Below are 72,089 nucleotides of genomic sequence, written 5' to 3'. Positions count from 1 at the left end.
CCTTTGTTATTTCTCCTCAAGAATAGACTGTGACTTTTCTTTCTTGTCTTCATATTTTTTAAAACAATTTCTAGCACATTTTGTACAAAATCTCTAGGAAAATTTTAGGGTTTCTTTAAATTCTTAACTCAGTGTTTTTCAAGGCAAACCATTCTGAATAAAGGAACACAAAATTTCTGACATATTTGAAGTATGTAAAAACTCTAAATTACCTGGATCCTAATGAATTATAGATGCAGTTTAGGTAGCTATTCTAAAAATTAGGAAGGTCAAATACTACCTCTTTGTTTGGAAATTCCACCTCCGTGATTTGTTCATGATAGCCTTTTTGTGAAAAGGGTTTTGACTGTAAAGAATGAATGAATGAGTAAGCAGTTTTTATTAAACAAGCTCAACTTTGTTCTATTGCTGCTGTCCCTTTGTTGTTGTAATGTATGCTTCTAATTCATGCAATACCAACATGTTTTCCTTCTCTTCAAGAAATAAGCTTTCCTAAAATATTTTCACTTCTAAACAATGTGGCGTATATATTTGAAATTTTCTTTGAGTTAATAGAGGTCTACTTTAGGGCATTATCTAGAATATTGATAAAAATCTTTTTAAATACCCTCAAAGCTGCTTGAACAGGGGATGCAGGGTAGTCAGAAATAGAACTATACCTGCTCTTTTCTTACTATTTATTGAATATTTTCTAAATATAAAGGGGGAAAGATGATATAAATATTATTCAAAAGAAATTCAAAGGAGAAATGCTTGACGTGATGGATACCCTGTTTACCCTGATGTGATTTCACAGTGCATGCCTATGTCAAAATATTTCCTGTAATCCATAAATATTACACCTACTGTGTACCCACAAAGATTAAAAACGAAAAATTTTTTTCCAGGGTATATGGGCGTATACTTTCACTTTACAGTTGTAGAAGTTGGATGCCTGAGGTTTGGATAAATTACTGCTTTCACAAGTCAGATTCCTTTAAAACTGGTTGGGGTTTTTGAGAATGCATCCAGTGTATCTGCTCCTGCTCTAGTGAAGAAGTCCTCGACTGCTGCTACTTAGGACAAAATCATCATGGTACATGGAAGAAACCCGTAAAAGGACCTGTAAATATTAGATTTTTCTGACTTGTTCACTTGCCTCCTCCTCCTTCCCATCAGTGGACTTTTTTTTTTAGGGTCTATGTGCAAGCAGTTTTATTTTTTAAATATATTCATAAAAGTTGCTTTTTCAAAGGAGTCTAAAATGCCTTTCATATTTGTCATTGTTTTCTTTAAATCTAGAACTCTTTTGGAAGGGATATGTAACTTGTGATGGCATTGTTATAGTTTGGAAACTGTATTCATCTGCTTCTTCAACTCAAAATAACAGTACCTTCAGATCCTGAAAACTTAACTAGTTGTCTTTATTTATTTTTACCCCACTACACCTTATGTACCTTAATCAATAGGAGTTCAGACTTTATCCTCTTGTTTTTGCTGCATTTCGCATCTTCAAAAATCAACAACTCTGTCATTGCATTCCAGACACATGAAGCCAAGTTTAAGAAACAGTCATGAATTGGGATTTTTTTTTTCTCCATTTAACAAAATTTACTTTAAAAGTAGCAGGTAAAATAACCCCAAATCAATCTGTTACAAGGAAATGTTATTTTATGTTTATATGGCACTTTTTGTTTTCAATGGTTTTAAAGTTGCAAAATGGACGTTCCATTCCACTGTGGTAGTGTAATGCATTTTCAAAGGAAGAAACCGAAGCCTTGAGGTGTTAAGTATGCTGTCTGCAGTTGCACAATGAACATGGCAGAGACAAAATTAGAACTCAGTTTCTAAGTTTTGTTTTCTTTCATCTGTCTCTCTTTTACATATTTAATTCTCAAATTAGAAGTGTGATGTACTTTCAAATTTAATTTAGACCCCTGAAAAATACTTTTTTTCTGTGATACATTTTTGCTTACTTTTCTGTAATCTAAGTGATTATTTTCAAAAAGTTTTAAACAGTAGTTAGAAATATGAATGAAACAGAAATGCAAAAAGAAGCCTCCAAACTGATAGACTGGATTCTGGTAAAACTAAAACACTCATGGAAGTTTTGTTATAAATTTGTTCCAAGAACTGACCTTATTCCTCTGGAAATGACATCATGATGTATCACTAAATGGTCTACTTTATCATGAAACTTGAGACTACCACATGGGATAGAATATTTAAGTTCCTGAACTTAATGACTTAAGTTTTCTTGAACATTAAGGTATTCGGTGATTACTCTCACAGGCTTACAAGATAATGAAAAGTCTAATCTTTAGCTGAATCTTCAGTCATATAATATGTAGTCAGATAAGAAGTGAATGGACAACCAAATAGTTAAGTAATGAGCCAATGGAAAAATGAATGAATGAAACTGACAAGCAAAGGCTTTAATGGATTCATATTAGATATTATGGTTTTATGCTTGATACATTATAGAATTCAAATAAAAATGGAAAATATCTCTAGGATATCAATTATTCAGCTATGCCAACGTTATTCAGCTGCTTTAAATCATAACCTTCTTACTTCTATGATGTTATACAAAGGAGAGAATTCAAATGGAGGAAAAAGACACATGGGAAAAAGTATTCATTGTAACCCTATACATTTGATCCCCAATTTTTTTTGGAGGGGTGTGTGGGGGACGGAGTCTCACTCTGTTGCCCAGGCTGCAGTGCAGTGGCGCGATCTTGGCTCACTGCAACCTCTGCCTCCCAATTCTCAGAATTGTTCAAGCAATTCTCCTGCCTCAGCCTCCCAAGTAGCTGGGATTACAGGCGCATGCCACTATGCCCGGCTAATTTTTTTGTAGAGACGGGGTTTCCCCATATGAGCGAGGATGGTATTGATCTCCTGACCTCATGATCCACCCGCCTCCGCCTCCCAAAGTGCTGGGATAACAGGCGTCAACCACTGCGCCGGCCGTGATCCCAAATTTGAAGCCCTAGAGATTCTTAACATTTGGGAATTTGTTAAGCAAATACATTCCTGGGATGAAACTTTTTACAGCTACTTAAAATATTGATTAGACCAATAGTACCATGTGATAAAAGAAAGAACAAGAGCTATGGGATCAGAATAAACTATATTTTTATTTTTCTTTCTCTTTTTCTTTTCTTTTCTTTTCTTTTCTTTTTTTTTTTTTTTTTTTTTTTTTGAGACGGAGTCTGGCTCTGTCGCCCAGGCTGGAGTGCAGTGGCGCGATCTCGGCTCACTGCAAGCTCCGCCTCCCGGGTTCCCGCCATTCTCCTGCCTCAGCCTCCCGAGTAGCTGGGACCACAGGCGCCGCCACCGCGCCCGGCTAGTTTTTTGTATTTTTTAGTAGAGACGGGGTTTCACCGTGTTAGCCAGGATGGTCTCCATCTCCTGACCTCGTGATCCGCCCGTCTCGGCCTCCCAAAGTGCTGGGATTACAGGCTTGAGCCACCGCGCCCGGCCAGAATAAACTATATTTGAGTCCTCTGTCACTTCCAAAATGTTCCAAATATAAAGAAGCTCCTGGAATCTGTGTGCACTCTTATAGTTTCTTTGCAGAGTCCTCCCTGACCTGACATAGGCTACTTATCCTATTTTGTACTGAGATTCAACACTGTACTTGCAGATAAACCAATTTAATTTTGACAAGTAAACTGACTAAACACTTAAGAAAGGAATGAATGGAATCAAATAGGCCACGATCAAATTCTGGCCACTTACTAGTGGTACCACATTGGGTACATTACTTCTTTGAAGCTCAGATTTCTTGTCAATAAGTTGCTGATAATTATACTGTTTACCCAATGGATGATAAAATGGCCTGATAGGTACTAGCACTGAGCTAGGTATGGATTTGGTATTAAGTACGTAGTAAGTGTTAGCACTGTTGTTGTGTGTCTTATGCTAATCTAAAACTTTTACTCAAAAAAGATTTTAGTTGGTCATTTATGCTCAAACTATTACTTCTTAGTACACCAAACACCCTGTATAACCAAACCCCCAATCCAACTGCCGGGCCATTTTTCCTAGTAACATTTCTTGTATAAGCCAGCATTTTTGGAGTTACTAGTCATTTCCCCCAAACTGTGTGAATTCCCACCCTGAGCCTTTCCTCCTGCTCAGCCCACAGACTACGTGTTTTCTCCCTCTTCTAGATTTTCCTGTTGAACCGTCCTTTTCCTTCAAGGTTTAACTCAAGTGGAGCTTCCTGCTGGAAGACTTCTATAAAGCACTCAGTATTTACCGTCTTTTTCTCCTGTGTTTTTATAGCACTTTGTATTTGATAGAATGCTTCGCACTTTCTGTAGATCATAATTTCTATATCTGACTCTCTACCATATATTAAACTATTTGAAGACAGAAGCTATTTCTCCCTTCATTTTTGTAATTCTTTTAACAACTTAGTAACTTGCACACAGTGGATACTTATAAAATATATGTCAAATTAAATTCAAGTGACTGAAAGCTCTAGAAATAACCTTGTGTTACCCTTCTTGACACAGATGTGCCATTTGAAGTGCCCATTTGAATATGATTTTTTAAATGTTTACGTATTGAATTTTCACGTACATAAAGTTGGCTCTAAAAGGCTGAAAGTATTGGCATACTTGACACAGAATCACTCCCCCCCCCCCACCACACTTCATTTTAATTTATTGCACAGATAGAAAGCTAATGGGTACAATTATATGGATATAATCTTTCCATCTGGGCTAGTTCATGAACAAAGCATATTAGGTAATTTACAAGTTCTGTCCTGGCTTGCTTAAAACAGTACCTGTAACATTTTGGGAAATTTTTACTAGCTCAAGAGAGGGAGAAATAAATGAATTGATTTACATGGTCGATTTGGAAGACTTATGGATCCTCTAGAAAGAAAATAAACTCAAGAGTTTTCAAATATAATATCTTATAATTCTCTCTTTAGAAAGGAAGAAATTGTAGTTCTTTAAAACTGATTAACTATGAGGATGGTAAGATTGGGGGAAAGGATAGGTGAAAACTTGGCCTGAACATGAGTGTCAGCTGATGTTGAAAGAGTTTCTAATTTTAGTAATTAAAATAACATTTTTTAATAGCTTCACCCATTGCCACATAATATTAATTAGGCCTCCAAAGACAAGAAAAGCTCGCTCCTCTGTGAACCATTTTTACAGGAATCTCTGTGCCCTCTTAGAGTTTCAAGTCTATGACTTGAGTGATTTAAACTACAAAATTCTGTGTTTATGTGTGTGTCTGTCTCTCTGTCTCTCTGTCTCTGTGTGTGTGTCTCTCTCACACACACACACAGATACACACACAGACATACACGCACATAATTTTCTCCCAAAAAATTTACACACAAATTAATGGCGTGTTCCTTTTTGACAGACTTTGGCTTAAACCCTATTGTAAAATATTCTAAAATGGCTGATGATATCTACCTACTAACAAGGACTCTGTAATCAATAACCCAATCAAATTCTCAAAATGCTTAACTATAATCTTAGGATTTTTAAATATCCTGATTATTTTCACTTGGTACTTCATATTGAATGAATATCACCAAGATCCAACTTGACAGGCTGGGCGCAGTGGCTCATGCCTGTAATCACAGCACTTTGGGAGGCCGAGGCAGGCAGATGACCTGAGGTCAGGACTTTGAGACAAGCCTGGCCAACATGGTGAAACCCTCCCTCTACTGAAAATACAAAAATTGGCTGGGCCATGGTGGCAGGCACATGTAATCCCAGCTACTCGGAGGCTGAGGCAGGAGAGTCACTTGAACCCGATAGGCAGAGATCTCAGTGAGCCGAGTTCTAGCCACTGCACTCCCGTCTGGGCGACAGAGAGAGACTCCGTCTCAAAAAACAAAACAAAACAAAAACCAAAACAAAGATCCAACTTGATTGAAAAAAAAAAAAAGGCAGGGGCTGGACTGCCCGCGTGCGGTGGCTCACGCCTGTAATCCTGGCACTTTGGGAGACCGAGGTGGGCTGATAACCAGGTCAGGAGATTGAGACCATCCTGGCCAACATGGTGAAACTCCGTCTCTCCTAAAAATATAAAAATTAGCTGGGCGTGGTGGCAGGTGCCTGTAATCCCAGCTACTCTGGAGGCTGAGGCAGAATCCGGGAGGTGGAGCTTGCAGTGAGCTGAGATTGCGCCACTGCACTCCAGCCTGGAGACGGAGCCAGACTCCGTCTCAAAAAAAAAAAGGGAGGGGGGCTGGACTTGCCAGAGTTTGGTTGGCAAAGAAAACCCATCAAATTTTAAAATTATCAAAGTCAGAGTAGACTTTGAAAAATCTTTATTTCTGTTTGTATACAATGGTGAACTTAAACAATCTATGAGAATTTTGCATAAGGTCCAATTCTCCTTCAGAACTGGAGAAGAACTTATTTATATATTACATGTTTTTCTTTAAATAAAAAAGGACAAATCAGTTCCTATTGAATCTTAATTTGGAAGTATTGTTTGATTGTGGAAGATTCTAGAATGCATGTTAAGAATCTGATCTTGTCTATGAGCCCCTTCCCTGTTTCACTCCATGTTCTCTCCAGTCCCACCTTCCAATATTCTCATCATGTTCTACTTCATCCAAAAAGACTAAACTTTTCACCCTTCTCTGAATATGCATTTTCATTACTTTCCACCTTGCGAAATTCCAAACTACTTTTAAATATCTACAATTCTATCATTTCCCAAGGAGACTTATGTACTATTACAAATAAAATAGGCATATAAATAATAACTAATATAAATAAAAGCTGCCTTAATAATTATAAAACCTTTATTAGGATTAAAAAGCCCTTTCTAAATAATAATCAAACATAATTTTAGAGCTAGTTTAATGGCAATTATATTTAAATACATACTTTAAAAATGTATGTTGTGACTCTCTTAACACCTAGCTCTAAGAAATTAAAACCATTATCACAATATTTTATATATAATATGATTAACAAAAACTTGCAACATTAATAAAATGCCATGTTTTTCTACTCTTTAAAAAGAGTCAAGCTAATATCAATGTACTAAGTAATAAAAGTAAAATATGTTCATAAATAGACGTGGAATATTCACCAATCTTAGAACTTTCTCCTTCAGTCTACCAACTCAAATCTATATGAGAAACCTATTTTTAGTTTTTGTAAAAGAATAAAGCCTGGCACCCATTTTTAGTTTAGCAAGCTCATAGTGACACAGAGAGCATTTTTCTATAGAGTTTTCATAGCATATGTTGTATGGATCACATACTAAATATTTATTTTGTAATTTACAGTCTAGAGTAATTATGAGAAAAGAAACTGGGTAAAAAATATCAGATCAAACTTTGATAATAATAAGTTTAAGTAAGAAACTAACTTGTGAAATTTACATGTTAGCTGGGTGTATTTCAAGATATCATCTGTTGGGAAACACCTGAAACAAGTTGTTTTCTAATAAGATTTACCCCCCCATCGCTCCCGTTTTTTTCTTTTAGCTGAATTGTTATGGGAAAACACTTTTGTTTGGTTGGTTTTTTTTCTGACAAATATTTGTGTGACAGTTTCTACTGCTGTTGGTTCAGTTGACATTCTATCATAAATAATAAAAATTCTTCGATGTTTTTACTCTTACAAATATAATAAATCTTCACTTATATTAACATATGTAAATTGTACATATATAATACATGTAAATTGTCATATGTTACAGATGCTTTAGAAACGTGGTATATTTGAATAACTATATGTACATCACAGAACCACAGTATTCTGGAATACATGTGAATTAAAATCATTAAAATGTTTATAAACTGAAAACTCAGTCATGTGAATTTACTTATGAAGAATACCTTAATATTACAGTAGAGACAGAGTATGGGAGATGTTTAATTTTAGTACAATTTTAAAGCAATGATATGTTTCACTGGCTGCTTACTTTTAAATTATATATTCATAAACTCAAGCAATGTTCATTCACAAATTTTTCCCTATAAATTTAGCTTTCCTCTACTAATCAAAGATGTAAGTTAGTAGACTCTAGTTATTTCTGGATTGCTTGGTTCATATCTTAAAAAGGAGAGATTTTTTAAAATGGTGTTTACTCAGAAATTAATGACATTTTTTAAGGGAGAAAATTTGGGATTTCACATTTCAGAAGTAGTAGTATTGGCAGATGTATATCAGGATTTTAAAAATTCCTTGCAAAAATATGCATTTTCCACCTAGCTGGAAACAACATGAAATCTTTATTCTATGGGAGATCTAGAGAGGTTGTGTGCCTGTCTAGATCCCGTTCCTTCACATCCTACAGTGAGTTAATAACCAGTGGTGGACAAGAATGCAGATCGCCTGCCTTTTGGGTAGGTGTAATTTTTCATTACCCTGAAAGTCTTAAAGGTAATCTTCAGCATATTGAATACTTTATTATATGTTAAATCACATTTCTAACTGTTCCAGATCATGTTTCTATAGCCTGTGTACACAGTGATTGACACATAAAAATCAGCCACACTTAACAAGTTGAACTTAAACATCTTTGTATGAATTTAATATCTAATTGTGAATTGCTACTCACTACGTGATCACCATCTGTCATTCAAAATGAACTGAGAACTATACATGATCACTATTTATTAGTTCAATCTTTTTCAAGGCAGAATGCCTAAGGAAGTTACTGGTTACTGATTCACTATAATTTAAATGCCCACACATTTGAAAAAAAAAAAAAAAAAAAAAAAAATAAAAAAAAAAAAAAAAAATTAAAACCCCAAAAAATTAAAAAAAAAAAAAAAAAAAAAAAAGGTTAAATAATGAAAATAACTTGTTTCCCTGTATACTGATTTAACTAAAGAAAAAAAAGTAAAATGCATTTGTGATTCGCTTGTACATTGTCTAACCACAATAAAAACTTACTTGAGAAGTTCATCAGACATATATATTTATTTCATAAATAGGTATCTTTTGGATGGCTTTTGTGAAGAAAATGATGCATTGGAGTTGATATACTGTGCATAATATAAATGCCAATAATACATTTATTCTTCTAGATTTTTATTTATTCTAAGTTTATCCAATTATTATGTAGGGCTCTTTACATCAAAGATTGACTGCCTCTGTTTTTGCTTTGAGGAGTCTTAGCTTTTGCCCTATGTCCAGTTATGTGTTTCTGAAGCAGAGCAAAAGTTGTTGGTGCTTGTGGGTTGCTCTCCTTCTTGTGCCAGAATCACCTCCCTGCAAGACTGCATGTGGAACATTCCTAACCCTCATTTGTTTCTCCCAGGACTCTGGCTCCTTTGAGGGATTTGCCTGCCTAGCTTGATGGAGGTATTCCAGCTCTGCTTTCTTTCAGATAATATTTCTTATTCATTTTATCTAAATAGAGGATTATATTAGCTAAACACGATTGAACTTGAGATATGAGTAGGTACCTTTCTAGTATCTGGTTTTGTTACAGGTTCTTATGGTTGATTTTCTGCCTATAATGTAGTATTCTAATACAACCGTCCTTAAATAGCAACAACTCCTAGGAAAAAAGTTTCGAGGAAACCTATGCAAGCTTTTTGAAAGAAATTGGCATTTAAGTGCTTAATTCAATTAGCAACTCATAAAGTCTATATTGACTAGGATGCAAATAGCCTTTATAAGCATTAATTTCATGACATGAACATTTTGTAGAAGTGAATGTAGAGTTTGTAGATCCTTAGGCAAATCTTCACTGTCAGTTGAATTTATTTAAAGAGCTTTTCTGGTCACCTTTGAACCTCAATGATTTCTCCAGATGTACAGAAGTGAACAATGTAAAAATCTTGCTGTTTCAGCAGAACTGATTCCAGCTGGCTGGGAACTGGATCTGCAAGTCATTGGTTACAGCTGTGTTTCGATTTATGTGATGGTTGAAAAAATAAATTACCCGATTAGATGGCTAGAAAGAGGACTCTTTGTTTAGCCCTTGTGTGGGGACTGAAAGTGTTTATGGTGCTGTTTTCTACGCAGCCTTTGCAAAGTAAGCTGGACAAATAGACTTATTCAATGCTTCTAAGAAATGTTGCATATTCAGCTTTAATTCTTTACTAAAGAAACTGTATTTTTTTATAGTGCTGTCATCCAGCAAATGTTTGAAAGGTCTAGCATTTAAGAGAAGCAGTACGTTTTCTGTCCTACTGAGCACTGCATTTAGTAATTGAAAAGCAGTTTTCTTTTGTTTAATGTGTACTTTAAAACCTGTCTTTGCCAGGCACAGGAATGGGAATACATTCTCTCTTAAACTCAATCGTTTATAATAGCAATGTATCTGAACATAAGTTATAACTTAACCCTTTTCCTCAGTGAGTTATGGCTAGTGTCACATAAGAGAAAATACATTAATTAAATTGCTATATAAAGAAATATAGTCAAACATGACTGTAAAAAAATTAGCATGCCTGTGGGCCACCTGGGCTATGAGACTGTAGAATTTGTGAATGTTTTCTTTGTTATCAAAGTAAAGCTTTGTATGGAGAGTTTGGAAGAGTGTTAATCAGCATATAACTTTCCAGGCTAGTAAAAGTCAAAATGCTAACTCTTGGAGCTTTGGTATACAGAGCCTAACAAAATACCTCCCCAAAGAGACTAATATACTAGCACTGTCTTGTGTGAGGAGTTTTTTGTTTGTTCTATTGTATTATTTTTCTCAGGTAACTTAACTTGGATCATTCTGTTTCCCAAGTTATGAGCTGTCAGAACCAATGAATTGTTTATAGCTCAGCCAGTTCTACTGTGGCGTTAAAAAAGTGAGCGGGGGCTCTGGAAAAGATGGTTATGATGATGTGTCTTCATCATTATTTTCTCAAACACTGATTTGCTAAATGATTTCAATATTTTTTGGAAGATTTTTTTTTTTTTCTTTAATGCTTTCTAAACTCCTGAAAAGGGCCCACATTCTTCAGTGAACTTGAAACTGAGGCCAAGCACTTGACTGGGTGTCACAAGGTCTCCTAAGTTCAGTAGCAGTTCAGTGTGGGGAACACCCAGGCATGGGTTATATTTTCCAAGAAAATAGAAAATTCTTTGTCTATTTCCTTTCTTAAACAGCTATGTATTATGGAATGTAAAGATGCGGAATAAATAAGCATAATGTGTCTAATAGGAGACAAAGGTGGGATTGATCTGTCTTGAATTGAAAGACAGTTTTGCTGTTAGGCTGTTTTCTTGATCAATGGAAGTATACCTTCTAACCCTTCGCAAAATCAATACAATTGATTGGAAGAGATAGAACAAAGCATGAGAATGCAAAATACACTTGAACTTTCATTGTTCAGAAATATTTAAATGATGTTTATAATGCTTAGAAGCATTTTCCACTAACTCCATGTAATGGAAGCTCCTTTAACCAAGATTGAAGACCTAAGTAATAGAGTTTGAGAATATGCTGTAGTGGCATCTTTCATGGAATAACATGGTTTTGTTTTGTTGTTGTTGTTGTTGTTGTTGTTTAAGTTAAACTCATCTCACACTACTTATACTTCTAAAAGTGGGAGCAGTTTCTATTACTGAGCATGGAGATAGCAAAGTGAAATTCAATCTTGAAAAGAACGTGTATAAATTATTTTAATATATAAAACTTAGAAAAGAAAAACTATCTATAAAGAGAGAACACTTTTTAATTTAAAATAATTTACTCTATATTTTGTGCTCCTGCTGTCATGATTAGTAGATAAAGCGTTTTCTTATGAAAAGAACCCTACAAAATTAGCATATTTTTTCACATGAAAGAAAACTCTAAAAATCTAGAATAAAAATGATTATGCACAGCCAGTATAATACCTATCCGTTAATAACTTTATTCCCCTTCAATTAAGGAGCACTTGAAAATGAATATTTTTTTTTAAACCAAAACAGATGTTTTTAAAGTTTTTGCAAGTTGATAGAGAATTTTTAACCCATGCTTCTCCTGTTTTTCTGGTTTCCTTTGTATTCCAAATTTCAGAAATCCACTTAAGGAGGGTTTATAAACTATATATCTTATCCTGACAAATTTTAAACTCCTTATTAAAGCTAAAGTGTGTCTATTAGATCAATGAATCCTAAAATGTTTTTTTAATCCACATAGGCTAATTTTTGCAGTCAACCAATGAAATTATGAGGTTTTCTCCCCAGTGCCTATGCCATAACTGTGTATACACATTTTTAAATCTTAGAAAATTACTATCTTTTTAGTTATGAAAATATTTTATATAGTATTTCAAATAATTAAAAATTTCAATGGAAATAAAGTAATCCACATAAAAAAATCTAGTATAGCATTTTGAAGTTGCCATATTATGTAGCTAGTGTGAAATGATACAATTTGTGTGTGTGTGTATGTGTGTGTGTGTGTGTGTGTGAGTTGGAGTTTCACTCTGTTGCCCAGGCTAGAGTGCAGTGGCATATCTTACCTCAGTGCAACCACTGCCTCCTGGGTTCAAACAATTCTCCTGTCTCAGCCTTCTGAATAGCTGGGACTACAGGCGCACGCCACAATGCCCAGCTAATTTTTGTATTTTTAGTAGAGATGGGGTTTCACCATATTGGTCAGGCTGATCTCGAACTCCTGACCTCAGGTGATTGACCTGCCTCAGCCTCCCAAAGTGCTGCAATTTCTGGAATGAGCCACCACGCCCGGCCTGAGATCATACAAATTTTTGAAATTCAGCTATGAGGTGAGATATCACAGGGATATAGGAAGAGGTTATGTCATTAGCTTTACTGCGGATAAATGCTACTGGACAGTTGTGATGATGATTAAATTAGATAATTATGTAAACAGATGTCTAAAGAGTAGAGAGTAATTACCAGGATGTGTTTCCAATTGTACTGTCCTTCCGCTGCACAGGATTTTAGGGCTAAATTGGGCTTTGGAGATGACCTAGTCCTGTCTCCTCATTTTAAAAATAAGAGAACTAAGGGTACAAGAGCTAAATGACTTCTCCAAGATGATAAACATTATTAATTATGGAACTGGCACTAGAACCAGTTTTTCTCACTCCTGGATCCGTTATTTTTCTACTTTCTCACTTTGTTTCATGGTGTTGTACATAGCCTACCATATGGAAAATAGTATTTTTCTATAGTTACGTTACTTAAAACATAAATTTTTACTGATCCTGTACCATAGTATTCAGAGTCTAAATAAGACAGTAATTCTGAAGTCATTTGAAGCCTTCTCACTTATACTCATTCTTAAAAAGCCAGGATTAATTATTTTCTCTCTCACCTGTTAGGAAGCACATCAACCCAGCAGAAACATTTACTTATTAGTATGTATAATATGGAGAACTATTGAAAAATACTCTTCCAGATTTGTGTGTATGTGTGTTTTTTTGTTTTGTTTTGTTTTTTGTTTTTTTTTTGAGAAAGAGTCTCGCTCTGTTACCCAGGTTGGAGAGCAGTGGCATGATCTCGGCTCACTGCAACCTCTGCCTCCCGAGTTCAAGCAATTCTCCTGCCTCAGCCTCTAGAGTAGCTGTAACTACAGGTGTGCACCAACATGCTCAGATAATTTTTGTATTTTTAGTAGGATGGAGTTTTGCCATGTTGGGCAGGCTGGTCTTGAACTCCTTACCTCAGGTGATGCACCCGCCTCGGCCTCCCAAAGTGCTGGGATTACAGGAGTGAGCCACCTGGCCTCAGATTTGTATATAATTTGTTAGGGTATAATTTTTGTGGTCTCCAAATTGCCCTTCATTATCATTCCCTGCCTTTTCCCTGAAAGAGAAACACTCGGCCAGCATCCTCAAGACCTAGTTGTTCGTATGTGTGGTTGCACAACAAAGTTCACATCACTTTTAGCTGAAGACCTTCCTCAAGTTCTTCTTCTTGCTCTGTTCCCTCATCTCAGTGTCATCTCTGTAGTGTGCTTTGAATGGGGTCCCCTTGTGGATACCGATGACAGACAGACTAGATTGGAAAGTGGGTGGTACACTTGCAGAGAGCAGAAAAGGGGAGGGCAAGAGGAAAGAAAACAGGGAAGGGAGGGCATGAGAAAGATTACTAAAATGAATTACAATCACTTTTTTTGTATTACCAAATACAAGAATGAACATTAGATTTTTACATGCCAGGATCATTCCTAAAAGGAGGAGAAATCTCTGATTATTTTTCCATGGTAGCTGTGATATTCTACACTTACGTATATCTCTTTCAAAAGAAAGAGAAAGAAAGTAATTTCAGGTTGACAAACCTATTGCACCCCGGTCATAAAGTGCCTGAGTTTAACACTGAGTCATTTTCTTGTCCAAACACCGAAATCTTAAAAGAAAATATAGGTCAAGTTTTTTTTTTTTTTTTTTTTTTTCCTGGTTAAAAACCAATATCTTTCATTGTGAACCTTTTAAAGTAATAACTCATATAAATTTACATTTTACATTTAATTTTGCTTAAAATAATTAGTTCTAGAATCTGATTTGTAAATCAAAATTGTCATACCAAGATATACACACACACACGCACACACACACATACTCACAAACACACTCATATCATCTGGGTTTTTTCCTCAGTTAATTCCATAGAAAATTCCCAACCAGGGCCGGGTGCAGTGGCTCACGCCTGTAATCCCAGCACTTTGGGAGGCCAAGGTGGGCAGATCACAAGGTCAGGAGTTCGAAACCAGCCTGGCCAACATGGTGAAACCCCGTCTCAACTAAAAATACAAAAATTAGACAGGCATGGTGGCACGCTCCTGTAATCCCAGCTACTCAGGAGGCTGAGGCAGGAGAATCACTTGAACCCGGGAGGCCGAGGTTGCAGTGAGCCGAGATCGCGCCATTGTACTCCAGCCTGGGTGACAGAGTGAGACTCCATCTCAAACAAAAACGAAAACAAAAACAAAAGAAAATTCTCAACCAGTTCATCCTAGTCCACAAGAATCTGATTTTTGTCTCCCTTGCCCTTTAATTACTATTTCTTGTCTCCAAAAAAAAAAAAAAAAAGGTCTGCTCCTAACTGCTGATTGCTCCTTAACAGGATTTTTAGAAAAGATTTTTTTTTTAACTTTTGCTACTCACACTACTATTACATCACTTCTTTATTGAAAGCAGAAATATGTAATATGTGTTGTTTGGCTCTAAAAAGAGAATGACTCTCATTTCTGGAAAAGTTAGACAAATAAACACCTCATATTTATTTGGAGACTTTAGCTTGAATAGTTTTCTGTGTCTTCTGATGGTATTGTTATCAACTATTTCAAAGTTAGTATCTATATACCCTTTTTCCTTAAGTAATCATGCATATTTCCAGACTATTAGTAAATAAAAACAATAGATACTCTTCAGTCAAAAGAAATTCTGTTTATTTTAGACCTTCAGATAAGTCAACATAGTTTCATTCTCTTAAAAGAGACTTGAAAGAAAATATTGAGATCCAATAATCTATTAAGCTATAAAACTTTTCACGAGGAAAATTTAAGTCAACACTCTCCTATGACACTTTCTGCAGGGTTGGAAATGTTTTATATCCAGGTTGTTCAAAATGGTATCCACCACCATGTGCCCTTCTATACATTTGAAACATGGCTAGGGCAACAAAAAAAAAAAAATGAATTTTCACTTAAATTTAAATTTAAATATCTACACGTGACTGGTCACAGCTTATTGGAGAATGCAGGTTAAGTAAAACAAAGAAAAAATGCAGGTAATAATATATTCTGCACATCCATGAATTTTGAGTCAAAATTTGAACTGTAGTTGATTTTTTGTCTTTTGTCTTCTATCCTTCTTACTCCAAATCTCACTAAAGAAATTAAATATGATCCCCTTCTTAGCACTGATTTCAAATGGCATTTGTAAGAAATAAAAGATTCCTGCCTTAGTAGTAAGGTAGAAGGCAGGTTGTATGAAAGTATTTCAGAGTAGTCAGTTATTACTTCCTTTAACTGAAAATATTTTTTGATGTTAAATTCAGATCTGTCTTGCTTATTTTTTAGAAAGTTAACAGAACAAATCTCCAAAAACATAAAAATAGTTGATCTCGCAAGGCAATACTTGCATTATACGACTTAAATTAAATGTAAAAGAGCATCAAAATTTTACTTTGTAAATATTTTAGCCACAGTCAAAGTATAAACTCTGATTTAGGGATGCTTTTGTGTTGATGATAAGATGCTAAGAATTAGAAGAGACCTTAAACCTGTGTATATGACAGTGGTAATTGAACTCATTGATTACAACATCTTCTTTCAAATAAATATTGATTTCATCAAGTCTGCATTCCCATTGGCCTTAACGGAAGTCCTACCAGAAGCCTGTGTACTCGGACCTGGCTAACCTCTATCTGGATATAAATATTTTAAATGTGTGGCCATTCAGTTATAAGTATGATTTTTTTTTTTGCAAATATTTATTCCTCTTGATTTTCTAAACTCCTCAGTTAATATCATTATGCCTTCTGTAAAGTTAAGGCCTGTGTGTGTGTCTATCTCTGTACGTAATAGAGAGATAGCATGGATTAGGGGGAAAAAAAGTTGTATTTGCATTTGTTGTTTCTGATTCACAGAACTAGGAGTGCAGTGCTCGTTAGGAGTCCACAGAGCTGGGATATCAGTAGGCAGTTGCTGTAAGCACATGTTCAATTATTAAAATAGTCGGCATTTTATGTCTGATAGCCATAGCAAGGTCATGAGATTAATTTATCCAAAGTATTGTGGACAACTGTCTAGAAAAATAAATAGCATAAAGGATACAGATGCCAAGAGCTAAAAAAGAAAAAAAAAAAAAACTTAGGTCTGAGCAAAGGGAGATTAAGGGATGACCGATTTATTTAATCCACATAGGACAGGAAGAAGTCAGCAGGAATCTCAATGTTAATGACAAGTATTTTAAGCTATGCTGCACATGCGTTAATTTTTGTTTTAGTTTTTCATTAGATTCTAAGCTTGTTGAATACTATTCCTATTCTTCCAGGTCAGAAACTTAATTTCGTATTTGATTGTTGCTTCAATGCTTAGGGATTTTTCACTATCTGTTTCTTTCTCTCCCTTTTCATTCTTCCTTTCCTTCTTCCCATTTCTGTGTTTCCCTTTCTTCTTCCCTCTGTTATTATTTTCCTTCTTGCCTTTCTCTCTTATTACAGTATATTCTTAATTCTGTTTCCTTCTGGTGCCAACTTCTTTTTCTATTTTTGTTGTTGCGTTTGAGAGGTTTCTTCTTCTGCTTTCAAATCAGGAGCCTGTAGGAACTCATCTTAGAGATACATACCCTACTACCGATGCTTCTATCTCTTTATAGGTTGTGTGATGTTTTCTTTGGAACCTCTGCGAATGGTTGTCCTTCTTGTTTGTTGCCACAGATCTGTTGCCAATCTGCTACCTTAGTTGAGCCTGCAGTGCCGCACTGCATGCTGGGATCTGTCTGTGTGAGTAAACTGAAATTTCTACAGCACCAGACAGCATTAGAGTTGGCTTGAGAATTGCCGTACTTTGCTTCCCTTTGTATGTATTTCTTGTATGCTGCAGAGTCACTGATGGCTAGCTCTGTCTGGCAAGTAATTCAGAAATGCTGTTCATGTAGAAAGGAAAGGTAGGCAGTTTACCACACTCTGTCATTAAAGGGAGCAATTGAAGAACAAAGGAACTGAGTAAATACCTATATATTGCCTTTTGTGTTGTGAAACACTGTAGCACAAACACATTTGTGTTCAGTCAAATGTTTTACTTCCTTTTGTAATAATACATATAATAGGTTGTCTCCACATATGTACAAGAATCCATATTTTATTTAAACATATATGGTCAATGGTTCATATTTATAGGCTGCAAACATGTCTCAGTCTCAAAGACTTTTACATATCCACTGCCACACAGCTATTTGTTATTATTTTAAAAGTTCTTAAATTAAAAAAAAGTAAAATATACTAATATCTCTGTTGGTTGATTTTATTAAGCAACTTAGGATTTCAACACAGTTTAAATCATATTGATGACTCAGATCCTGGCAGGTCTTATAATTCCTGTGAAATGAGAGCACAGCTAATAAAAATATTAAGCAATTACTTTTATTAAAATCATAGGGTTTTTTTTTTCATTATCACATAGAAATGATTGATCTATACAGATTGGTCTCACTCATGTGTCTCTTGGGCTGCCTGGGGGCTTCATATAGAAGTGGAAAGTTCCCTTTGCTCTTGCTTCGACCAAGGTGGGGAAAATGAAGGCATGGAATACAGTCTAGGGCTGTTAAAGAATTACTGGCATTACTACTCTCTATCACGTGTGAGCCTGGCTGCCTGCTTCCTGAGGTAGGGGATCCAGGATGAGACTGTGCCGGAGCCTGTTTCCACAACTGCATTTGGAGATCCGTCTTATTGATTAGCGGGGGAAAGGGGTGGGGATCAGGAGTGTGAGGTGAGGGGAGGACCAGCTGGCGACTGGCTCAATGAAGCACAAGACAGTTTCTTCCGGAAAGATGTCAAACAACTGAGAAACAGCCAGGGAGGAAGTAGAAAGGCGGAAAAAATGAGGAGACCCTGGAAGAAATGAAGGCATTTCTTATGAGACAGCCTTGAGGCTTTTTCCTTTTCTTTCTGTTTTTTTCTTCCATCATCTGACCTGCAAAGGCTAGAGTGACAGCGTCATGCAAATGCTGCAGTCCAGCAGGTCTGGGAGAGGGTGGATGCTAGACTGTGAGTTAATGTTAATGATGAGCGCAGTGAAAATACCAGCCGCTGCCACCCCCTGCTCACAGAAGCGCTCTGAGTCAGCATCAGATGCTTTGCCTCGCCTCTCGCTGTGTGTCTGTATGCCTGTGTGCGCGCGCGTGCTCGCTCGGGCATCCGTGTCTAGCCGAGGGGAGGGGGTGGCGTGTGAGTGCGTGGAGGGTAAAAGCCAGTCAGTCAGTGAGAAGCAAAGGTACGTTGGAGAGCAACTAAAATCTGACTGATTTCCATCTTTGGAGCATCAGATGTATTCCCTAAGGAGGATGGGTCTCCGTGATGGGGGTGGTATAATTATGTTAATGTCATATTTATGGAGGGGTGAGATTTTTCATTCTGATAATTGGTTGAATGCTATGGTCAAAAACTGTAAAGCCATATTCAGTTTTAGGGAAAAGCATGGACTTAGATCTAAGGGCTGTTTTATTTTTTCGCTTTTTGTGAGTGCTGCTGTTTTGTTTTTTTGGTTTTTGTTTTTTAACTATTTATTTTAAGCCATAAGTGATTCAGTATGGGAAATCAAAGGATAAACAGAAAGAGATCTTATATAATGATGCATTACATCATGGAGCAGAATATTTAAAGTCTTACAAGGCAGAGTAAAGATCTGGACAGGGGGTGGGGGGTGGTGGTTGGAAAGGGGTGTGGTACTAGGGTGGAGGAGGGGGGCCAGTTAGCAAATATTTTGTGCAGCATAGCTTTCCTTGCAGCTTACTTGGAAATGGATGATTCACCTGTTCTACAGGAAAACATTCTAATTCTTTCCATTTTTTTTTTCCTCCTCTTTTCCCTTTTAAGATCAACCACCTCAGAAGAGCCAGATTCCACTTCTGTGGCCAGGACTTTTATATTATGGCTGGTCCGATTGTTTTACCCTGCGTTCTATGCTACTAAACCTTGGATCATTCCTAAAGTACAAATTCTGTTCTCGAACCACAAACAAGGCTAAAAGATCGGAGGAAATTCAGTGAATATACAGGATTGGGGTTGTGTATTTTTAAAAGTATTGAGCTTTATAATGTAATTATTCAAGAAATAGAATCATGGTTTTTTTTATGATGTTGCCAGCATTTTAAATTACATGTTTATCAAGTGGCATTGCTCAAATAACTACAGAGTATGCGTGGAAATATTTGCTGTCTGAATAGTTTGGAGATTCAAAGAGAAAAAATCAAGCTTCAGAGGTATTAAATTATGACATGCAGAAAAGTTTTTGTTTTGTTCTTAACTGCAACGGTATATATTTGAATCCGATGTAAAGTGTTATATGTCCTGGGCCCACCTTACCAGTTGTGCTGTATAGCAGTGTAATGAGAAGCAAAATTTCAATTAGGGTCCCATTAACTGGCATATAATCCTTCTTTAATGTAATAGAGGCTATGGTGTTGCTGTACAAATCTGCTAGAAGCAGATTTTAACCCATGTTTAGTCTCTTTCTATGGATCTAATGGAATGACTCTTACGTGTTCATTGTCTGCATTGTTTCTCATATTCTTCATTATTTTAAGGTCTGGAATTAGTCTATAAACGGTCGTCGTGATTACTCAGCTCATCCTAACTTTTATATATCATATATATTTCTACTTATGTATTTTAAATAGTATTTAGAGGTAAAAGCCTAAGTGAACCCAACTGTAATTTCTAAGCTATCCTTATTTCTGGAAGAAGAATTCTACTGCATCAAACCAGACTTTTCCTAGTCCCTGAGACCCTAACTTGTGAGGTATTTTAGTAACATCACAAGTCAGGCTCTTGGGACCTAGGCGGAGGGGAACCAGCAGCTTTGGACCTTATTGATTGTCTGCAGTTACCACCAGAACAAAAGAACATACATAGATTCTGCCTAGGAGAAAAGAACAATGCTTTTCCTTATCATCAGTATGTTTTCACCATGACCCAACCCCAAAAATACTATTGTCAGAAACTGTACTCTAAAGTGATTACACAGTTGCACTGAAATAGCATTTGTATTATAACGATCATACAAAAGCAATATAAGAAACCTGTGTAAGAAGCAAAATTAAAATATAAGTGTTTTAAAATGCTTCTTTTCGTGCATTTTAAGGTGGCTAGTATAAGAGGGTATCTCTTCAGTTAATGAAGAGAGGGAATTATATTTATAACTTCTTTCATATGCATTGAAATATATACATTAGCTACTTAAATAAATCCTGTATGTCTCCATATAACTATGGCTTAGACTATGTCATACACAGCTATAATCATGCTTGAGGCCTAGAAATAACATGATTTACAATCTCCTTTATTGACCCTATTAGATTTTACTACCGATTTAAGAAGAATGCTGTTTTATACTTTGTATTTATTGCCAGTGCTTTCTGAGTCTTCTATCCAAACAACATACTTTATATGTCTTAACAACTCTTAACAATTCTTTTGTTACGAGAGTCCAAGAGTGAAAGTTTCATTAATAAATTGGGAAAATATGTCTCTTTAAAAAATTTCTACAGTTTACTGTGTACATATCATGGGCCTATGTGAGATAAAACAGTAAATGCCACCTATGAAGTCAAACTGCTTTGACTAGCAACTGCATATGAACTGCATAGTTTTAGTTTTATAAGAATTTTAGTTTTATCAGAGGTAACTCTTCCAACCATAAGTAATATGTCATATTTGAAAGTTTAATAGCCATTGCCACATCAGATATGTCTTTATTGGAGATAGAATCAGTATACTAAATATATTTTAAAATTTTACAATAACGTTACGAATATCAAGATTCAAAATGGAGATGACAGACTTTCCATAATAGAAGCAACAAAGTGGCTTCATTCTTTCAACTATTGCCTTAGATGGGTGCCATAAGTTATGTGTCTTCTGCATTGCTAAAATAAATTTATGAATGTATTTTAGAATACTGTATGGAGTCTTTGTTCATCTTTTTAAAAATTTCTTATAATACCTACTTGAAATATTATAGAATACAAATCATCTAGTAGTCATAGTTATTAAAAATTAATATAACAATATCATAAACATGCATCTGTACAAAGCATGCAGAATATGTTTAAGCATGTATGTACACTGTACCTATTCAGATCCTTTATTTATATCATCTAGTTCATTTATCTAGAAGTTCTGAAATTTTAGGTGTGTGTATGTGTATGTATAAATATAAGGTTTAAAGCTACAAATGAAAGGAGGTAATATAAACAGTAAAGAGTTTTGGTAGTATTTATCTCTTATTTCTTTTGACCTGATTCTCATTGGAATTGAGTACTTTTTAAAACCATAAGTTTGTTAATACAAAGAAATCTATGTATGTGTGTCTACATGTACACAGAAGCTTGATTACATTTAATAGCAATGTTCACACAATGGATCTGAAAGTACTTCTTATATAAAAGAATATCACATACAAGTATGTGTTTACCGACACCTGTTTTAACATGATCATAAATAACATCTATAAGAGGTTCCATCATGTTAGTTCCAAAACAGTATAAGGGGTAGATGTTTATTGGCTATAGTGATATCAGATATAGGTTATTCAAATGTGAAAATTTTTCAATGTTATCATATTCATGAACCACACTATATATTAACTTCTGTCTCATAAAAGAAATATACCAAAGCTGAATTGAGAATGCAGTGATGTTTGTTCATTTTCACCATAAACATATAAAATGTTTTTTTACTGATCATCCTGCACGAATGGAACTTCTCTATGTAACCCTCCTATGTGAACTGTCTTTTGAGAGCCTCATGATAAAGCTTTTCTCTTACTTCATAAAGGTGTGTGTAGATTTAAGTGGGTGACTTTGTTTCTATAAGCCATTTTATGCGGTATGTGCATAGACAGATGCCACTTTTTCTGCATTTCTGTCTCAGCTGTCACAGGACAATATTGTTTTAGGGCTTTATGATATGATTTGGAAAATCAGATCATACTAAGCTTAAAATAAAAAGGAGAGATCTACAACAAAGAGCGAGAAAATGATGTGTGTTGCATACAAAAAAAGCAGTGATATTAACAATTCGATGGCTTCCTGGTTGGGAGACCAGCCTGAGCCAGACGCATATATTAAGGGCTGTCTGCTGCCGATGTGAGCTTGCTCAATGCGGTGGAAATGAGGAATCATCTCCTTTCTGACACCAGCTTATTTGTACATTTTAATTTTGAAATAGCCAATCACTGTTTTACATAAATATACTAACCCCTGCCTGATTCATTTTCTTTCCCATGTTGTTTGTTAATTTACTGTGAACTTCAAGTTCCTTTTCTTAGCAAAAAAAAATCAACTTCAACATGTACCAAAGACCAATGAAGTATTAGTTTTTCTTTTGTCTCTTCTGTATTGCTCTGCTCATATTGTGATACTCATGCTTTGAACTTTTAATCTCTGTAAGGAAAACATCAATTTTCAAAAATAGCATTTTTTAAAGGCTTTTAGGATCCATCAAGGAAGCCACTCTGGAATTTTGCCAAATCTAAATATGATTATATTTCATTTCAGGGTTCATGGGATCAATATCTTTTTCAGTATAAAAGTCCCAAACACTTTAGTATTCCAGTGGAACTACAGAAGAGGTGTAGAGATGTTCTGAAATCATTTAAGCATTAGGCTACATTAATAATGTCTTGAAGAGAAATAAGTATCTCAGGAGAATTACAGTACCAGTTAATTACTAATGAAATTAGAAAGGGATGTTCTGCCTTAAACTCCTCTTCAAATGGACATGCTGGTACATGTGCCTAGGCTTGGTCTAATAAACCTTAAATATGTAAACGGTTTTACAAGCTGTCATGTTTGGATGAGTTTGAGAAAAGCAGTATATAAAGGGTTAGCTAATGCTCAAATTTTCTTGCCATTTACACATGCAATGCAGCCTACATTTCTGTAGGCAGCAAATGCAGGCATCATTTTGATTGCCTGGATTCTTTTGTTTAATTTTTTACTAGACATTTAACTTAGCACTCAAATCCCACTGATCCCTTAGAGACTGCATTTGGATAAGGAAAACAAAGTTCCTAATATAGAGAAGTTTAAAAAAAAAAATCCTGGGCCATTGTAAACATTTGAGAAATAGACGTTTAGTGTAGCTCTGAAAATACATATGTAGTATGCAGAAACTTAGGTACCGTCATTATATATCATCATCCTATTTAGTTTTCATATCTTTCAGTGACCAACTATACAGTGAGTCGCATATATATTTCCTATATGTCTTTATTTCTTGAAAATGTTTAGTAAAAATAGTGTAAAAATTGAGATATCTTCATAAAATGATTCACACCATTTTTTCAATGAGCTAGCTTCAATTTTCATTAAATGTTGCTTTTCTCCACATCTCTACATGTTAAATGTAACTTTATGAAGTACGTTATCAGCCAATAATATTAACTTGTATGTAATAGTTTACTTGTAGGAATTTGAAAGCAGGTGGAACTTGAAGGTAATTGAGATTAAGTGAATTTAAGATTAAATAGCTTCATTTTATATAAGCAGTTAATTTCATGCATATTTTATGGACAACTTAAAAGTGAAAAATTCTGAAAAGGTGAACTAAATTTTTCATTATTGATTTAAGTAATGTGCTTTAAGTCTGTTACCTTAATAATTAATTTCTAAACGAACAATACAGGTGTAAAAATAATCATGGGCTATATCCGTTAGGTCAAGTAAATAAGAATAAAAACTTCCTAGGTTTTGTCTTGGCCATATAAGGTTTTGGAGGTGTTTTGGGTTCTTTTGTGTTGGCAGATTTAACTTTGCCTCTTTTCTGAGAAGTTTCTCCCTCTTTGTCAATAGGTGTCTGATGATTTGTGAGCCTCAAGTGACTACTCTGTGGAATCATGTGTCCTTGCCTTTGAATTAGCTTTCCCTAGGCCTTGAGTCAACATTGGTAGTTTATACATCCAAATTGGTAGGTCTTTATGAAATCCTTCTATGTATTTGTTCCAGACATATAAGTGAAGTATCAGAAATTATAGATTTACATTGTGGTTGTTTTTACAGCTTCTGGACATCTCTAGGAAAACCCTTGGGTGGCAATGAAACACCAGCCAACGGAAGCATTTGATTTTGTAGAATTTTGAAACGCAGTGCCTTACGTGTAGTACACTTCCTAGTCTTGGGCGTGGGAGGACCAGTGTGTAGGTAACTTACTACTGTCTTATACATCACACTAAAGCCCAGCCTGGGCGTTTGTAAACCTCGGGGAGGTTTCTACTTTAGACAACATTTTTTGTTGGGGGATTACACCACAGCAGTTCCCTTCATTTCTCCCTCTCTTCCTGGCCTCCCTCCCACCCAACATGGAGCCTTTTCAACTTCTTCAAAGAAGTGGGAAAAAAAAGTAGACTCTTTATTAATGGCAGAAAACAAACTGGCTGCTGTACTTCCGAGGCAGCTCTCTAATAATAAAGCAGAGAAGGCACGGCAACAAAGAATTCTTGAATGTACTAAATATATAGGGAAGCCTATTTAAATTCACCAGAGGGGCTCAGAGGACAGGCAGCAGAAAGTTTAGAATTCAATTCAAGCCATGCCAGAAAATGAAAATGTACTTAAAAAAGGATTTCTGAAACAATTGTTCAAAGAAATGTCAACTTTTAAGGTTCTTTCTAGAAGAATGAAATTTGTACTCTAATTTGTGTGGTGACTTTCTCAATTAGAGAGGAAAAGTGATTAACAGAATCTCAAAGGAATTGTATCTTACGTTTAAAGAAAACGTGTTTTCTTTCCATAGGATGTTCTCTAGTGAGGGCCACCTAGTGCACTGACTAAAAACAACCAAATATATTTATGGGACAAAGAGATAATGTATTTTTGTTTGCAATTAGACATATAACAAGTGCTCATCTTACTTTGAAAGAAAAATATTCAGCTTGTATATTCTTTCTAGGTCATTTTCTCGCATTCAGCTCTACGATTTAAAATATTTTAATTGTAACTCTGAAAGAGCAATTTGCTGATAAATAATAGGACTATGTGTTTCTAAATTTAAGAGATGAAAAAGTGATCCCTACCTTGTCTCTTAGTGATTGAGTCAAGAAATTATCTCTGCCCATTATTTACCTATTTATAAGATGTGCTTCTATATGGAATACCCACATCTATAAGAATGCGTATTTTATTAATCATAATGTTGACTTTCTTTATGAAAACTGCTTATAAAGTTTATTCAAGGCCAGTATGGTCTTGACGGATGAATGAAATTTCATGCAGGCTTTCCTAAATATCTTCTTTTAGAAGTAACATAAATATTGGAAAAAAAAGAAAAATATCGTTTTTCTTTGTCCTCAAGGATTGCAAGTTTGAAAGAGAATGGAGGCTTGGACTAGCTAGTGACCATCTTTGTTGCCATTGTGGAGAGATTCTACCTGAGACTGAAACCCACATGGAATTCGTCAGTTCCTCAGTATAATTTGGCAGTTTAAAATAAGATATTTATTGATCAATGCATCTATTCTTCCCACCCTCCCCCAAGTTCTCTCTACTGGTTCTGCCTCCTCTCTCACCTGATATTTCTCCCTCTTTCTTTCTCTTTCTCTCCAATGCTGACTTCATTCTCAGGTAAGCTTTCTGAATGTGGTGGCAAAGATGGCCATATACAACTTCAGACTTGCATCATGCGTCATCATCCTACAGCCTGTGAATCCAGAAAAAATAAACAAACAAAAAGATTCTCTTTATGCCAACATCAGTGTCAGTTGTCAGAAAATCTTGGATTGGCTCTGTTTTGGTGACCTGCCCATATGTGGATCCACTTATTTGATGAACAAGGACTACTCTGATTGGATGGCCAATGTAGGGAGGCAAAAGAAGACTAGCCTATCAAGGTCATGAGGAATGAGTGAGGGTCTGTCAATGGTAGAAAGTGAAAGGATTTTAAAGCAGGTGGGAATGTAAAGGAACACACAACCACCACTACACATTTTTTAATTACTGAATATAATGATGATTGATAGGCTTTTGAAATGTTTGTCTTGGTAAACTTACTGGTACCTATCAATGTGCAGGCAACATTAGTTTATTTTGCCAAATGTCCTCTTACAGCATGGAAACTATAAAACATCTGCCGCAGCAAATCTCAACCTTGAGCGTCATGAGATTAATTACCTTTATTAAACTTTCCATAAGCATTTAATATACGACATATACCAGGAAAGTCAGCATTTGGTTTCATTTAGGAATTTGAAATTTTAAAAATTATTTAGGATTACTAGAAATCGTTCAGTAAAGAAGAAATGATTATTTTTTCTGTAGCCTATTGTGTCTATACTTAACCACCATATAATCAGGCCATTTCCTTACAGCAAATTTTATATCCTCCCCACTTTTACCTCCAAAATTAGAGATAATTGTGTGCTGATTCTTGGAAATTTTTATTTTTGTTTATGAATTAATTTGTTTGTGTGTATGATGTATATATGATGGCTACAATTATAAAATAAGGATGTTAGATTCTTATTACTTATCCTTTACCTTTTTGCTCTTTTGTTTATCATAGTATGACCTGGGTGGTTTTTAACATTTTACTATCAAGAACTACTATTTAGGAATCTTTCTCAATGAGAAAGAGATTAAATTACTATGAATAATGGTTCCAATGCAAAACATTTTGGGCTTTTGTTGTGATGCAGATGAGCAAAGCCATAAATATAATTTAGAGAGTTTGAAAATGTATTTTAACATTCACAATTCTTCTGACTAATTAATCAAATTACAAAATTATGCTGTGGCTTCCAGTATATTAAAATAAGTTGTCATATTTGGAACATCTGTTTATGGTCCTATTATGAATATGTATTTCTAAAGGGCTGAAATATAGATTGCCATAAACAATGTTTGCAATTTAGTCTGTGGAAAAATGATACCTATTTCCCTTCACAATGCTTGTTTATTTCCCACGAAGTAAATCTTCCAGATTGCATTTTATCATTCCCTTATCAAGACAGAGGAAAAAAGACTCGGGTCTTACTTAAGCCTTGCTGATTGGTTAAGAAAAGAGGTGGCTGTCATCGGCAGCCTTGCCAGACACTGTACCGTGGCTCCAGACAGTCAGCTGGTACTATCGCTTTGTCTCAACTATAAATCACAGTCTCGTAATGGCCAAGGCTGACACCTTGACATTTTCAAGAAGAGTAAAAGACCTGATTTGAATGGAAATCAATTTCATTTCACAAATCTTGGGTTACTACTCCAAGCCTTTTCTTGTGTCTTCTTGAGACTTATTTGGGATTTCCATGACCATCAGAGGATTATTTGAGTGTTTTATTATGACTTTTTAAAGCTATAAAACCATATTCTTACTTCCTTCTTCATTCTTAACATGAGAAAATTGGTTTTTAAAGTTTTATGTAAGAAAAATCACTAATAAGCACTGATAGTTTTTAAAACAGCAAGAGCAGCCAGTGCTATTTAGTTTTGCAAAACTTTTATAAAATGTTCTCTGATTTAAAAATACAAGCTGTGTATACACATATCCAGATTAACTTTTGATTACCTAATAATAAATGTTAACAATTATCAAGTGATTTTGCACTTCAATCAAGCAGGTCTCAATGAAACTTCAAATCTTTTGAAAAGTATTTTCACTTTTATGTTCTTAGACATAACAAGAAAGTTTTAAGCTTTAAATTTTAAGTATTCTAGAGCCAATGATGACTAATAAGTACTTAATTATGTTAGGTGGGACCTTGCATTAAATTGCATCAGAGCTTTTGACCCTTCAACCCACGTGACATAGAAATAATTTCATACTTTACTAGTATGAAAAGAAATTATTTTTAGGGCTTTTAGGAGCTTGGCATTGAATGTTTAAAATTTTTAATTTACTTATTCTGGTACATCTTTCTCCTTCAGAAGAATACTACAATTTCTTTAAAAGCATGGAGGGGAAGACATTTCTTCTTTCCTGGTGTTTTGTCTTGATCCCTCTCCAAGAGTGATCTTAGCTCAGTAAAGCCTTGGGTCTTCTAGACACAATATTCATGGAAAATGTTAACATTACCTATCTCTCGTTTTGAAGTATGGAGGGATTACCACAATGCCTTGTGATGATTTCTCTTCATCTTCATTAATATCTTCAACGTTGTCTCAAGTCATAATTTTAAACAGATAAACTTTGATTGTTAAATTCATTATTTTGTAAAGCCCTATGAACCAGTGAAATTACATACAGTTATAAACAGGATTCCCAACCCTTAAATCTTTTTATTCATCCTTCTATCCATCTACTCATTCATTCATAATCTACACAGAACATGATCCTACTGAGGTCATGAGTTCGAGACCAGGCCGACCAACATGGATAAACCCCATGTCTACTAAAAATAAATAATTAGCCAGGCATGGTGGTGCATGCCTGTAATCCCAGCTACTCGGGAGGCTGAGACAGGAGAATCGCTTGAACCCAGGAGGCAGAGGTTGTGGTGAGCCAAGATTGTGCCATTGAACTCCAGCCTGGGCAACAAGAGCAAAACTACATCAAAAAAAAAAGAAAAAGGAAAACACACACACACACACACACACACACACACACACACGATCCTATGCGACGTAGGTGGGAAATACAAAATAAAATTAGAATTCCTTCCTTACAAAATACGTTCTTAAGAGAATTTGTTTAAAAAACAAAAAAGTTATAAAGTCAGAATGTGATCTATCTTCAAGGAGATGTAAACACAATGTTTTGACGTTTTGGGATTCTAGAAAAGGCCTTTTTTTTTTTTTTTTTTTTTGAGTCTTGCTCTGTCACCCAGGCTGTAGTGCACTGGTACAATCTTGGCTCCCTGCAACCTCCATCTCCCGAGTTCAAGCAATTCTCCTACCTCAGCCTCCAGAGTAACTGGGACTACAGGCACCCGCCACCACACCTGACTAATTTTTTTGTATTTTTAGTAGAGATGGGGTTTCCCCGTGTTAGCCAGGATGGTCTCGATCTCCCGACCTCATGATCCGCCCACCTCGGCCTCCCAAAGTGTTGGGTTTACAAGTGTGAGCCACCATGCCCGGCCTGAAAAGTCATTTGTTTTACTCATTGAAAATCAAGAACAATTCCCCGGTGGAGGCTACATTTAGCTGGTCCCTAGATAGGAAGAATTTCTAGAGAAAGAGATAGAAGGGCTTGGGTTTCTGGGAGAATATACAGTATATACAAACGTTCAGGAACAGGAAAGATGGGCCATGTTTGGCAATGAATGTTGTTGCAAAGTCAGGTGCATTTGTTGGAAAGTTAGAATTTGAGTGCCTAATCAAAGGTAAGCTTAAATCAGTTGGTGGAGTAGCTACAGAGTTCAGGGAGGCTCTCCTGGGGACTGTGCAATTTTACAATCAAGTAGGCACTGAGGACCTTTTAAATATTTGGGGACAGACGCAAGGATGTGAAGTGCAAGATTAATGTTTCCAGTCAGTATGGCTTGATACTCCAATCCAGAGGACCTGTCACAACTGCTGAGCAAGCTTTATGTAGGCACACCATTTTTCCTACCCCCTAAATTCTGACTCACTAGGTCTGGGGTAGAGAATGTGCAGGTGTGTTTCATAAAAGCTCCTAGATGACTGGCTAGCACACAAATTGAGAAAGAGTTGGACAGAGAATGCTGAAATAAGAAGATATAAGGGATTATTAGATAGAAATAAAAACTATTGCAATGTGTAGGAAGAACAAAAATGGAGATATAAACCAGGGTTTCCTAGCATGAATTTCACATGCCCCTAGACTTTTAGGGTTTTATGTTCCTATGAGAGTACATGTAATATTTTGAGTGTATGTCTATTTTTTTTCTGGAAAAGGTAATCTAATCATGTATATAATATTTTCGAAGGAGACTAAAATCACCCAAAGTTAAGAACTACTAGGGCCAGTTAGTATGAAGTAAGTGGGAGAAATTTCGTGAATCTACAATTGGCAGTATTTAATGACACAGTAGATTACATAGGGATGCAATTTGTGGCAACAAAGAAAGGCAGAGAAGATTTCATAAAGTTTTTCTACCTGTTGGTACTAAAAGAATTAGAATCATCATATTCCTTTTGTGAATTAGCATTAACTTCCCCTTGGACTTGTATTTCAGTTAATAGAACTTTGATATTTAGGCATGGTATGAATGTGGTACCACAGGAAGATGTTGAAGCAGTAGTGAAAACTTTAGAGATGACTACATAGCTTAGGAAATCATTCTTCTAGAAACATGGTTGAATACTTTGAAGTTAGGAATCAGGTTGCTTCCATCTTGTTGCTCTGGTAGAAACGAAAGGAGAAAAATAAAGGCACTGCACTCCCTTTTAAGGAAACAATTTGGAATTTTTACAAACAGAATCTACTATGCCCTTAGAACTTAATCACAAGTTACACAAAGTTTTGGAGAAGAGGGGTGAACGAAAATGCAGACTTAATTCTAGGTAGTTATTTACCCAGCTAAAAATCAGAAGAAAAAAAGGAGTAGATATTGAAGAAAAACTATGAACCTGTCGTAATGAACATCAACAATTTTGAAGCATCTGATAATAAATGAACCTAACCATAATATGAGGACATTTTATCTCAACCTTCTCCTTAAATAATATATTTTGCTTAGAAAGATATGCAGATTTCTTTATAACACATTTTATGACACATTTTAACACCTGTCTTATTCAGTTGGTTCATATCCTGAAAAGATTGGAACCCTTCCATGTTCAACTGGAAAGATAATATTACTGGTTGCAAATGCAGTTAAACTTACTATTCCAATGTTAGTAAACTTACTAGTCTTGAACTATTTTAAAACAATTTAAGATATTTTCACATTATCTAAAGATAACTAGGTTTTTTACAAAATAAATGAAAGTCTGGGGAGGGACAAAAGAAAAAGAAACAAAATAAAGTCTTATAGATCAATAGTAGCAAATGTTCATTGTATAAAATTATAAAATGAAAAATTCCAGACTAAATAGAAAAACAAAAACATTATTAATCTCATCAGCCAGAGAATATCTCCTATTATCATGCAATGTAAACTCATGTGTCCTATCTCTCTCCCCCATCACATACATGCACTGAATATTTTTATAATCTTTTGTCACTTGTTTTTCAATTGTTACATACTGAATACTTTCCCACATATTATTTTATCATATGCTTATTGTGTTACTGTCTTATGATACACTAATACAATTTATTTAACCAGTCAGCTCACAGATGTACATTGAATTTACTTCCACCTTATTTTTAACTAATATAAACACTACTATGTTGATAAATACACTTATATATAATTATATGTAATGATTCCCTGTGGATATTCATTGGAACAGATGATAATGGCCTGAATGAAGGTAATGGCAGTGGGATTAGAAAGGCAAAGAGGGATCAGAGAAAATTTAGAAGGTAGAATTAATAGAGTCAAGTGATCGACTGTATAGTTGAATGATATCAGGAAAACCAAAATAATTACCTCCTAACATTATGCTGTTGCTCTATTTTTGTCCACTCATTTGATCCATAACGTTTATTTCTTTCATGGGAAGGAAGATGCAATCAAGAATAGAATACACAGAGGATTTGAAGTGACGGTTAGATTATTTTTTAAACTTATAGCAAGTGTAATGAGCTCTAAACAAATTGGTCTGGTTTGGAAGAGATAGAATCGTAAGAAAGAAATGGTTTTACTTTTAATTTCTAAAGTGCATGGCCAGAAATATTAACCTAATCCTAGAGACCTGGATCATAGAATTTATCATAGTTAACTATCAAACAGAGAAGACTTTACGATACGATCTGAAGGTAGTCATCCATCATATAGAACACCATGAAACTTTCCAGACTGGGGTCAGTGAAGAGACTAGTGTCCTAGAGAGAGAAGATAAAATTGAATATAGGAAAATATTCCTTATTTGACTCCTAGTTTTACACTAGTGGTCACTAGTGTCCTAGAGAGAGAAGAGAAAATTGAATATAGGCAAACATTCCCTATTTCACTGCTAGTTTTACAACCTCTACGGGAGGGAGTGAAAATCAGAGATGTGTAATTCCACCTTCATTATACACTAAATTTTCATACATTCTAGAATATTCTAGTCCATTTTAACATTGTAGATACAATAGTAATAACTATTGTTCTAGATTTTCTTTTCCTTTTCAGTGAGTGAATTAAGAACCTTGAAAACTGGAATCTTTTCTTCATGGAGCTTATCCAGGGGTAGCATAGGGCATAGTCTTTTTTTGTTTTTTCTAAGTTTCATTCAGACTTTAGTTTTTCTTCTTTTGTCTTTATGCAGATAATCAAATCTTGATCCTTAGCAGATAGGCTCAATTATTCACTTACTCAGTCAACAAATACATTAAATACCTTCCATATGGAAAGCAAATTATTTTAAGTTGTAAAATTAGTTTCAGCTACATTTTTATTGTATTGTATTTTTTTAATGTTAATTGAACACATCAAGGCTTTTATGCTGGTTGGAGCATATGCTTCACACAGATCTCACTTGGTATTTTAGGATTGTAATTAGAAATAAAGCAGGCCAGGCGCAGTGACTCACGCCTGTAATCCTCTCACTTTGGGAGGCTGAGGCAGGTGGATCACCTGAGGTCAGGAGTTTGAGACCTGCCTGGCCAACATGGCGAAACTCCATCTCTACTAAAAATACAAAAATTAGCCAGGCGTGGTGGCACATGCCTATAATCTCAGCTGCTTGGGAGGCTGAGGCAGGAGAATTGCTTGAACCTGGGAGGTTGCAGTAAGCCAAGATCGCACCACTGCACTCCAACCTGGGTGGCAGCCAGACTTTTAAACAAACTACAACAACAAAAAACAAAGCACACACACACACAAACACACCTACCCACAAGCCTGTAAGAAATATTGATGATGGAGCTAAAGAAACTGTGCAAAGAAACAGTTCAGAAAGACTGTCATGGCACATCTTTTCAAAATCATTGACTAAATACACCAAGAGGAAAAAAAAAGTATGATTTCTTTGTTAGTGCTTCTAATATCTTTCCCGAGAATTAAAGTGGAACAGAGAATCCGGTGAAATTTGGTGCTTTGCATCATTAGTAAGCTCATATCTGCAAGCTAATCATGTGTGATGAGACTAAAATGTAAAAGCATTTGAATCAATAGCTCTTTCAGATGTTTTTCTGATAAAATTGCTTCATTTACTTTCCTAACTAATTTATATAAGTGAAAAGATTAAGAGAAAAACTTGTAGTAGGAGTAACAAGATCCAAATAATGTATTGAACTTCATTGTTTTAGTTGGCATCTTTGCAAGCCTTTTAATAATCTGATCTCAGAAACATCTATCTTAGAAAGGGGTATAATTTCTGGCTTCATTTACTTGAAAATAAGTTAGGATCATAAGCAGAAGTTAGGTTACTTCTACCTGGAAATTAATCAGAAATTTGATTTTGCCCTTTGGTGTTGCTTTCCTGCCCCCAGACCTCAACACACCTTCTGTCATACAATCCTAAAGCTCCCTTTCTTGCATCGTGGCAGTTTAAAGGAATTTGAAGTTGTGGATTTCCATATTTACATAATTATATACTGAATATATAATATAATAGGGTAGGGTAAAGTGTTTTTAAAAGATGTGACATCTTAAAGAAAATCCACAGATATCATAAGTGATTCTAATTTATTGGCAAATTTCAGGCTATGTTCTTAGTCATATTTCTGCTAGAAGAAACCTACTTTCCATTTTGTGTTTTCTCATTTGCATTACTGCAAAGTTATTCATGCATATGAAAAGGATATTATTCATCTCCATATTCCTTTCTCTCCTTATTCCAAACCCAATGGGTTCATGAGTTATACACAAAGAAACACGCTGCTATATCTATATGTTTATACGTAGATATCTATGTGATTCAAATTTGGTATTACAGCTGGATAGCAACCCCAAGTGATAGCATTATGTGCTACATGTGTCTTATTACATCATTAATGACATACCAAAATTGTCAAATATGTTGAAATCCAATAATTGTAACTGACAAGCTTTAGCATGATTTGCCTCCATTGGGAATGAAAAAGAAATAGAGGAATATATTTCTGAATTCTTCCTCAAAGTGCATATGGATGTACGATAAGCTCTTGTTTCTTACCTGCTGATATTTTTAGTGAGATGTTGTTTTCACAGTATTCAAGGTAACTGGTTTCTGAAGTTTTTATGTGCATAAAGCCATATGATCTCCTAAATTGAAATTCCAGTGGTATTCCAGAAAGAACTATGAAGGTGAACTGGCAAGAAGAAAAATGACCAACCTGACAGGGCTTTTCCCTTTCTCTAGCATTTGAATCTTCTTATCTCAATATCCCAAGGAAATCATTTCACTGGAAAGTTTAGGCAGAATCCACAGAAAAAAAATTTCTCTTTCCCACTCTCCAGTTCTCCTACCCCTTAGAAAAGCAAATGGTATTGCTTCAATTCCTGAAAGTTTTCCTTAATATATCTTGGCATTTGCAAGGCAGAGGAAAATAGGGTTGACAGTGAATTTCATGGACACAGACCTCATTCATGACAATGATGAGGTAGTCAAGAATTCTCACCCTTTGTGTCCTGCTTTATCTGTATTTAGGGATGGCATGAAGGAGGAGAAAGAGGAAGCTTATACTTTTCTCTTTAAAATTAATTCCCATTTAGCCATTAAAGAGTGGAATCGTTTTTAAGCCCAGAAGACATTGTAATTGCATTTTCCTTTTCAATAATTGTAGCAGATATTAAAGTGAATAGACAATGGCAGTCACATACAGAATAACCTGGTTTCCTAGATAGACCCACTTGTCGGAGATCAAACGGCTACAGCACATTTAGGGTTACACTCTCTTTCCCTTCCTCCTTATTCTCAACTGCAGTGGAGCTTTTTCCAAAGTTGCCATGGTAACACTATATCTGGCTGCTAGCTCTGTCGTAAGTTATTGAACTGAGACTGGCTTTTGGTTTAGCAGATAATTAGGTTCTGTCTCACAGGTTCATTTTCCTGTGACTGGGACGTGAATATGACCTACAGCTGGCCTCAATTTCAGTGTCACAGACAAAACTTTAACCCTTCCAAGCTCCTCTGGCACACTCCTGAGCACTGCTTGTGTGGTAGAGGAAGTCCAGTGTAGCTCACCCATACCTTGGGGAGGATTACCAAGTCCTCATTTTATTTTTTATCTTTAGCATAACACTAAAGAAAATATAGTTAAGGTTGTACACATAGAGTATTTTCAAAATTAAAAATATAACAACAACGTGATATATAGTTATATATTTTATATATATACTACACGAAACTTTTTGCAGTCATATTATTTCCTTGATTCTCTAATAATTTTTAAGTCACACTGAAATTTCATTTGTTATAATTAGGAATCCACAGAATTTCAATTTCAAAACCTCTATTCTCAGAAATATTAGGTGGGTATTTTTATTCTCAGCTTTAAGAACTGTTTGCCAGTTCATTTACACCCCTCTCTCTACTCTTATATACCCTGAATTATAGATGACATTAAAAGGTTCCATTGGAGTCACAGGCAGACCCATGTAACAGGGAACACCGCTACCACTCTACTAAATGCCAAAATGTTCACTCCCAGGGCTTAAATCTTGCTGGTTTGGAAAACCAGCTACTTTTGAATGTTTCATTTGGAAGATTTCAATCAGTTTAATAGCTGCCCTTTGTTTAAGACAAAGAAAGAAACATAACTTTGGGAACAGATATTGAATTCACAATATCCATGGCAACACAGAGAGCTGTGGAATTACTAAGAGAAGATGTACCTTTGTATGTCAAACAATGGGAAAGACCTTCAAGGAAATCAGTTTAAAATTTTTAGTGTATGTCGCGTAGAAGCTTAACATGAACAGGTAAGAAAGGAATAGGGAGAGTTGAGTTTACCAGAATTAAAACATGAGTTAAAGGAATTCCATACCTTAATTGGCTGAAGGATCACCTAACCATGTTAATAGTGAGAGGTAAAATTTGTGAAAGGGAAGATTAGAAGATTCAACAATCGCATATTGGACTTACGATGTGTGTGTGTGTGCGCGTGTGTGTGTGCACGTGCGCGTGCACATGCCCCTCATAGACTGTATTCTATTTTAATCCATGCCTTTCATTCTCAAACTCTAGATGACAAGAGCACCTCAAAGGCAGCAGCCTCTAGGAGCAGCCATGGTCCCAGAGTTGTCCCACGGATGCAGAAAACGTAATGGAGGAGTCTGAGGTCAGAATGGGAAAAGGTTTTAAAAAGTAAAAAGGGTAGCTAATATGTGAGGAACCGATTGCTGTGCATTATTTTCCACTGAACAGACCTTCTTTTAACTTCTAATCTCAAGCACAGAGCAGCTGTTGTTTTCAATATTAAAGATCAGTGTTTGTTGAATGAATGTGTAAATTCTTTCCCAATCTCTGTTCCATGAAGTAAGAACTAAGTTAGCATTCTATTATAAAGAGGACATAGAAAGTCTGCAGGCATTTTTGATCAAAAATCCTTTTAACTGTCTTCTCATGGTTCCCGGTAACACCTAAGCCCAAAAAACTCAGGTCATTTCTTGCCTGTACTGTTGCAATAGCCTCATAATAACTGGTCTTCTCCTTTATCAACCACAGTAGTCTCCACGACATAAAGAAGAGAGGGTGCTAAAGTGTAAGTTATTTCAAATCGGCACCCTCCTTGTAATTTCCCAGTGGTTTTTCCTGTCATAAGAATAACATGCAAAACTCCTTGCTTGCGAAGCCCGATATGACCTTGCCCCTGTCTACCTTACTGCCATCATCTCTCATGACTCTTCCCCTTTTTCACTCTCCATCTTGCCTTTTCCCAGCCATGCCTGCTAGTGAGCCTTAGCCTATGATCTCTCTGCCAGGGATGCATGACTGGCTCCTTTACTTTATTCTGATCTCTCTGCTCAAATGTCATCTTTTTAGAGATACCTTTCCTAAACATCTTTAAAAGCACCCCATTCACCGTGGAACACCTTTCTTGCTTTAAGTTTTCTTCATAGTGCTTATCACTTCCTGATATTATATTAGACAACAAGCAAATAAATGTATGCCTATATGCGGTTCCCACTAAAATATAAGCTCCGTTTGAACAGGAGCCTTGATTATTCATGAGTATACCCCCAGTGCCCAGAACCTAGTAGGGCTTTAATAAATATTAGGGCTTTAATAAATATTAGATTAATTTGTTGAATGAAAAAATGAATGAATAATTGAATAAAGATATCCAGGTAGAGTGTCTGGGCAGCCCAACTTATGTGAAGCCAGTATAAGAATATTTCTGTGACAAAATGAATGCAATTATTCCTCTAAATGATGAAATTGCACGAGTCCACGAGGATAAAATTAAGCACATAGTTTAGATTTCTGCTAGTCTCTTCTTCAGATTGAGGAAAAGCAAAGAAATTGAGCTTATTGGCACCTCATTCTTACATGAACTAAATCCAGAATAAAACATCATTTATATACCAAACACATGCCTACCTCAGCCACTCATGGAATACTTTATCTTTAAAGGGACAGATAGTAAATATTTTTGGCTTTCGGGACTGTACAGTCTGTGTCACCACTACTCAGCACTTCTGTTGAGGTGTGGAATCAGCCCTAGACAACACATAAACAAATAGGTGTGGCTCTGTTCCAATAAAATGTTATTTGTAAAACCAGGAAATCAGCAGATGTAGCCCACAGGCTGTAGTTTGCTGACCCTTGAATTAGAGAGTCTTCCCCAAATCCTCTTCCCAAGTTCTTGAAAGAATGCCCATAGGACCGCGGCTCCCTCACCTGGTTCTTGCAAGAAATTAGACAAATTCAGAGATGGTTGGAGGGTGGAATGCCTACCTGTGACTTCACTATTTAGCCTGATTTCTTTCCTTTTATCTCTTTAAAGTGAGTCAGGTCTTAATGTTAAACTGTCTCTAAAGTAGCAATAACTGGGCCATGTCAAATACTCCCAATGACAAAATTTCTTCTTGGAGAATGAATGAGGGTTGCATACAGTGGTGTGTTGGCAAATGTTTAGCAACTGGCTCTCTTAATGATTTCTGTAGTGTAAATTCTCCCATCCTGGCCATCTGAAACTACCAGTATGATGTCACTTAATGTAGAGTTGGGAAAAGACAGTCTCTTGAATCAGTATGAGCTGGGTCCAACCCACTGCTGAACACTTATGTAAAAGCTACAATAGCTCTGCTCACTGCCATTGCAAAGTCTGGAGGAAAGAGTAGTGGGCTTGATAGGAGCAATTGGTTGGATAATCTTTTGCAATGCCAATAAATAATGAAAAAGTATATAAATATAATGCTGTATAGAAAGCTCTCAAGTTCAGTGTTTGGTTAAAATACATATTCAGTAAATGGTAGCTATTATCGTCTTAGTTTAAGTTACTGAAAGCATTAAAATTAAATGTGTAGCTACAGACTCAATCCAGTTTTAATGTCATTGTGTTAATAAGGCCTCTTAACATTGAAGCAACAAAGATAAAGGAATTTTTTTGTAGCTATTCACGATTCTGCCCAGCTCAAGGTAAAGATAGCAACAAAATACTCCAACCAGAATAAAAGAAGTCTCCGCTTGACTGCAGCTCTTCACAACACTTCACAAGGGTCAAGCTGTGTTAGTTTCCTTCAGTGTTAAACAGAATGCATCTTAGGAGACTAGTTCAACTATTGATTAAATAATAGGTTCAAGTTGACTATAATCCCGACTAATACACTCTAAGACCAGGGATGGGCCAACAGAAGAGTAAAGTTTTCCACTGAAGTTTCGAGGCAAACACTCAGATAGAAGTAGTAATATGGATGCCTTATATTATTTGGTCCCATACAATACTGTCCCAGCCCAGTTGTGCAAAACTGGTGGACTAAAAGGCAAAAATATTGACAACAGTTTCGGTAACTGGATTCCAAAATGGACGTCCATCTAAGAGAAATTAATGAAAAAAAAGTATATGGACCTTGAAAGACATTAATACACAGTTTAGTTTTAAACACTCAGTTTTTGTTAGAAAAGGCTAATATTTGCTGTTTTGAACACTACAAAAGTGCTTTTTGAACTATTTACTCGCAAACCTCCTCCACCCATTCCACTCCATCTATAATGCTTTCTGCACACCTATGAAAGGTATGACTTCGTGTTTGCTCTGTGAAGTAAAGTTAAAAAGGAAGCATTTCTTTTTACATTCTAGCTAATGTTGATATTTTTCTCACGCTTCTATTAGCACATAATTCAGGTACATTAGTTTTGAAGTTTTTAATCTGCTATGCATCCTGAGGGCTCTCTGTTCTAGATCAACGTTATCTGTGGAACACCAGCCACGTCCTGGGCAGAAATATTTCTCCCTGTTGTCCAAATATTACTGAATCGGTTGAGTTTTCTCTATTTTCAATGAATTATTCCATATGTTTCCTTGCTACATTTTCTTTTGGCTTTCTGTTCACAGTAAATGATAGCATTTGTTTTTAAAAACTTATGTTATGAAAATTCCAAATATATGCCGATTAGAGAGAATAGCATAATGAACCTCTATGTGCTTATCACACATATAGTTCAACTAATTAAATTATATCAATTTATGGCCAATCTGGTTTCATTTATTACATCATTCGCTCATTCCTAACTCCCTGGATTATTTTGAAGTGAACTCATACATCATATAATATCCATATATCAATAAATATCTCAGTATGCATCTTTAAAAAGAAGGCACTGTTTTTTAAACCTCAATAGCATAATGACACCTACCAATATTTACAGTATTTCCTTAGTATTATCAAATTCCATAAGTCTGCAAGCTTCTGATTATCTCATTTTTTGTTTATACAGTTAATTTGTTTGAATGAAGATGGCATTTGATTGACATGTTTCTGAAGTCCCTTTTAATCTATAGGTTCCCCTCTCATTTAATCTTTTGCAACTTATTTATTGATGAAACTGGATTTTTTGTCCTTTATTGGTTCTCTCATTCTGAAATTTGCTGTAATGTCATTAACCGTGTTCTTCTTTCCTGTATTTTCTGCAAGCTTTGAGGTAGGCAAAAATATTTTAATCAGATTCCTTTTTTTTATTTTAGCAAGATTTACTCATAAATAATATTGTATATGTTCACAAAAATAGAAATAAAAATTGAAGTAAAAAAAGAAATAACAGCAAAAGGACAGAAATTTTTAATAAATAATATTGTAATAAATCCTAACACAACATAGAGAACCTGACTTTATTGAAGTTAGTGGGAGGATATTTGTGATTTTAAAACTATATATTATGGTTATGTCATCTAGAAATCAAATATTCAAGCTCATATGTTAAAATTAGTCATCGTTACGTTTTTCCAAAATAAAAAATAAAACGAAACCAACCTTAACCATCAGTGATTCCATCAACTGAGCAAGTTTGAGTAGCATTACCCTGGTGAATATCGTACTATCGATTATTCTACTCTTGTACCTGAAACTGGATAACAGTATGAAGAACATCCTGAACAAATACAGGATACATATTTAGACCTTCTCCAATCTAGAGGAATACTTGGTTTTCATCAGAATGAAGAATGCAGAGTATTGTTTTAGAACCAGACTTCTTTGATGACCCTTAAGTAAACCAATGTGGACCAGGTAACAGGAACAATTCAAGGCATCAGAGTTTTAGGGGGTTCTTGTGATGGAGCACAATGAGGCATTTTAGCTTACTCTAAGAAAATAGTTCATCCCTGTCAATATCCTGGGAAGCAGAGTTCAGATAAAACTATGAAGACACAATGTGAAATGTCAGTTGTCTTTGCAAAACATAAGTATATGGGAATGGGGGAAAAGTATGTAATTATTTATGGCTTTTCAAAAATGTATGGCTTTTAAAAAGCCATCTCTATAGTGCCTTTTTGATTCCTCTTCTGAAAAAATAAACCTGGAAAAATTAGTAGTCTTTAATTTATAGTTAGTTAGCACATTATGACAGAACTTTAATCTCATATCTCACTTGATAGAAATGAAATAATACGTTTTCCCATTATATAATTATTGAAGTTAATTAAATATAGTTAGTATTCCATTTACATTGATGCTTTTTGTTCAAATCTATGGTGTTATGTATAAATATGCCAGTTATTCAGTAAAACATCACTAAAATTAGACCTATATTGTTTTGAAACTGTTAGAGAATATCTTCTTCGAATTATGAGAGCTGTATTATATTAGTTTAACTAGTTATCTTCACATTCTGAAGTTCCCGAATCTATTTTAATTTTATATCAGGAATTGGAGAGATTTTTCGAGAAAAATGTTACTTGAATTCACCAAACGCAATGTGGGAATTTTGACCCACTTCTTGTACTTCTATTTTCCTGCTCCTTTTGCCCCCATAGGAAGAATATAAACATTTTGCTTACTGTAACACATTGCTTTGTTATGATATATTATTGTTACCATTTTTTTTTAAAAAAGAATGTTTCTATGTTTTAATTAAGCTCCTTCATCTAATATGTAATTTTAAAGTTATTATTTCATATAATATCTAACTTCCCACAGTTAGGAACCTGGAGCAGGCTGAACCTTTGGATAAAATGATGCCATTGTTATGAAAATACAAAAGCATAGACCAGGCGCGGCGGCTAGCACCTGTAATTCTAGCACTTTGGGAAGCCAAGGTGGTTGGATCATATGAGGTCAGGAGGTCAAAACCAGCCTGGTCAACACAGCAAAACCCCATCTCTACTAAAAATACAAAAATTAGCCTGAAATGGTGGTGGACACCTGTAGTCCCAGCTACTCTGGAGGCTGAGGCAGAAGAATCACTTGAACCCGTAGGTAGAGGTTGCAGTGAGCTGAGATTGCACCACTACACTCCAGCCTGGGCGACAGAGTGAGACTCTGTCTCAAAAAATAATAAATAAATAAATATAAAAAGAAAGAAAACCATAGCTGTAGGCAACTTCAAGCTTATAATTTTGCAGAGCAATAGCAGTAAGATACTCTGTACAAAGTTAAGTCAGGGATTATTGCACATCTCATATGATGAGATTCTTTTTTAAAAAGTTTTATTTTATTGTCATAAGACAATAAAGTGTCTATAAAATGTCTATATGACAGCACTTTGAATATTGGAGGTCAGTTTTCACGTCCTTCTCCCCAGACAAACCTTTAGTTTGTTACAATAATTTGTAAGGATCTCTGGAATTATGGCATTATTGTTATGCATCTACGTGAACTTACGATAAAGTTTTCCAGACCACAGAGTCTGCCCCAAATTTTGGGGCAGTTTTATTAAAGTTTTATTAAAAGTTTTATTAAAGTTTTATAAAAGTTTTATTAAAAACTGAACGAAATTAGAATCCAGCTACAAAGTTAAAGAGTAGACCACCTTTACTTCTGACACCCACCACTAGTTCCATATTGCCCCTAATCACCTTCAGATTCCATAATTTACTAGAAATACTCACAGAACTCACTGAAACTTATTATACTCACCGTTTTATTTATTACAGGGGAATGATTCATAAAATCAGTCAAAGAAAGAGATACATGGTACAGAGTCTGGAAGGGTTCCAAATGGGAGATTTTTGCTGTCTTTAGGATGTATGCCTCTTCTACTACTGATGTGTGACGGTATATTTTTGGCCCATTTTGTGTTGGTATAATAGAATACCATACACTGGGTAGTTAATAATGAACAGAAATTGATTTATCACAGTTCTGGAGACTGGGAAGTCCAAGACCAAGCGACCAGCATCTGGGCCTTCTCAGTGTGTTATCCCATGGCAGAAGGTGGAAGAGCAAGAGAGGGAGAGAGAGTAAAAGAGGGACAAGAGGGTCAGTCTACCCCTTTTGTAACAAACTCACTCCCATGATAACAGCGTTGATCCATTCGCTTTGCCCTCATGGACTAATCACCTCTCATTAGGCCCTGCCACTCAACACTCTGGAACTGGATATTTAATTTTTAAATGCACGCTTTTGGGGAGAAGTATTCAAAACATTGCAATGCACATGAAGTACTGTCAAACAGGGAAGCTCTACTGAGCTTCTGTGCTCAAAGATTTTGTTGGAATTTCAATACATAGGCATGACTGATTGATTGATTAATAATATAGCAAGTTGTCCAAAGAGCCCATCATGAATAACAAAGACATTCCTATTACCTGGTGAATTTCCAGTGTTTAGAGGTTACCTCCAAAAAACCAGGTACAAAGACTAGGCCTCTCTTTGAGTGAGGCCAAATTTCTTTCTATGTTGTATCATTTGCTATTTTCTTGGCTCCAAACACTCCAATTTCTTCAACTTACATGAGATATAGTTTCTGAAATTCAACATGACTTGGATGTGTTTCTCTAGATAATCTCTAATATTTCAATTTCCTCTTTTGAAATATATACTTCCTATTGCTTGTCTTCAGAAGCTATCTCTATATTAAAGTATTAGAACCCCACTAGGAAGTGTAAAATAATACTTTGGGGTCAACCAACTTGGAGAATCCTGACATTTAACAGCTGTTAAAACTTGGAAACATTGTATTTACTTTCTGAGCTTCCAGTTCCTCATAGATAACAGTGTTACCAATAATACCCACTTCATATTTTATGGAGGCTAAATGAGATCACGTGTAAAATGTTTAATGCATCATAGGAGCTTGATAGATATTAGTTATTTTCTGGGACAAATACTGGACAGTCTGAATTTGTGTGTGAAAAGGTATCTTAAGCACTGCTTGCTTACCAAGTCTTCTAGACTAGATGTATGCATACATTATTAAAAACATAATTCAATTCAGTTCATTAAATATTTATCTAAGTTCAACCGAGAAGTGCACAGCATTATGCTAGTGACTGAGAGAGAAGAAGACAGTTTCTGCCTTCCTGGAGTGATAACATTTTCATAAATATCTTTGATGTAAGTAGACTGGAATAGGTGTTAAATTCAGATACATAACTAGTACAGCAATGGAAGTCCAAGAGAGAAAAAACATCTGATTGGGGTTATTGGAAGAATGCATCTCCAAGAAGGTAATATGTCCCTGGATGCCCAGTAGTGAGTAACTTTTTTTGAGAATTTCTGAGTGAGTTTACTTGGTAGAAAACTAGATTTAGCAATAAGATAGAAATAAATTAATCATGAATACAGAAATAAACTTTAAACAAAATTATAAGAGAAATAAGAGCTGTCTAAAAGAATTAGCAATGTTAAAAAAACAAACATAACTTTTAGCCATGAGTTTAATCTTTGCATGAAAAATATTTTATTGATTTTTATTGGAATGCAAAGAGATTGCTTTTGTGCCTCACGCTTTAAACACCCAGGAAACTTTACCCAAGTTCTGAAATTCATTATGTCAGTTTTTGATTTTAAGGAAAATATGTGTAGACTTTATTTGAGGTAGTTCGTTTGAAAACTATGAAGGAATTAAACATACATCATTTATTCCTCAAACAATTGATTCAACAAATATTCATTGCATGTATACTGTGTGCCAGGAGCTCTTCCAGGCTCTGGGAAATATATCTCAAAGAAAGCAGACAATACCCCTGCCCTCTGTAGAAGACTGACAAATATATAAATGCATATGTATATATAGAATGTCAGATGATATAAGTATGATGAAGAAAATGAAAGCCATATAATGGGTGATGGAGGGAGGCATAGAAAGGTGGCATTTGCTATTTTATAGAAGTAGATCAGGGAAGACCTCATGACAGACATCTGAGCAGAGACCATTCCAGGTGTGGGAGCATGTCAGAGAGGTATCCAGGGGTGAAAGTTCCAGGCAGAGAAAGCATGAAGAGCAAGGTGCCCAAGGCCAGAGCGTGTGTGCTTGGCATTTTCCAGGAGCCGTAAGGAGTCTAGTGTGGCTGAAGGAGAATGAGCAAGGGAGAAAAGCAGTAGGAGAGTGCACATGAGGCCTGTGTGCCCTTGCGAAGACTCTACATTTTATGACCTCACCCTCCCTACCTTTAGCCTCTGCCCACCTCTTGTCTCTGTGTTCTTCTACACCTGTGCTGTCTCGTATAGTCACCACTAGCCACATGTGTCTACTGAGAACTTGGAATGGGGCTAGCCCAAAGCGACAATATAAGAAAAGTGTAAAATATCTCAATACTTTTCATATAGTTTCATATGTTGAAATAAAAAGGCTTTGAATATATTTGATTAACTAAGAAAAATGTATTTCATATTTCTTTTCTTGTAACTAACATTTTTGTTTTGAGATAATTCTAGATTTCCATGCAGTTGTGAAAGATAATGCAGAGAAATCCTGTGTAGCCTTTATCCAGTTTTCCCAATAGCAATATCTTGCACATCTTAGTACAATATTGTTACTAGAATATTGACAATGATACTATCTTATTCATCTTTTCCTAATTTTAATTGTACTCATTTGTGTGTGTGTTTGTGAGTGTGTGTAGGTGTTTAGTTCTGTGCAACTTTATCACATGTGTAGGTGTATCTACCACCACATCAGAGTACAGAACTGTTCCTTCATCACAGATTCCTTATAATTCCCTTTGATAATCACTCTGCCCTCTTTCCTCTGCCCTGTTCCCGCACCAGTCCTGATCTCTAGCAACTACTAGTCTTTTCTCCATTTCTAGAATTTTGTCATTTAAAGAATTTCGTGTAAATGAAATCATACAGTGTGTATCCTTTGGGGATTGCCTTTTTTTTCCCCTTAGTATAATTCTCTGAAGTTTAATCCAAGTCATTTTAATAGTTCATTCTTCTTTTTTGCTGAGTAGTATCCCCTGGTAGAGATGTACCACAGATTTTATTTAACTACTTGCCCATTTAAGTACTAGGTTGGTTCCTGTTTTTGCTCTAATCATTTCTGTACAGGTTTTTGTATAATCATGAATTGTATTTGTCTAGTGTAAAGGCTCAAGAGTCTAATTGCTAAATTGTATAGTAAGGGCATGTTTATTTTATAAGATTGCCCAATTGTTTTCCATGGTGGCTATACCCATCTGTTGCATTTTGCTCTTTTTCACTGTGGCTATTAGACAATTTAAAATTATATACATAATTTTTCACATTTGTAATAATTTTTCACATTTCAAAAGAAGAGAACTCAGACAGTTCTTGTTCCCAAGAACAGGACTTGAGACAGTCCTGTTTTCCGGTACCAAGCTCTTCCCACCTCAGGCTTTCCCAGGTGCCTCGATTTCTAGCTGGAGTGTGTTCTCATTATCCTCTCACAGATGCACAGACTTCTATAGCACAGTGAGTGGTTACAAGAAGAATCTAAAACTAAGCAACCTGGGTTTGGATGCTGGGTCTATCCCTTACTGGCTCTGTGACTTATTAAGGTATTTAATGCCTTTGTTCCTCAGTTTTCTTATCTGTGAACCAGGTGACTATAGCAGTAGTGATCTCATTAGGTTGGTATGAGGGTTGAGTGAGTTAGCACATGTTAAATTATGTCCTGTTGAGACCCTTCTGACCCCTTACCCAAGACTGGGTTTAAATCCTCATGTAGATTTCCACTGCAGTCAGTATCCTTGTCAAAATTGTAATTATATGATTGTATTAGTCCATTTTCACACTGCTGATAAAGACATACCCAATACTGGGCAATTTACAAAAGAAAGAGATTTAATGAACTTACAGTTTCACATGGCTGGGGAGGCCTCACAATCATAGTGGAGGGCAAAAAGGAGCAAGTCGCGTCTTACATGGATGGCAACAGGCAAAGAGAGAGCTTGTCCAGGGAAACTCCTGTTTTTAAAACCATTAGATCTCATGAGACCCATTCATCATCATGAGAACAATGCAGGAAAGACCTGCCCCCATAAATCAATCACCTCCCACCAGGTTCCTCCCCAACACGTGGGAATTCTGTGAGTTGCAATTCAAGATGAGATTTGGGTGGAGACATGGCCAAACCATATCAATGATTATTTCATATTTTTCTCCACTACTGGAATCTAAATACCTATGAGGCCAGTGATCTCCTCTATCTGATTTAGTGCTGTATCCTCATTGCTAGCACAGAACTAGTTGAGAGAAGGCACTTAAGATATCACTCAAGAATGAATGAATGAATGAATTTCCTTCAATGTAAACATTTACTCACTATTTACTTAAAGTACTATTTTGTTTAATTTATCCTTTCTTAATGTTTAAAAGATCATGTATTATTCATGTTTCTCTGATTCAGAAGACTAGGCCTCTAACTTTATCTCAACAGTTTTTACATGAAAATCCCATGTATTCTGAAATAAAAATTGTTCCAGCATAATGACAAAATTCAAATGAAAAAATAATTAGACATATCTATAATGTGATAGTATTCGATTGTTAGGTTTGGTTAATGTGTGTGGCTTAAATAATCATTTTATTGTTATACTAGGATTCCCTAAGGTTGACAGAATCCATGTTACTTCACTGCTTCCTTTGGCTTTATGGGTCTTTTGAAGACTTAGCCCTCAAAGCATCAGTAGGTGATATTGACATTGAAGTACTTCTTTAGCTCTCTGCAGATAATTTTGTCTCATTATTTCAATTATTTATGGCTTCAATTAGGTAACCTCCATGACACTCTTAGGAAATTCAGAAAAAACATGGCAGAACTTCGATGATTTTCATTTAGCCACTCTCTGTTTAAAACCCAAACTGTGTACCAACCATCATGATCAACAGCATATGCTTTTTACACACACACACACAGACACACACACACACATATTTTGTCAGTTATCTACCTTTACTTCTTCACCTACTGAGGGCAGTTTCTGTAGAGGAAAGAACAGGTTACTCTGAGCTAGGGTGAGTTAGGCTCTTGCTCTGCCATTTTATTAACTCTGAAGTCTTGAAAAGACCAATTAGCATGTTTCAGCCTTCATTTGCTACCTACTGGGAATCATACTGGAGGGATCACATTGATGACGAAACACAAGAGTCCATGTATAGAACCTTAATAATAAATAGCTCCATATTTGGGTAGTGCTAGCCCACATGCGGAATCTCAGGGACATACTTACAGATGTACGTTTCCTCCAATTTCCCCTGTATGCCCTCAAAGGCAGATATCATCGGGTCAATGTTATACATTAAATATGCTGAGTATCAGAAGCACAATTTAAGTTCACACAGTTATGTGACAAGACTGTGGTAAAAAACCATGACTCAAATCCGTACCGATGAATAGAGGAATAAAATGTCCCTTTTCTTCATTAACAAAATTTATACTAAAGCATATCCAGGAATAAAAGAAAGGTTTTGATGATATTTGCTTTCTAGTTTAATAAGTTTTAATACTGAATAGGTTAAATTAATACAAAATAACATAAAATGCTAATGTTCATTGAGTATTTACTTTGCACCCAGTATGATCTTACGTAATTTACTGGGATTATTTTATTTTAGTATAACAATGCAAGTAGCTACTATAGTCGTCCCTATTTTACACTTGAGGAAACAGGCTAAGAGAGATTAAATTAGTGGCTCAAGGTCAGAAAGCTAGTAATTATTGAAACCAGGATATGATTCTGTATAATGTGAGGGTTCAAGCCTTTACCCGTGATGCATGTTGCCTCTTATTTCATTAATTTAAATTGGTCATTTGGGTTAATCACATAGAAGGTGATGTTCCCTTTTTGTTTTTGTATGACTTACATTCTTCAACATTTTTCATCCACAGTGTGATAAAATAAAATCATGTTCATTCTCTTCTATACTTTTATATTTGTGTTTCCCTATTGCCTTTACAAATAAAACAAACAATCTCAATAGCAAATCCTTGTGTGAAGTGAGTTAATGAATCTGGTTCCAGCCATTTTCCTGTTGCAACCCAAGGACTTTGAGGTTCATCATAAATATCTACCTATAGGCCAACAAAAATTTTCATGAGTGGGTAACTCTAGTACTGTAGACATGAAAATGTAATACTATATTTTTTTTAAAAATTACTTCTATTTTAGTAGATCTCTATATAACTACCTTCTGGAATAACAATATTATGTGGATTATTTTTCTAATTAAAATATTAAATCCTTATTTAAAGACTGCTGTTTATTTGGCTATTTATTTACACATTACTTATGAGTCTCCATTTGGAATTTGTTAGTTTCCATACATCTGCTCCATAAGCTATTTTTATGTGAAAGTTGCTGCTTTATAAGAACATTTGCCTCTACATGTTGCTCTTTTATTATTGCTATATTTAATTGGAATGCCTCTATTGTGTAACCAGAAAGAGTTTTTCAAACTTGGGAATGTTTGCATCACATAGTATAGAGATATGTATTTATTTATTTAATTTCATTTTCCTAAGATATCAACTTTGATTAATAATTATATACAGGCTTTGTTCTTCTTATCTGGGTGTCAACAGTAATTGGAATCCATATCCATATCCTACCTTGCAATCATGCTGCAAAAGGCCAATAAATTCCCGCTGAGTGTGTTACTTGTTAAATTTAGTGCATTACATTCAGGGTAATGAATAAAAGCAGTGGACCGTTACCGTCTGGCTGGCTGAGGAAGGCTAGAACAGCCAGACTCCCCTGAGGCCTTGAGCCAGCTTAAAAACGGTGACAGGCAGAATCAAGGGAGTCCCCAAGCATCACAGTTCAGTTTGTCTCCCTTAATTTCCTCTTCTGTAGAGACTCAGGCTGTAGGGAGGGGAGGAAATCTTATCCATTAATTCACCACACTTTCATAAAATGCTGCATGCTCTGGTTTCATTAACAAGCAAATACAGTTTAGATAAATAGTTATGTATTTACATTTGAGCAGGGAGGTGAGAATGCTACTGAATGTAAATGAGTGACTGTGCCTTCATGCACTTCACTTTGCATATCCACATATGTCTATTGTGTATTCATTTGTCTGTATTAAAAATGCACATAGATATTTTTGTGAGTGAATAATCAATAAAGCAAGCCCCATAGGTATATATGTCTACTTACTTCCCTCTCATATTTATTAAACATACATAAGCAGTCACTGAAAAAAGGACGACAACATTTCTAAGGCTACTTACAACTCTTTTTTAATAAATAAATATACGCTTCATATAAAAATATTATTTTAAAAACTGTAATGTGAAAATTTCAGATGTATGGTAAATATGCAAATGCGAAGATATTAGAAAAAACTGGTCTATACTCTCAGTTTACTGTTTACAGTTGTGAGAACTGAGAGTCTTTACTCTCCCGGCGTAATAATTATTACACATTATGCTTCCTGCCAAAACTAGCTGACTCCCTTAGTCCTTTGAGCTGTTGTGAATATCTATATCAATTCAAAAACAACTAGATTCTTAAAGAAAGGAAGAAAATATAATTTTATGAAATGACCACTTTTATTATTCTTGAGTGTCTCGGAAAATTTAGTGTAAAGTGTCCTTTGCTATCCAGGATAGAACAGCTGGTTCCAGATAACATGGTGTATCTCATTAGAGAGATATTAGATCTAATTATGCAACATATAAGCGAGATCATTACAGAAACATTATCTTGATGAGGTAAGTAAAGTACATGTGAAATCTAACTCTGCTGTTTTAAAGAATTTTTTAAAGCAAATGTAAGGAATTAATGATTACTTAAGTGTATGAAGAAAGCTGTTGCAAACTACTTATGAATCTTTGACATGTAATGAAAAAATATAATAGAATGATAAGTACCCTGATTATTTGTGCTAGAGATAAAAATCAACTTCTGGGCAAATATTATCTTTTGTTATGGACAATTTTTTTTTCTAAACATAATAAAAATCAGTGCCTTTTCATAGCATTTCTACTGTGTGAGAACTTCTCAAACTTTAGAGTATAACTGAATCACAGAGAGGGCTTATTAAAACAAAGATTGCCGGGCTCAAATCTCAGATTCTGTTCAATAAGGGTAGACCCAGAAAATTTGCATTTCTAAAATTCCCAAGTGATGTTCATGCTGCTGGCCCCAGTCCACTATTTGAGAACCACTGCACTATGTGAAAATCAATAAAGAAGATGCTTAACTTACATTATCTTCTTGATTATTTTTCTGTAAGATGAAAGTCCATGGATTCTATTCTGTTAGGTATTTTGCTTCCTTTCCTTTTTATTTTTGGAGACAGGGACTCATTATGTTGCCCAGGCTGGTATTGAACTCCTGGGCTCAAGTGGTCTTCTCACTTCAGCCTCCCAAAGTGCTGGGATTACAGGTATGAGCCACCGTGCCCAGCTTGCTTGATATATTTCCATCAAGCTATCTATATTTGAAAATCTAGATTCTTTTACAAAGAAATCTATCTTCAAAATATGGTTAAGACTAGATGCCGGTCGGGCACGGGGGCTCATACCTGTAATCCCAGTACTATGGGAGGCCGAGGCGGGCGGATCACGAAGTCAGAAGTTTGAGACCAACCTGACCAACATGGTGAAACCCCATCTCTACCAAAAAATACAAAAAAGTTATCCAGGTGTGGTAGCATGTGCCTGTAATCCCAGCTACTCAGGAGGCTGAGGCGGGAGAATCGCTTGAACCTGTGAAGCAGAGGTGAGTGCAGTGAGCCAAGATCACACCACTGCACTCCAGCTTGGATGACAGGGCAAGACTCCATCTTAAAAAAAAAGCAAAAAAAGCTATATGCCAAGCATTAGGCATATTTATAATAGCGTGTTTATAAACATCAGCACAAATAATAAAATGAATAGACATTACCAGTTTAATAATTGACTTAGCAAGGAAGATGCCAGGAATAAAGAGGTTTCAGCTCTACAAAGCTAATTTCGCTTACTCTTATCTGTAGACATTGTCTTTTTCCTAAGAGTTCTGAGTTTGTTTACTAAGTTTACCAATTCTGTTCATATCAATGTTAAATTTATTAAAAAGTAGCCACAGGATCAAAGTTCTTGATTTTGAAAAACTGGATTATGATCTGTTTTCCAAGTTGATTTAAACTAAGCGATTTGACTAACTCTCGTCTCCATCTTCACAGCAAAACAGAGCGTGACACTCCCAATCATCTGCATGTTGGAAATGAGGAAATGGTTACTGAATGATGCAACTGCTTTTCTATCATTTAGAAAGTTCTGTTTCCCAAGATCACTTTTTTTTTGAGATGTCTCGCTCTGTGGCCCAGGCTGGAGTGCAGTGGTGCGATCTCGGCTCACTGCAACCTCTGCCTCCTGGGTTCAAGCGATTCTCCTGCCTCAGCCTCCCAAGTAGCTGGGACTACAGGCGTGTGCCACCAAGCCGCCGATTAATTTTTGTATTTTTAGTAGAGACGAGGTTTCACTATGCTGGCCAGGCTGGTTTCAAACTCCTGACCTCGTGATCCGCCCGCCTTGGACTCCCAAAGTGCTGGGATTACAGTTGTGAGCCACTGTGCCTGGCCTACCAAGATCACTTTTTAAGTATCCAGAAAAGCTCTTTCTTTTTTTTTTTTTTTTTTTTTTTTTTTTTTTTTTTTTTTTTTTGAGACGGAGTCTCGCTCTGTCACCCAGGCTGGAGTGCAGTGGCCGGATCTCAGCTCACTGCAAGCTCCGCCTCCTGGGTTTACGCCATTCTCCTGCCTCAGCCTCCCGAGTAGCTGGGACTACAGGCGCCCGCCACCTCTCCCGGCTAGTTTTTTGTATTTTTAGTAGAGACGGGGTTTCACCGTGTTAGCCAGGATGGTCTTGATCTCCTGACCTCGTGATCCGCCCGTCTCGGCCTCCCAAAGTATTGAATTATATCCAGAGGCATAACTAGTGAAGGTTTAGACTCCATTCATTCTCCTATGTTTTTGTTCTTAACTGCATTCAGCAGTCGCATCAGGAACTTTAGAAAATACTGATGCCTGGGTCTCAACCAGAGAGAACTGAATTGAATTGGTCTGGTGAGTAGCCAGGTTATAAGGATCTTTTAAAAATCTTCTCATGTGATTACAACGTGTAGCTGAGAGTTTGAGACCAATGCGTACCATTATTTACAGGTGAATTCATTAAAAGAGCTAACAACAATGAAGTTAATGTGCTCATCTCACCTCTCAAGAGTATTAACAGGCCAGGCGTGGTGGCTCACGCCTGTAATCCCAACACTTTGGGAGGTCGAGACAGGCGGATCACCTGAGGTAAGGAGTTCAAGACCAGCCTGACCAACATGGTGAAACCCCGTCTCTACTAAAAATACAAAATTAGCCAAGCATGGTGGTGCATCCCTGTAGTCCCAGCCACTCGGCAGGCTGAGGCACAAGAACTGCTTGAACCCAGGAGGCAGAGGTTGCGGTGAGCCAAGATCCTGCCGTTGTACTCCAGCCTGGGCAACAAGAGCGAAACTCTGTCTCAAAAAAAAAAAAAAAAAAAAAAGAGTATTAACACACAGGAAATCACAAAGTTTTCATTTTGAGTAGTGTGATCCACTCTATGGATTTACTATAATCATGGTGGTAACATGCTAACAGAAGCAATGTTTATTATGAGAGTTAATGTTTCATTTGGTTTAGGTTCATATTTTCTTTCTCCTGTCAGTCTGCAATGCATCCCTAACAGAATTCCAGAGAGCATATGATGTGCCAGGCTCTGTGTAGGGGACAGGGACACAGTGGTGAACCAACACAAAGGTGGGTTTATAGAAACACGAGTAATATGTTTAGAATAAATACAAATGTGAAAATCATTGGCAAAATAAAAGATTTAAATATTTTTAAAAAGATTTACAAATCGACAATAATTTGATGTTAAAACATAGATTATATTGGCAAAAAGTAGAAAGGGAATGTGGATGTGAAGAGAAGGAATAAAAGGAGTACAGAAAGAAAGATGTATTAATATTTTTGTCCTCACTGGGCAGGGACAACTATGTTGCTTCATTCTTGGCTTTGATACTAACACAGGTATAAAGCATAAGAAACATATGTAGACATTTTAAGGAGACATACAAAATAAATATAAAATATAAACATTGTGTATCTTATCAAATCACTAGTCAAGAATCATATAATTTAAATAACTAAAATCAAGGCAATAAAAGACAAAGTTAATAACTGTTATTTAAAAGGATTTGTACCCTACAAACAGAACTACACATTTTTCAGCCATCTATGATTTATTTACCAAAATAGACTAGTATTCGTTAAGAACAAGATAATAATAATAAATAACAGAAATTTCAGGAATTACATAAAGTCACAACTTAATAATACAAAAAAAAAAGTTTTCATAAAAACATTCCCCCAAAATATTAAAAACAAACAACAAATCAATAATAACATTAAAATAAGCAAGCTATTTGCCTAAATAACTATGGGACAGAAAGGAAACTAAACCATAATTGTAGGCCATTTAGGAACCTACTAAATTACAGCACCACATTTTAACACTGATGTATCACCAAACCTGTTCTTAGAGACAAATTCATAGGCTTTAACAGTCTATTAAAAAGAAATGTAAAAGAATCATGTCTTTATCACAGGGACTTAACTGGACTACAATAAAGCAAAGATGAAACTTAGAAGGAACACAAATATATTTGAATTCAAGAAATTGGAAAATCAACAAGTAAATCACAGAACTAATATTTTTAAAGAAAAAATTCTTTAATATTTTACAAGGAGTAAGAAGCAAGAAAAAAATGAGAAAGAATATAACATGCAGAAAATTTTTTAAAAATACTGAGGGTAATGCTTAAGAAGGTAATCGCAAATTTCTAGAAGAAACGCTAGCAAATATAATTTGTATAGGATGTTAAAACAATACCTAATAATGCATTACTACTTTATCTTAGTAATGTATAGATGATTTCAATAATCAATTTATAATATTTGACCTTATGTAATGGCATTCTCTCTCCATGTGTTCAAATTTTCTTATAGGACTAATACATATGTTTTAATATACTTCTGACAAGTTTATGCTTTTTGTGAAAATTAGAAAGATTTTTTTCCATTACATTTTTTACCTGGTTATTGCTGGATTAGAAGAGCCACAAAATTCCACACACACAACTTGGATGTAAACAAAAAAATATATCACACATAATCTGGTCTTTTTCTGAATTCCACTTCCAAAACTTGGCAGAAAATCAAAGTGTTCAATCTCCTATGAATCTACTCTGATCTACTATACTAAAACACACCTAGTCTTTTTGTCTTGCATTTTTTCCCCTTCCCCATTATCTCTTCCTAAATCTTGCCTGGGAATTGAAAGCCCAGTAGAGATCTTATTCTGTCACTAAGCAAAATCTGATTTACAATTTTGGTTAAGGAGAGGGAACATATTAAAACATATCAACAATTTTAAAATCAATATTAATTAAATTTCATGTAGGTTTTAGAAATTTTTTACTTGTATACTTTTGACTTTATTTCATAAAATTACATTTTGAAAACTTCTACATTTTTAGGAAATACATGGTAGCTAAAAAGCTGTGTTTGCTCTCTGCTACATTTGCTTTTCCTATCCTTCATTGCTCCTTGGATTTTAGTTTGATTGGTCTTGGGACATGCCTGTTCCCCACAAACACCCCCACCACCATACCCCATTGTTGTGACACATCTTGCTTATTAATGTGGTGAGAGTGGAGCTCACTTACAGAATGTTTGCAGACTAGACATTAGGCTACAGGCCTTTACCATGGAGCAGCAAAGTGGTATCTCACACCTCATCCACAAAGGTTGGTCTAGTCCAAGCCCCTCTCCAGGTTCATGTTCATGTACAGCTCTTTGTTCTTATTGTAACAACCTACATTTTAGAATAGGCAGTGAGAACCATTACCAAGAGAAGTAGGAGGGGCAACCTTCGGCTGTTTGTTTTACAGGATCTCAACTTGTGAATTTACTCTTCTCTTCACAGAATGGGATACCTGCCTGGCACTTACCAAGCTACACTTGAAGAGGATCAGTCCATATCATCATGTCCCCAATTTCACAGCACCAAGTATTTTATTTGTTCATAAATGCCCTATTGTGGACATCTAGCAAAAAACGATACATCAAAAATGAGATATGCATAAATTTTCATGGAATAAGGTATAAAGCCCAACTCTCAATACATACTGAACATAACAGGAGTCTAGGAAATATTCTAAAACAAATGAGAATGCAGAATGTGCCACAGAAAATAAGACACATCAATGAGGGTAGGTTTGAAATATCAATTTAAGGCAGACTTTCACCCTTTGGCCAGGCTGTAACATTAAAATTCCATAGTTAAGAACTTACTATATATTCAGGCATTTAAAAACCTTTGCATAGATAATTACATTTGACCCTTCTAATGCCTTTATCAGATAGGTTCTATTATTGCTCTTTTTTAAATAAAGAAGATAAACTTTGAAGAGATTAATAAATTAATAAATTCTTCCTCCATGGCACAGATTAATAAATAGCAGAACCTTGATTCAAATTCTAATTTTGTCCTCGATTTTAACTTCCTAATCCTAATGTTATAATGTTGTTTCATGTTGTTACGTGTTACTTTTATGGATTACAAAAGGTTAAAAACCAATTTATATCAGTTTAAGAAAAAGCAGAAATCGTAGGAAGTACCCTGAAGGTACTTCCCCCTTCCTCTGAGGGGTTTCATAGAAACCAAGCACAGGAATGCAGCTGGGCCTCAGGAATAGCAGAAACCAGGGAATAAAGACTGACCAAACTTTGTTTCCACCTCTGTCCCAGCCACCTCACCACCTTCCACCACACTCCACCAATTCCCTCCACCCCCGCTCTACCCCCACCCCCACCCCCACCCCCGCCCGGCAGTGTCTTACTCACTTAGTCCACTTAGTGGAAACCGTAGTTACGGTGAGCTTTCTATCTTTTAGTCCAAATATTCAATGCCCAAAAAGAGATGCTTGACTGCTTGACTTTTTTTTTTCTAATCACAAACAACACTCATTGTGGGGATGGAACACTTTGGCTAGGTTTAGGTCATGGTGCATTCTAAAACTATTATCTATTCATTTTCTTAAATCAAGAATATTTTGAAAATGTTTTATATGTCTGACACTGTCTGTAGTACTGTGTATCCAGCAGTGAACCAGACAAACAAGATCTTATATTCTATAGAGAGAGACAGGGAATAAGTAAGTTAAAATATATAATAAATATCCAAGAGGCAAAGACATATATAAGAGAAATACATAAGCTAATTGCAAATAGTACTATGTTAAAACAAGGTAATATATAGCAAATGATTGATGGGGTGGAGGAGTGGAGGTCAATATTAGATATATAAGAGAATATTTATCTGAGATAACATCTAAATAGAGACCCAGATGACAAGAAAAAACAGCCATCAAAAAAATCAGGAAAATGATGGCAGGCAGAGAGGATGAAAGGTACAAACGCAATGAGCTGAGAATATTAGGCAGCCAGGATGGCTAGAACCTAGTAAGCAAATGGGAAAAATGTAGGAAATAAGGTAGAGGCAGGGAGGCGGATAGGGACTAAAATTATGTATAGGAGGCTCTGCAAGGCATTTGAATGTTATTGATGTGGAAAAAGTTATAGCCAAAGGGAGGATGCTATGATTTTCTCAAGTTGGGTTAGGTACCCTTTGGGTTATGTTTTAATTTGACAGCTTTGGCTGCAGCCAGAAGATTGTAGAATGAAGTGGAGTGTTTCCCATGGGAGCTGTGGTCCTGGGCAGATAAAGCAATGCACAGTTCTATTCTCTTCACAATTCTGTTCAAGTACTTCTGCTATAAATCCCCTTAACAGTCAGTCCCCCCGCTGTCAATCACAGTAGCCACTGTTCTTCCAAAACCAGCTTTATCTAGGTTTATTTTCTACCAGTTTTCCATATTTTAAATTTTCTTATCTTTTATACAATTTTAAGGCTGTTTAAAAGGGCTAGCTCAATTGAAATATGAATAACTTTCCAGCGTTGGAAAGTGATCTTTGTTATGCTGAATTCATTGATTGATTACCTGATAGTAACACTTATTTGAATTACTGTCTCTTGCCTCTAGGCATTGGCTTCCAGGTAGATTTCACTGGGCTTTGTATTTTAAAGTTTCCTATCTTCCAAGCTCTGTTATTTGCCATGCTTATTTTCAGCTTTCTTAGGGAAAAAATGATTGGATCCTGGGGGCATTTGCTAGATATCTGGCAAGGAGCATCACACAGGTATAAAAGCAAGTCAACCTAACTGAGGAAAATGGAGTAAAATGGAAAAGGATGCCAGTAGAAAGGAGAGAATCTGGGAAGGGGAAAAAAAAAGGGAAACGATAGACAGTCAGGTAGTAGTCATATCAAAAAACAAAGGAATGCCCCCAAAGAGTTATGAATTGCTGCAGGAGAATTAATGAGATGGAAAATTTCTCAAGGAAAAAGAGCCAAGTATATATAAAGGGGAGAAAAGCATAAAAGGAAGAAAAAAAAAAATAAGGGAAAAGAAAAAATTTTTAAAAACCCCAAGTGCAAAGTGAAAGAGTAAAACAAAAGAAAGGATAAATTAGGAAATGGTGCATTGCATTAAAGCAAATGTATTCTGTTTTCTTTATTCTTATCTTTAACTGGCTTTGCATTTCTCGGGTAGCAAAGCCAAACTGAAAGGATAATTTTGTTTATGTACCCAATTTGCATAATTGTGCAATATAAATTACAATGCTAATTAAGGACAGCCCTTGGGCTTCTGGAATTGGGTCAAAGTGGCTCCCCAAGTGCAGGGAGGTTGGGGCATTGGCTCTGTCCCCTCTCCCACTGCAGGGAAGCTGGGCAACAAAAAAGAACCTCTCTGACAGTGTGTGAAATCTTGTCAGAATTTGTTGAAGACCCAGAACTGTATGTCTCATTCCCAGACTTGGCTTTTAAAATCATTTTTGTGTGATTCCGCAATGAGGCTCTTGAAAGCTAAAATTTCTTCTAAATGTGGTGTTGGTTATCATTTTATGAGTCCCCTCCCATTTTTTTTTTTTTTTTTTAATTCAGAGAATTTTGGTTGAAACACTGTAGATAACTGCACATGAACCTGGCATGCAATATTTTCTCACTGGACTCTTGCCAGAATTGTCTCAAACCAGTGGATGATATACTCTGCTCAGGCTTTTGTGGAGCCAGGGGAAGATGACAAGCTGATTTCTGAGCTTGAGTTAAATCCATGTCCTTAAAACTAACTAAACAATTGTACCATAACTACATCAAATTCAGTCCCAGAGCATTTATTCCCTGCACTGTTCATAATAGAGAATTGAGAGGTATAGAGTTCTTATCATTTTTAGCTTGGGATTTTCAAGGAAAGAATTACTTCTGAGTTACTGTTGTGAAGGCTGGCATAACTATTTTGGAGGAACCTCTGTTTAGGTCTGTTTTGAAGGTGGTGTTTGGCAAGCCTTTGGTAGCCATTGAAACTTGACCTCAAGCAAGTTGTATGCAAAGTAGAAACAAGCAGCTCTCAATCACTTAAGTACCTGAGGCACTAGTGAGGGAGACTGATTATCCTGTCTCCATCATCTCTATTCACTTTCCTTTTTCTCCTTCTCCTTTTGAGAAAGTGTAAGCCACTTTTATAAGAGATTTATGATCTACCTTACTTGGGTAACAGCATAACAATTAAGGCTGCTAGTTGTATACACATGATTTTGACTTTGAAATACCAAGAAGCTCTTTCCACTGGGATAATTATAGGAGTAATTGGAAAATACGTGACCTGTGTTACTTTGTTTGCTAGCGCAATGTTTTCCAAACTCTTTCATGTCCAGACATATGAAAAAACAAAAAGATAACTATGTGATCCTGGGGTGCTATAGTCCGAATATTTTTGTACCCCCTTGGAGGTAAAGATAACCCCCAAGGTAATGGGATGAGAAGGTGGGGCCTTTGGAAGGCAGTTGAATCATATTGGTGGAGTGCTCGTCAATGGAGTAAGTGCCCTTATAAAGGTGGCCTAAAAGAGGCTCCTTGCTCCTTCTGCCGTATGATATTTCAGTGAGAAGACAGCTATTTCTAAAGAAGCGGGCCCTCAGGAAACTTGGAACCTATCGTCCCTTGATCTTGGACTTTCCAACCTCCAGAACTAGGAGGAAAATATTGTGTTGTTTTTAAGCCACCCAGTCTATGGTATAGCAATCTGAACAGACTAAGACATAGGGTAAACTAGAGGAGAATTGGGACTGTGGGCAGGGCTGATCAGGTTCCAAGGTGACTGGATCTGTGGCTCTGACCAACTCAACCTTCCAATTTCCTGAAACTAAGGGGTTGGTATCTCGTGGCATGTCAGTATATCTCGAGCAAGGTCCCACACCGTAATCCATGCAGCAACAATGTTCAAGTGATCATTCGTAAGGAGTCCATGGTCAAACCAGCATGGCATAAGTTGGGTTAAACACACAGACTTAAACATGTTTATCGCAAGGATTGTGACATTAGCAACCCTTATTTTTACCACTTATTCTCTTTTTCCCTGTGGAACCCACCTCTCTGCGCTCTCGCTTTTCTCCACGTGGTTTGGGTGGAACTAGCCTACCCTTGGCTGTAAAGGAGGGCGCTTGACCTGTTCCGGTCAGTGAGAGTAGCGTATGCCCCAGGCCATAGGGATTGGTTCAGGCTGACAGGAGACTAGAGCATGGCAAATCAGAGTCAGACTCAGGAACACTAGACAAATTTGGGAAATTCTTCGTAGTATTGTTTGAGCAGGTAGATAAAACTACAAATGAATTTTCTAAGTTACTACTGGTATCCAAGATAATATACTTCTCATTTTGCTGAAGCTAGTCTGAATTGGGTATTATTTTCAACTGGAGAAGACTTGATATTTATTTTTATTTCCTAAGATTCAGGTCTAATAGATCATGTTCCTGCTTAAAAGTCTCCAGGACTCACCATTGCATATGGGATAAAGTCTGAGTAATTGTAACTGATATATATGTTTTACCTATAATTGCAGTAAATGTGGGGGCGGGTTCTCTCTCACTAGTTTATTGATGAGAGTGTTAGCTAAGAGTAAACAGGGTGGTGAGAGTCTGTAGTCTAGTTAAGTATCCTTTTAATATGTTGGTTGAGGGGTCCTCAACAAACAGATTGCTTTTTGCTCCTAGAGTTGATCATGCCTTTGGGTAGATTTTTTTTTTCTTTTTTTCTGCAATTGTTCAGGTGGATTTAGTAACTCCAGCCTTTCTTTCTGGCCTATACTTTGGTACTAATTATAAAGGCATAATCTTGACAATGTAGACATTTTAGAGAATACTCCTTCTGATGGTTGTATATGTATTGAGAACAATTACTCTAAAGCAGTGATTCTTAAAGTGTCGTCCCTGTACCAGCAGTATTGCCACCTGGGAAATTGTTAGCGATGTGAAGTCTTGGGCCAAACCTCAGATCCATTGAATCAGAAAATCTGGGGATGATGGCCAGCAATTTGTATTTTAACAAGGTGATTCTCTTGCATGACAGTTTTCAAACGGTTGACAAGAAAGGTCAAAGCCTGGAGAATATCTTGGTTGAGGACTTCCTAAAATCTTCTATCTCATTACCCCAGTATACTTTCCTCATACCTTTTTAATTGCTATTTCACTAAAGTTTTTACTTCTCTCAGGAACTCATCCTATTTAACTGGTTTTTAGTTTTGCAATTTTATGCCCCCTCTGCGTGGATGTCTATTGTCAGGTTCTCACTTTTCTTGATTGTTTTCCTGGAAAATTAAAAGATCAAGTCAACTGGATTTTTATTAGTTCAACTTCCATTATATCTTCTTCAGGGTGGAGTTTAAAATTATCATATATACTTGCTCCCCCCTCCCAACTCCTTAGATTTACCATCTTGTTGATTTCAGACTAGTATTTAAATCATATTTCCTAGATAGGCAACTGATGCCATTGTGAGATACAAAATAGTTCATATAACATAGCAAGGGGATATCATTCTAGAATTAAACTCATGTTATAGAAATTTCATCACGAAGGTAAAACACATTTGTACAAATTGAATTTTGACTGTATTTGCATCCCAAGCAGTAGACCAAGACAGACACTGTTTAATCGTTTAGAGCATCAGCTATGAAGTCAGACTTCCTGAGTTCAGATCTAACCCACCACTTGCTGATTATGTGGCCTTGGGCAAACCCTCTGTACCTCAGTTTCTTTTTCTGCCTGAATAAGGAAAATGCTCAGTAAATTTTAGTTAATGTTATAGCTTTTGAGGCAACATTCTGAGAAAGGTGCCTTCACGTAATAGCCAGGCAAGGTTTGTCTAAACTAAAATCGTGTCTGTATAAACACACATAAAGGCTCGTATTTTGAAGACAAAGATAATTGGTTGAGAATGATTAAACCTATACTGGTAAATGAAAATAACAAACAGTTCTTATAAAACTTGCAGTATGTACTCAAACTTAACCTAACTTTAATTGATATGCTATCAGATTTAGTTTAGTTCACATTAACCCAAACCCAGAAACTTGCACCAATTTTAGCTAAGATAATAGTCTCTGTTATTTCTAATCTACTCTCTTTTTATTTGACTAGAAGTTCTTATTTTCCTTTTCTGAGGGCCTAATTCTCTTCTAACTCCACTTACTCAGATGTTATCATCATGTTTATAAATGGATCAGTCTCAGGTGTTGTTACTTTCATGCCTGTGAGCACATATTATTGTTTGAAAAAAAGTGTTCTAAAGTTTTTAAATAGCTAAAAATTTATGTAAAAATTCTTGCTATACCGCAGCCCAGAAGAGCTATGGCTTTTCTCCACTATGGCTATGATGCCTGCCAGGAATTGTTAGTTGTCCCAGTAATGTCCCTAATACCTGTATGAATAATCTTTGGGTGACTGGGCATAGAATTTTACACTCTACAGCATACTGGCTATATTTGCTTCTTCACAGTTACACCCATCATATACTGTCTGGTCTTAAAAATTCACTTGCATATTACATATATACCTGCATTTGCTTATTTAAAAACTATTAAATGTCAGATACTGTTCTAGGCTTAAGGGTTAAGCAAGCTAGGCTTAAGTAAACTTAACGGTTTACTTAAGTCCCTGCCATTATGATGCTTATATTAACAATGAAATAAACTGTAATCATTCTAGAAGGCAGAAACAGAAAGTTTTCTTGTCGCCTTTTTCTTAGCAGAGCGCTGGAAACATAAGTAGGTGCTTAATAAAGACTCCTGGATTATTGAAATGCATACTATATTTAAACATTAGGAACTCCTGAGGAGCCTGGCTGAAGAAGGAAGCTCAGCAAATGCAGGCTTATGGAGTGGAAGATTATTTGAGCAGCAAATCACTTTAGAGAATACCGAGTAGAACTTTCTTAGGTGAAATAACAGAAAATACCTGTTGTTTTAGTAAGGGAGGAGACCACCCCTCATATTGTCTTATGCTGAATTTCTGCCTCCAAAGAAAAAACAAGTAAAAACTAAAAGACAGAAATGAAATCCACAGGCAGGCAGCCCGGCGCCACACCCTGGGCCTGGTAGTTAAAGATCAACCCCTGACCTAATTGGTTCTGTTATCTATAGATTACAGACGTTGTATAGAAAAGCACTGTGAAAATCCCTGTCCTGCTCTGTTCCATTCTAATTACTGGTACAAGCAGCCCCCAGTCACGTACCCCCTGCTTGCTCAATTGATCATGACCCTCTCACGTGGACCCCCTTAGAGTTGTGAGCCCTTAAAAGGGACAGGAACTGCTCACTCAGGGAACTCAGTTGTTGGAGACACGAGTCTTGCCGAAGCTCCCGGCCGAATAAAGTCCTTCCTTCTTTAACTCAGTGTCTGAGGGGTTTTGTCTGCGGCTTGTCCTGCTACACTAGCAATTAAAACTTAGCTGTACCATACAGTCAATTGACTGTACCAAAATTGACCGTACCATACAGTGTACCCTATAGTATACCCCCTGCCCCTTGCTGACCTAGTGAAGACTTGTGGGAGGTATCGGAAAGAGAACTGGAATTAAGGTGGGAAAATCAAGATCTGTCACTTTAGCCAAATGTCTTGGTTTCATGAAACCCACATAAAATGGGACATTTTGGGGGATATTGTGAGAATTAAAAGAATAGAATATTTGAAAACACTTTGGTACATTTTTCTAGGCAGAACAGAATTGAGTCTTGGGCAAGGTGTCTTGAGTTAAAATGGTGATGAAAAAAATGAATCATTGAAAGAGAAGGAAGCATTCTAATTTACAGTCATTAAGGACTGCCATGAAATTCCACCCCATGAAACTCTGAAATGGGTGTATATACCTTCAGGAATGTGTAGCTTGATCATCAAGAGATTCCAGTATAATGCCACAACACACTTTTATAGTTTAGACCATGATGTGGTAACTCTATGTGGTAGAGATAGTTAAAAATGTTTAATCTCTCTTATTCTCAAATAATGAGTATAGGAAACAAATAAGAATTTAAATATTTCTGAAGATCATTGTGAAAATGTCTAGCATATTTTGTAAACAACAATTTCTTGGATTATTAGATACTTTGCTGTTTGCTTTTCAGTAGGCACAAACATATTGTGAGATGTTCTGTATTTATGAAGTTACAATAAACTGTGAAAATAACAGAATGCATTCTGGGTAAGCTAAAGCAGTAGTCCAAATATTTCATTAATATTCAGATCCATACTTTGTGTTGTATTCTTATTCAAAAATATATTTTAAAATATTATTGTAAGTACGTTTCTTATCGTCACTTTTTAATTTTCATTTGTAGGTTGTGGAAAATGCACTAGAATCAACAAACATGGGGACAAATTCAACTCGGATATCAAGTCTTCAGAGAAGTTTTCCTGCCTTTCTCTCCCTGTAGAATTAAGTATTCTTCCAGTGTGACACCATCTAACTTGTGCTCACATCTTCCTCTATTGTAGTTATGTGTTCACATGCCTGTTTTTTTGTACCAGGTTCTCCCAAAGGGAGACATTCAGTCTTACTCTTCTTGGTAACTTTAGCACAGACCTGGCAGATTGTTGATGCTCAACAAATGTTTATTGACTCAGATACGTTCAATTGAACATTGACTTTTGATCAACTCTGGGAAAAGTCTGCAAAGCTAGTGAGGACATTCAGAAATTAATTTCATTTCAATCTTAACTAAATAAATTATTGAAGTCTCAGAACTTCTCAGTACTTATGTGTCTCAGATTTAGACACATAGAAACTTGGGTAAATAACATCTATATTGTTATATTCCTCAAAAAAAGTTTATCTTTTCATGAAATGAATCTACTGAGGATATTTATAGAAGCTGAATGTAAGTGAGCAGAATAAAGTGGCGTGTGTGTGTGTATGTGTGTGTATGTAATTTGAAGAGTAGGTGGGAGAAGGTTGTGATAGGATAGCAGATCTTGTTTATAATAGTCACTAGCTATAACAGACACTGACTGATGCCTTTCCAATATCCACATCCCTTTTCTTTCTTTATTTCTTTCTTTCTTTTTTTTTTTTTTTCTGGAACAGAGTCTCGCTCTGTCCCCCAGGCTGAAATGCAATGGCACGATCTCGGCTTACTGCATCCTCTGCCTCCCAGGTTCAAGCAATTCTCGTGCCTCAGCCTCCCGAGTAGCTGGGATTACAGGCTCCTGCCACCACGCCCAGCTAATTTTTGTATTTTTAGTAGCAGTGGGGTTTTGCCATGTTGGCCAGGCTGGTCTTGAACTTCTGACCTCAGGTGATCCACCTGCCTCAGCCTCCCAAAGTGCTGGGATTACAGGCATGAGCCACCGTGTCTGGCTCCCTTTTCTTACTTAATGGCTGTGTCAATTAAGTATCAAGTTAATGTATCAAGTTAAAAACCTTCCTTCAGTAGCTTCCAATGCAAATAAAGGTACCCATGTAATCCCAGTCTGGCCAACATTAAAATTGACGGAAGACTCTGGTTGGGGCTTCAAGGAAAGCGTTATAGAAAGATAAACTGACTGGATTTGTCCCTTAGTTCACTGGTCCCCAACCTTTTTGGCACCAAGAGACCAGTTTGTGGAAGAGTTTTTTCCATGGACCAGGAGGGTGCTGGGGGATGGTTTTGGGATGAAACTGTTTCACCTCAGATATCATCAGGCCTTAGATTCTCATAAGAAGCATGCAACCTAGATACCTTACATGTGCAGTTCACAATAGGGTTCGTGCTCCTATGAGAATCTAATGCCACTGCTGATCTGACAGGAGGCAGAGCTCAGGCAGTAGTGCTTGCTGGTTCGGCTGCTCGCCTCCTGCTGTGCAGCCCAGTTCCTAACAGGCCACAGACCAGTAATGGTTTGCAGCCCAGGGTTTGGGGGCCCCTGTCTTAGTTCCTTTGCCTTCCTCCCAGATGGATGCCTGGAGGAATGATCATCCCACAATTGTGAAAATTAAAGCCACATTTTAGAGTTGGTTTCAATTGTAATACAGAAGAAATCTGGACCTTGATGACATTTGAGCTAGAGTACTAATCTTGATCTTCCTATTCATGAGCTTGTTGCAAGAGACAGATAAATCTTTTACTGATTTAACTCATTGTTGAGATTTCTTGGAACTAAACGTAGTCCTAATACATTTTTTCTTTCCCAGGAAAATGGTAGATCATGACTTTTCAAATCTAATAAAACTCGTGTAGCTAAAACCACTCTACTGAAACAATTCCATCTCAGTCCATGGTACAAGGGATTTTCCTGGATGAAAAATGGTGTCTGATAATTTTGTTGATTTCTTTGTTGGTTTTTCCTGAAACCTAGGGTTAAAGAATCCAGGAAAGTTGTCTTAGGTAGAGATATAATTTCTGTGGACATCAACTGATAAATGCAATTACAGTTTGTATGCCTAGGTTTGGCAAAAATCATATGAGCAACATCCCTCACATAATATTGTTCTAATTAAATTTTATTTCTTTCTTGGTATGAAACATGCTGCAGAAGCACAATCAATGAACACTGGACAGTTTCCTTAAATCTTGCTCTTCGTCCTATTTATATAATTTATTGTGTCAGTGGTTCTCAAGTGGTATGCTCCTACAACTCAGCATCTGAAAATCCTTCCCAGATGTGCTGAAAAATTTTCATTAATTTGTATATTCTATTTTATTTTTATAACCAAGTACACATGCTTGTGACTGGAAAACACCCCTCATTTAATCCCAGAGGAATATTTGGGCTTGATTCATGCCCTGCTCACTCCACCCCATTATTCAAATAGAGATCACTGAAGAAATCCCTGCCCCATAAATTTAGCTGATCCAAAAACAAAATGGAAAATTCATTATTTTAAAGATTTCTACAAGATCTTTGTACCACTCCATTTTTTTTTCCTATTAAGAATTATATGATTCTAAAATAAGTTCCAACCCTAAGTATCAAAACTGGAACACAACTTTAAAACAGGAAGTGATTATCTCTACAGTGGTATTTAATACAGAGGTGATAGCTCTGGTTAGTGAATTTCAGGACTAGAAATCAGGCCTGCTGCCTCTTATCTTAGAGGAGGTACAATAAGAAGAGGATTAGAACTACTGTATATATTAACAAGAAGAACTCTCTATTATGTTCAGCTATGATTATATATGGTATTATGTTTCTTTTTATGAACTACAGTTCACTGTCTTTAAACATAATGTTTGCCCAAGGTGGGGGTGGGTGTGTGTCTGTGTGTATATGCATGTGTTCACATATGTGTATGTATATTTGATTCATTCATTCTGACCTACTGAATTTACTGAAGCAATGAAAAGAAATACCTTGAACTGAAGGACATGGCTTAACTCAACATCTGTACCATCTACCTTTGAGTATACATTCCTTTACTATGAAACATGGAACCTAAAACTAAAATTGCATTTGCTAAACTACTTTGGGTGAGATTAGCTTTGGTCAATTAGATGTTCTTGTGTAACATTTAGAAGGTGATAGTAAGGCAAAGGTCATGTGACTGGCTGAATTTATGTTCAATGATCTTTATTGGGGTACACTTTGTATATAATAATAAATAATGCACACATTTAAAGTGTACAATTTGATGAGTTCTGACAAACTTACGTGCATGTATAACCAGCATCAATATCAAGATACATAATGATCCCCTCATTCCAGAATAGTCTCTTGTGTTCTTTCCAGCCAACCCCTGGATTCTGGCAACAATTGATCTGCTTTTTATTACCATGGATCATATTTGTCTTTCCTAGAGATACAAATAAATGAAATAATGTAGTGTGTCCTCTTTAACTTTGGCTTGTTTCTCTCAGCACACTATTTCTGAAATTTGTCCATACCGTTGATATGGCAGACAGAATTTTAAGGTGGTTCCTAAAATTCTTGCCTCCTGGTATATATAATTTTCTCTCAGTTTTCCACTGAACACTAATCTAGGTGCTATTGTAAAGGGATTTTTCAAGTGTAATTAAAGTCCCTAATAAGTTTATTTTACGTTAGAAAAATTTTCCTGGGTGAGCTTGAGTTAAGTGAGTGACCTAAGCAGGTGAGTCTTTAGAAAAAAATTAAGAGATATTTGAAGCATAGACAAAATTCTGTTGGCTTTTAAAAGAAAACTTCCACGTGATGGAGAAAGCCAGATGTTAGGGAACACCAGGTTACCTCTAAATTGACAGCCAGCAAAAAAGCTAAGACCTCAGTCTTATTATCATAAAGAATTGAATTCTGTCAACAGCCAGATGACCTTAGAGGAGGACCCTGAGCCTCATATGAGATCACGACCCTGGCCAGTACCTTAAATTCAGCCTGGTGAGATATGAACAGAGAACTCAGCTATGCCATGTTCAGATTTCTCACCTGTAGAGCGGTGAATTAATAAGTGAACATTATTTGAAGCTGCTAAGTTTGTGGTGATTTGTTACACACCAACAGAAAACATATACTGTATATATCATTAGATTTTTCCTTTATATTGGTGAGTATATTTGTTATCTATTACTTCCTAACAAATCGACAATAATTAAATGTCTTAAGACAACACATATTTATTACCTCATAGTTTCTGTGGGTCAGAAATCTGGGCATGGTTTATGTAACTTCTTTGATTTAAAGTTGTAGGTAAACCTGTAAACAAGGAAGCAGTCAAGACCGAGGTCTCATCTGAAAGTCAACTCGGGATGGGTCTGCTTCCAGCCTCACTTAACATAACAGTTGGCAGGATTCAGTTGCACTTGGGTGGTTGGATTGATGGCCTGAGATAATTACGTAGCTATTAGCTAGATTTCACCCTCAGTTTGTTGCCATGTGGCACTCCCCAAGGTGTCAATTTACTTCATCAAAACCAGCAAGGGAGAGAGTCCGCTAGCAAGATGCTACAATCTCTAGTAATGTAGCTACAGAAATGACATCCCCTTAGCAATGGGATATTTTATTGATTAGAAAGAAATTACTCAACAGGAGGGGATTACACAATGTAGTGAATTCCAGGAAGCTGAGATCAGAAGGAGCTAGTTTAGAAGTTGCCTACCACAGTGAGTAGTGTTCTATTACCTGAATATACCAGAATGTCTGTATCCACTCAACGGGGCATAGACTTTTGTGTTCATTCAAGATGCAGACTATTATTATTTGAACAATAAAAGTTACTATGAACATGCAAGTATAAGCTTCTGTGTGGGCATGTTTCATTTGTTTTGAGTGAAATTGCTGGGTCACATAGAAAACGCATATTTAATCTTACAAGAAACTGCTTAAAATGCTTTACAAAGTGATTTTACCATTTTACACTTCCAACGATGTCTAGCAATATATCATAGATCTAGTGGTTTCGTATCTCCACAAACACTTGATATTGTCACTCAGTTTAATTGTAGCTCTTTAGATAGGCTTCTAATGGTACTCGTTATGATTTTAATATGCATTTCCCTAATGCTTATTAGGGACTAATTATGTTAAGCATCTTTTCATGTATTTAGAGGCCATTTCTGTATCTTCTTTTGTAAAATATCTGTTTAAGTAGCTTGCCCATTTGGATCGCTTTACATTTTATTATAGAGTCATAAGAGTTCTTTATATATTCTGAATATAACTCTTTTATCAGACATACATATATATATCTCAAATATTTTTTTCTAAGTTTGTGGCTTGTGTTTTTACTTTTTATACTTTTTATTGAACAGTAGATTTTAGATTCATTTTATCCATTCTTCTGTTATGATCGATACTTTTTGAACTATCTGTGAAAATATTGCTATGTAAAAATAAAAAATATATTTTCATCCTGAGTTTCATAATTAGCTTTCACTCATGTCTGTGATTCATTCTGAGTTATTTTCTTGTATAGTTTAAAGTCAGAGTGGGTATTTGTTTGCTTATTAATATATGTATAGATATTTCTAATTATTTCTAGCACCATTTATTAAAAAGTCTCTCTTTTTACCCATTGCATTATTTTGTTTAAATTATTATGACTAAAATCAAATTACCAAATACACATGGTCTATTTTGAACTATTTATTCTGTCTCATTGATTTTTATGTGTTCCTTTTCTCCAATATGATTGTCTTATTTATTGTAAATTTGTTGGAAATATGGGAGTCAAATTTAAGGATTTTCATTTTGTCCTCTTATCAAGTTGTTTTGGCTCTTCCAGGTCCTTTGCATTTCCCTGTAACATTTGGAATTAGATAGTCAATATTTCCCCGAAATAAAGCCTGCTGGGATTTTGAACAGGATTGTATGGAATCTATAAATCAATTTAGTGAGAATTAATAACTTACATTAATTAGTCTAATTGATGAACATAGTATCATCTTCCATTTATTTAGGTCTTTGACTTCTCAGAAATATTTTATAGTTTTCAGTGTGTAGGTCTGGAAGTTCGTAAAATTCTAAGTGTTTTATGGTTTTGACTGTAATTGTAAATACCTCCCATCGTTAATTGTTAGTATATAGAAATACAATAAATTTTATATTGATTTTGTCTTATGCAATCTTCTATACTCACTTCTTTCCAATAGTTTTATGTGGAATTCTTAGAAGCTTCCACTTATATCATCATGTCATTTGGTAATTAAAACAATTTTACATCCTTAATCTGTATGTCTTTTTTAAAATTTTGCTTTATTGCACTTCAGTACAATGTTGAATAGGAGTGTTGAACACTGATTCTTCCCTTATTCCTAATGCTGAGGAGAAAAGTCTTTCATTTTAAGTGTGATGTTAACTGTAACTTTTTATAGGTGCCTTTCATTGGATTGAGAATGTTCCTTTTTATCGCTCGTTTACCGAGATGTTTTTATCAAAAATGGAATTTTGTCAAATGCTTTTTCTGGAATGGTCTGATGGTTCTTATTCTGTTAATGTGGTGAATTATAATGATCGATATTCAAGTTAAACAGTGCATTCCTGGAAAAGCCCTATAGGGTTATGATATACTCCCTTTTAAAAGATTTGCGGGATTAATTTGCTAATATTTGTTCAGGATTTTGTGTCTAAATTCACGAGAAATATTTGTCTATACTTTTCTTGTAATATCATTTTAAATCAGAGAAATGCTGGCTTCATAAAATGAATTAAAGAATGCTCCACTCTCCTATAATTTTCTGGAACAGTTTGCATAGGACTGGTATTATTTTTCCTTAAAAGTGTGATAAAATTCACCAGTGAAGCCATCTGATCTGAGGATTTCTTTGTGGAATCATTTAAAATTATAATTCCAATTTTTAAATTGGAATTTTAAATTGAATTTAACTCAGATTTTCTATTTCTATTTCTTTTTGA

General features: G+C 35.8%; 1 long non-coding RNA gene across 1 annotated transcript; it reads left to right on the top strand.

Annotated features, from left to right (window-relative positions):
• The first annotated feature begins 18,771 nt into the window (after positions 1-18,771).
• LOC112621387 lies at positions 18,772-52,504 on the top strand. The gene is made up of 5 exons (XR_003118720.1): positions 18,772-18,831; positions 19,434-19,621; positions 24,413-24,527; positions 36,713-36,806; positions 52,486-52,504. It is a non-coding gene; the product is annotated as an uncharacterized LOC112621387 (long non-coding RNA).
• Positions 52,505-72,089: the final 19,585 nt, after the last annotated feature.

Source organism: Theropithecus gelada, chromosome 3, assembly GCF_003255815.1.
Source record: "Theropithecus gelada isolate Dixy chromosome 3, Tgel_1.0, whole genome shotgun sequence".
Taxonomy (NCBI): domain Eukaryota; kingdom Metazoa; phylum Chordata; class Mammalia; order Primates; family Cercopithecidae; genus Theropithecus; species Theropithecus gelada.
The sequence above is the reverse complement of the archived record's forward strand: the minus strand, read 5'-3'. Positions and strand labels throughout refer to the sequence as shown.